Source organism: Cupressus sempervirens, chromosome 3 (genome assembly GCF_028749045.1).
Source record: "Cupressus sempervirens isolate cs-2001-9-10 chromosome 3, ASM2874904v1, whole genome shotgun sequence".
Taxonomy (NCBI): Eukaryota; Viridiplantae; Streptophyta; class Pinopsida; order Cupressales; family Cupressaceae; genus Cupressus; species Cupressus sempervirens.
Genome location: NC_143120.1, coordinates 376,126,918 through 376,199,006, shown reverse-complemented (window position 1 = coordinate 376,199,006; position 72,089 = coordinate 376,126,918). Strand labels below are relative to the sequence as shown.

Sequence of the window (72,089 nt, the reverse complement as noted above, 5' to 3'; positions counted from 1 at the left end):
CTTATTATGAATCTCTATTTTCAGCCTAGCAATATTTGCATGAACACTTTCAAGAGTTGACACATCACTTTCAGACCTAGACTTTGAATCCATCTTTTAAAATTTTAAACTTCTATCTCTGTTTTCTTAGTGCTAAAACCACTAGATGGAGGCAACCTTTTCTACCATTCAACTTTCAAGAAAGACAAATACATGAAAATTAAAAATACCTTTATGTGTTGCTGCATGAAACCTTTGATTTGCTGATTGGCATAGTGTAAACATGAAATCCTTCACACCATAGATCAAATCTTTGTAGAGCCGCCACCTTCTTGAAGAGGAAAATGAAATCATAGTAGTGATTCACCTTTTGAAATTAATTACTTCAGCAGATACAAACAACCACATAAACTATCAATCAAGAAACTTATACATTCTCTTTCCCAAAAAACTAGATCTACCCATAAATATTGGAAGCCTCTGATATTAAAATAAACCAGGCCCTGGTATAAAGATTTAGACTAGAGTCGCCACTCACACTTTGTAAGAAATGATTTCAAACAATTTACCACTTGTAAATTCTGAACTAGACTTTCAATATGAAAAACTTGTAGATCATCAACATCTTGAAAAGAGAATACACTTCATAAACCAATTCCTGACTCTAAAACTTTCTCAATAGCACATGCAACAACTGAAGTGATTGAAGATTAACTTCTAATAGTTACAAAACACAATTGACATCTAATCTTACAACATACTATTGTCCATGAATAAAGCTTAACTAGGGAACACAAAACCTTGCATACAAAATTGAAAATGCACAATATATTAGATATTTCCAACTCCTTATCAAGCATTTACAACTTTTTTCCCCAGAAGAGTCACCATTTTATTGGCTACTCAAAAGGGAAAAACCATACTAAAATGTAGGATTGAGATATTTAATTTACAATAGACATTCTTGTCCTTTTAAGTAGGCTTAGTTGCCATCTTATTTCCCCAATAGAGTCACCATTTTGTTGGCTCCTGATTTAACATATTGATGATAGATCATGTAATATACCATGAGTTTCATTAAGTTTATCAATTGAAATCCCCAAACTCCATTCTTACTAGCATCCCCTCCATACACCTGGAACCCCTATCAAATCATTGAAGCATTTACTTAACTCCTTGAATTAAAAGCAACAACATATCTGACACATAACTCATCCAAGATGTCTTAAATTAATTGAACCTTATTCATTCAATCACAAAGTTAAAAACATATGAAGAATTAGGAGACAAAATAAGAGAACATAGATAATTCATTGTAAAACCCCTTTTGTATTTTCCTTGGAAAAACTGAATACATTAACTGGTAAGATTAAATGAAACTCAGGATATATTATATGTTCTATCATCAATCTTCATTATCTTAGAGAAATAATACATGAAATGAACCCATAAACTTGCATAAAAATGGATGTGTGGCCACCATAGCTAGAGCTCTACTCAAATAGATAGGAAGTAAGATCAACCAACTTTGGTACCATAGTAGTGAGAAATTTTCTCCAAAATTGGAACCTTTACAATGGATGAGAAAGATCTAAAGATATAGAAGAAGAATGGAGTCCTGGATTTGATCTAGAAGTAACATGTGTCCACTTGAATATCTAATCCTTGCTACTGTAAAACCTCTCTCATCTTTCTACCTATGAGATCTGATTTGGTTTTCATCATTGTTTTGTACCAAACACAAAATATCTCTTCCTCTATGATGAAAACCCTTCTGTTACTAAAATATCTAAAAAGTATCATGAAATGCAGATGATACCTTAGTTTAGCTGATTTGGAGATGATAAAACTCACCCATAACTATATTTTACTACCTTTTACATTCACTTAGTTCACCATTTCACTAGGAATTAGATCTGAATTGCCTCAACTGAATTATACTGAAAACTGGGCACTTGAGACAAATCCTTGCATAACTCTAACTAGTGACCTCCTATGCAAAAATTGATTGCAGAAATGGATAGTTCATCTCTTTCCGATTCTAAAGATATATTACATTGCAGGTTTCAAGTAAAAATAATGCCTCTGAGACTGATTTGAAATTTTAGGCCCCCAGCCATGAAAAGAGTTCAAAATGAAAAATTTAAAATACTATATAGTATAAACTATATAATATCATTTAATTCATAATCCTTTCAACATTTGAATGTTGAATATCTATGAACTTTTAATTTTTATTCATTTTCCCCTTATCTCTCCAATCCACCAACACCACTTTTTGGATTCCCATTTCTCATCACCATCCAATGCGAGCCCCACATAAGCTCAAGCATAAGATTGAAACACATTAATTTTGGCCCCCCAATGATTCAAAATCTCATAACATCATATGGCTTTATGTTGGCTCTCCCGATCTTACAAGAATACATCTTTAATATTTCATATCGTAATATCTTGGCATTAACTCTTTACAACCTTGATCCTATGCCAAAAACACTTTTTTGTAGCATCGAACATACCTTGCATTTAACTCTACCATTTTATGAAATTTTGTAATATTGCAAACCTTTGACCTCAAGCTCTTGACCTCACGATATGATTGTGATACTGCACACCTTCAAATTTTCCCTTTCAAACATACGATGGACTCCAAGCTCATGCCACACCACCATTTCTTTGCATTGAATTGCTTCCCAGGCGGGCCCCACATCTCCTAATGCATCCATTTGAATCATTTGAATCATACAATGCTACACTTATACAATATTATGATCAAATTGTAACATCATAGCTCTCAACTTCACCTTTCCTAATCCTACAAAAACTTCTATTTTTCATAGCATCTTAGACTTCAATTTTTCCATTCCCAAACTCATGATCACCTCCATAACATTGTAAAACTCCAAAATTTGTTTGGAAACCATATGTTAATTGTAATATTGGAGCTCCCAATTTTATCTCTTGTGATCTCTTAACATCCTCCATTCTAGCATAACATCACAAATTCTTGAAAATCCTTTCCCGAGCTTATGAAAACCCAACTTTGCATGATATCTTAAGGCTTAAACCTTCCTCTCTCGATATCATGACAATGGCATAATATATTAGACCTCCAAGGGATCCCAATATTACAATCCATTGTAGTATCATTATACTTTGTTTCTTACTTTCTTGATCATATGCCACAACCGTATCATCTTACTTCTCCTCACCATGCTTCACAATCTCATGCCATGTTGCATTGGCATAGCTCTCCTAACTTTTTACTACGATCTTATGATGAGATAAGACTCCTAATATGCACCATGTGTCATTCTTTATTTTGCGTTGATTGTCAAAATATCTTCTTTTTCCTCCACTAGCTGTCCCTACACTGGGCCCCTCCATAATTGAGCATCACTTGTCTTTTGAAAACCATGTGTCTTTGAAGACACATTGACCTTGAGTCAATGGGCTTATAAAGAACAAAAAGATTAACCAAATAACAAATGTGGGATCAAATTTTTTGTTGTTCTACATATGCTTCCTCTTTTCTATGACTTGCAACTCTTCTTGTTGGGTTGCCCCTTTTGTGCCCATTTCTATATCTCTACAGGCTGAGGCTTATAGATAGAACCCACTTTGACATGCCCACTCGGCCATCAAAGCTAACTGTAGATCTCTTGTCACTGTTTAACACTTAAGCAAAAAATGCAAAATTGAACACTGCTCAAAATGAAACTTCATGAAATGATTTAGAATGATAGTTTATCAATACAGGATGCATAGATAGGTTAAAGCAAGGTGTTAAAAATATAAAACACCTCTTAGGACTTGAAATGATAGTCCGGTACATAAGCAACAAAATGTGTCTATAGGGCTCAAAGTGACTCAAAATCTAGATATGTACTCAAAATGGGGAATGTAAATTTGAGTCCCATCAGAGAATATGTCAAATGAAGAGAATTTAAGAAAGGGAGATTACAAATTGATGCAGAAAGACCTACTTTAGGAGTTTCCTAAAGTAGTATAGGAAAAAGCATAGAGTCAAAGAAGAAGGAAATAATGATGTATCAGTCATAGATCATATGAGAGATGATGAACTCAGTACTGACATGAATATATCTACATGATCAAGATGTATGAGATAGATAAAGTGTCTTTGAAATTGTTATCAAAGAGGAAGAATATAATAGTTACCTATTCAAGTATGACAGTTACCCATGTAATAAGAAGGAAAAGGAGAGTACGTCAAATGAAGAGAATTGAAGTAAGGGAGATTGTGAAGATCAAGTTATTCAATAAGAGATGTTGCAAAGAGGGTGAATGTATGCAAGGTGTTTCCAGCAATAAAAAATAATCTAATTGATTTAATGAGCTGACATGATAGAGCGAGCTTATGTGTTGCATATTAGAGTTGCATGGATGAGAATCAAAATGAAACTAAAAGAAAGAGTTTGTTGAACACATAGATGAGAATCAAAATGAAACTAAATATATTAATAAATATCTAATAATAGACACAGAGGAAGATTTCTTGATGTAGCACATGTTTTGGACTACATGGTAACTAGAGGTGTTGCCATCAATGCCAAAGAGGTAGATTGTTAAAAACTACAATTGAAACATCATTAATGTCAAACCTTATTGGTAAGACAGTTTTCTATTTGATTGAAGTGTCATATCTAGATGATTGATGAAGAGGATTTGAGAAGTTGGTCGTACAATAACACATAGAGGAAACATTGAGTTATGAGAGGAAACTACAATGGCCTATTATTTTAGACTTAGACAAGATAAAGTGATTGTTTAACTCATGCTAGAAGTGATGAAGAGGATGTACTAAAGTCTTGAAAAAGTGATCAAATATTAACCAAATGTATAGTCTTGATTGATCAAAAGAGTAGAAGATTTAGGAACTTGAAGTGTATGCTGAGTGATGCTAGTGTCAACTGAGTGCCAGTATGTGCCAAGAGAAGTAGTGTTGATTAAGCACCAGTATCGATCGAGTGTTTATATATGTGTCGAATAGAAAATATAGTAGTGATCGAGTAACCTAGTGATAATTGAGTGTTAGAACACAGTGTTGGTAAAGGAAAAAAAAATTAACCATTTTGGAGAAAATCATGATTCCTAGCCTACAGAGTTGATTTATTGGAATATGTAAAGTGTATTGAAGATAAGGATGGATGACCTAGAACATTTAAATCAAGGGAAACCATGTTTGTGCATTTCTATGCAAGGATTCCAAGAGAAGTTTGGAGAAGTTTCTAGAAGGGAAAAGAGGAGATGAAATGTTGAAAGGATTCAATGAATCTAAAAAAACTCTAATATCTACGGTGGTGTTTAAATGGAAAAATATTATAATTCCCTATTTAAGGAGGTACAAGGGCTAACTTAATAGGCTTGGAGAATTTTTTGATGCTATTGATTGGCGAACTTGAGCAAGAGGTTCTATAGAGTTGCGAAGAGGTGAAGAGTGATTGCTTGAAGGGTTGCCAAGCAGATTAGAGATAGAGATGAAAATGAAGACCATTCAATGGATCAACATGTGAGCCAAACTATGATTTGTATTTGCAACTGAGTTGTATTAGTTAGATCAAAACCTACTGTTACTTTCTAACCATTGTATTAGTATTGAAATCCTTTAATCAAGGTTGACTCAACAATCATATATAAATCCTTTAATCAAGATAGAATTCTAATGGAATGTTCTAAAGTCCTCTAATAAGGCCACTCTTAACGAGGTCATTATATCCTTTAACAATGTCACATTTAACAATGTGTTTTGTAACCTTTAACAGAGGTTGATCCTAACATAGCTCACTTCAGAAGAGTGAAAGATTGGTGACATGTTACTGATGGTTTTTTCCAAATTGGGTCTCCACATTAAATCCTAATATCAAATTTTTGTGGATGTTATTTGTGATGATATACCATTAATGTTTTACATTTTGCAAGTCTATTATAATTAGAACAATGGACTGCTAGTTGATGTTATTAATAATCTGCAATAGAGGTTGAGCTAATGGATGATAAGATTTGAAGCAGTTGAAGTGTCTATCTGTTGAATTGGTACATATGTACCCTGGCTAACTAATTCACTCCCCCTCTCAGTTATTCTAAACATTCTAATAGAGTATAGGAGTTGTATCACCCTTTACACTTAACTTTATAAACTCATACTTCGAATCTATGTGATAGTTTTACTTTTGTTGTATGATATCTTTTGTCTTAAGTATCAATGTTCATCTAGGTAGTATGGGTCATAGGAAAACACCTAAAGAAACCCTAAGGGAGGGATGTCTATAAGGAGATCTAAACCTTAGATGTCTATTTGTGTTAAGTAAGTTTCCTAGGTGACTTAGGTGAGTAGCTCATCGTAGGATCTGGGCCAAGGAGGGCATAAGGATAACCTATGGGTGAGTTTGGAAAAGAAAATATAATATAATTTAAAGTTGGTTTGGAATGGGTAAGGGATTTAATAAAATTTTAACATGAATAAAATATTGAATAATGACCTACATAGTTCCTATTGGAGTACCATGTTCCTTGTAGGTACTAGGATATGCCACATGAGGGAATTAGATACATGAATACTAGAAAGGATCTCAATACATAAGACTATGCAATGACACTCACTGAGTCAACATCATATAGAACTCCTCCCTTATGTTTTTTTATTTAGGTTGCTTTGTTTCTCCTTAAGTGTTGCTTTTGGTTTGGGTCGGTTATTCCTCAACCTTTGACTGCTTTAGTTTTTCTATGTGAATGGTGGTTCTATTAGAGTAATAAGGTATTTTTATTATTAAATAAACCATATTGATTTAATTATTAAGTCACTTATCATCTCTTCTATTGCTTAATCTAAACTTTAGGCATATAATAATTAATTCTTTTATTAATAATTATTGGTTTCCTTGTAGGGTCTTGATCACCTATATTATGTTTGATCTCTCTTACAAGTATAATAGTTCCATTGCATTACTTCTTTTGCACATCAAAATTTCACATCTTTTTTACTAGATCATAGAATTTTGGCGTCCATAGTTTTTTTCTTCTTTCCTTTTGTGACAGGTTTGCATGGAGGTGATTCTTGGGAGTTATGGAGCTGAATTTTTCTCAACTCTTGCATGACATCAGAGCTCTATATTTTAATGCCCTAGTCTTCATTAGATATTTTGAGCCCCTTTTCTTTAGATTTTTTGAAGAATTTATTGGAGTTGAGAGTTTTAAATTTTAGAGGCTCTAAGTTAGATTTTTATTGGATTTGGGGGTGACCTTTCTTTTGAGCAGTTTAGGTTCAAACTAACACCAGAGTTGTGCTCAGAAGGCCCAAAAACCCCTATTTTCATATCAAATTTATCATTTTTGGGCAAAATTTACCTCTAAGGCAAGCTTTTTGCCTTAAATCCTCAGCACACAAAATGAGGTGAAAATTCAAAATAATAAAAGAACTCAGCAAAAAAAAAAAATTGTTTATAAATAAATAAATTTCTTATTAAATTTTATAGAAAGTTTTAAATTTTTAAGTTTTTGTAAAACTTTTTTAAAAGCTCCATACTTTTAACAAAAGTACATTGTAAAGTTGAAGTACGCTAATCTCATGTCATTTTTTTTCAAAAAACCATATATCGTCAAAAATCTCTTTATGAGCTCTATATATTTATGGAGATTTGAGTTTTTTATTTTTATTTTTTGATGACATCTTTTAACTATTAAAGTTAGAAAATTCTTTTTACACTTTGGAAGACATAACTTAACATTCGATATCTTCTAAGCTTGCAATTACATATCCGACTACTAATGAAGATGTTATTCATCCCTCTCAGATGGATGCTTTCATCAATGATCTTTTTTTTAACAATCAACTTCTTTATTTTTTATTTTTTGTCTAGATTATAGAAGCTGCACTAGTTTCCCAAGGACATTCCTTGTTTGCTAAATATACCCAAATTTTAGCAGAAGAGTGCAATGTTTCAATTCCCCCCAATTCTTTGATGAAGATAGCATGCTCCATGACCTACCTAAGAATAATGAAATTTTTAATCATCCCCCTTTACCTTGGATGGAGGGCTTTAAGAATGTTCCAGATCTTGGCTTGGTAGTCAAAAAGTCTCCTACTCAAATGGATAGATCTGGTCAAACTAGGTCCCACTTTGGTCCTCCACCTCTTCTTAATGTTAGTTTTTATTTCTCTCATAAATTGTTTTTGCTTCAAACCCACCTCTAAAGATATTCTATGAGCAAGAAATCTTCAAATCCTAGGGGTAGGCCATCAAAAGCTACAAAAGCTAAAGAAGAAGTTGATACAGGGATTCAATCAACTTTGGATGGTAACTTTCCTACCTCTAAATGATAGACAAGGAGTATCAAGAGTGCTCCTTTTCAATTATGAAAATCCTCTCATGGAATGTCAGGGGTATTAATGCCCATCAAAAAGGTAATAGGATCAAGTAGTATCTTGATTCTATCCAATGTGATCTAGTCTTTCTTCAGGAGACTAAACTATGAACAAATAACTTTCAGAAATCTATTGGATATTGGTCAACATGGAGTTCCTTACATGTTCCTAGCTTAGGTTCTTTTGGATGCATGGCTATATTATGGAATCCTAAGACCATGAAGGCTCAACATCTTCATCAAGGAACTAATTGGCAAATGATTTCCATTCAACATTATGAACTTTCATTCTAATTGATTAATGTTTATGGCCCTACCCCTATGTTAGATAAAAATGTCTATGGATTACTCTTACAAGTTTTATCCAACAATTAATAGGTGCTAAATTTATTATCACTAGTGACTTTAATGCCATTCTTCATCCCAAGGATAAGAATGGAGGTATTATTCCCCCTCCTATAGCTATCCAAGACTTTAATGACTTTGTTGAGAATAATGCTTTGTTTGATGTTCCCCCACAAGCTAGATCTTTCACTTGGACTAATACAAGAGTTGGGTTCCACTAGATTGCAGTTAGATTAGATAGACTTTTGTGTTTACAATGTTGGAAATTGGCAAATTAGACTGTCCAATCGAATATATTGCCATATTCTGAATCTAATAATTTTCTTATTCAATTATCCATTCTTCCATTAGATTCTCCTTTTACTAATCTATCCAGACCATCTTTTAAGTTTGAAAGTGTCTAGTATCGTCATCACAATTTTGATGGCCTTTTAAAACAATGGTGGAAGGATGCTCCACTTGAGCTAGGAACCAAAATGTTTTAATTTCATAAGAAAATGCAGTATGCGAAAGGGCTTAACAAGATTTGGAATAAACATCGAGAAAAGGTAGTAGAAGAAAAACTAGTTGAGATTAATCAACATATTTTACTCCATGGTTGTTAATATGCATTCAAGATAGAAAATAATGCAAGAGGAGTGGTCTGAATTATGTACGCAAGAAGACAAGTATTGGAGACAAAAGTCCAAAGAATTGTGGCTTCAATAAGGGGATCAGAATACTAAGTTTCTTCATGCATTTTATAAACAAAAGAAGGCTAACAACACAATTTTTACAATTCATGACCATCTAGGAAATTTGATTTTTGATGCTAAGGGTATCCAAAATGAGAGTGTAAGGTTCTTCTCTAATCTACTTTCCCCTCCACCTTAGGATCCCCCCCCTTCTCACCTTGTGGTTGATACCTTGGATTCCATTCCCTCATTAATTACACAACAAGACAATTTAGTTCTAATGGCCCCATTTAATCTTGTTTAAATACGTGTTGTGGTTGTTTCTATGCCTCTTGATAGGGCACTAGGCCCTAATGCATTCACCTCATTATTTTTTCAGAAATGTTGGGATGCCATTTTTTTTGAGTTTCTTGAGGTGCCTAAAGAATCTAGGAAAAATGTTTCCATGAAAAACTTTAAAACCATAAATATTCCTCTCATCCCAAAGGTTAATGATCCGTATTCTTCTACTGATTTTCACCCTATTTCTTTGTGTAATACCATCTACAAGATTATTACAAAGGCTATTTATTTGTGTCTTAAGCCTATTATTCCAAAAATTATATGAACATAACAAAGGGGTTTTGTTCCTGGTCAAGAAATAGCTAAGGCAAACATGATAGCCCATGAGACCCTTCATACCATCAAAGAACATAATATTGCAGCCTTTGTTTCCAAACTAGATATGATGAAGGCATACGATAAACTAAGTTGATATTTTCTTCTTTTAGTCCTTCATTAGTTTGGTTTTTACTCTAGGTGGTGTAAATGAATTAAAACTTGCATTTTGGGTGTACATTATTCTATTCTCATTAAGTGAGCACCAATAGGTTTTTTTGCCTCTTCCCAAGGAGTTCTTCAAGGTGACCCTCCTTCTCCATTCTTGTTTATCATTATGGTGGAGGCCTTAAAAAAACTTATTAACCCTTTTAATCAAAAGAGATTATGGAATGATACCAACATTGTAGGTACATCCTTGTCCATAACTCATTCTCTTTTTGTTGATGATATTTTACTCTTTGGATCATCTACATATCAAGAAGTACAAAGTATGAAGAAAGCCATTGATCTATATACACAAGTTTAAGGACAATGTATCAATGCAACTAAATATAAAATGTATGTTTTTAATACATCCCAATTGGTGACTTAAAGAATAATCCATTTGCTTTTTTTTCCTCTTGATCATTTTCCTTCTACTTATTTTGGTGTTCCCTTTTTTACGGGACCAAACAAACCCTCTTATTGGAAATCTGTGGTTGATTGTATCAAAGTAGAATTAGTGCTTGGAAGGTTCACTAGTTATCACTCCTAGGTAAATTTTTTCTTATCAAAATTATTTCCTTTGCCATTCCTAATTATTATTTCTTCATTTTATAAGCCCCCAAAGGTATCATCTCTCAAATTGAAATTTTAATCTATCCCTTTCTTTGGTTAGAAAATAAGAATGGACAGAAGAAAATACCTCTAATTTATATTCATGCCATGTCAACCTCTTTGAGAATAGGAGGTGTCAGACTTCCCAACATTACTAATAGAAATAGGGATTTTGGTGCTAAGCTAGTTTGGAAAATGTATGAAAAATCCTCTGCTAAATGGAGTCACCTTTTACAAGAGAAATATTTAGATAACTTGGAACCTTCCAGAGTTTATATTGTCCTAGACCCACCAAAGGGTTCTATCATTTGGGATTTCATGATGGCTTCTTGAGAAGTTATTACTTCATTCATATCTTCGAAAGTAAACAATGGGGATAGTGTCAAAAAAAAATTTTGATTCATGGAATGGGTTCCCCCTCCTTGCCACTATTGATTCCTTAAACAATTTCTCAAATATAATGATTCAAGTTTGGGGGACATATTTTCATAATTATGTCTCTGCTATACATAGATTCACAAGGCTAGTCATTTGGAAAGACCCCACAATTCTTCCTATATCCCACAATCAGGGTGCTTCTTTCAAACAAGTATTAGTTGAAAGGAATATGTTTATATTTGATCAACCAAATTTCCTCTTATGTGTTCCAACTAAAGATGGTAAATATTTTGTTAAACTAGGATACTTAGCTCTCCAACACAATTAGTTTCATTAGACCACATACCATGCTTTTAAATTATGTTAGAACAGTTCAGTTCTTCCAAAAGCAAGATGCTTTGCATGGCTTGCATTAAAGAACCAAATTTTAACTAGTGATAAAATTCAAAGACTGAATATTTCTTATCCCTTTAAATGTGTGCTCTGTCTACAAGTTGTGGAAACAATAGATCACCTCCTCTTAGACTTCCCTTTTGCCCAAGATTGCTGGCATTTTATATTTCATAATCTTAATCTCCGTATGCCATTACCTAATTCTCTATGGAATTTATTCCAAGCATGACCAATCTTACATACTAGATCAATGTTTTCATGTCTTTGGAAGTGCATCTTTGCATCTATAGTATGGGCCATTTGGTGGGAGAGAAACAAGAGAATTTTTAGATAGACATAATCTCCAATCCCTCAATTTCTAGAAGGATTAGAGAGATCAATTGTTGAGTTTGGTAATGTTACATTAAGTAAATATAAGGGTAAACATTATTTTTCTCCTTGAGATGACTATGTTATTCATCAGTGGAAGGGTTTACTTTTTCTTTGTCTTCCTACTCCATTGTGTCCATCTAAGGTTCCTCTTATTCAAGCACAAACCAAGTGGATTCCCCCAAGTGAGGGCTATTACAAACTCAATTTTGATGGGGCCTCTAAGGGAGATCTAGGTAACTCTGGCTATGTCATAGTCATTAGAGACTTTAAAGGTTGTTTGATTGCAACAAAATCATATCCTCTCCCTCTAGGTACTAATAACAAAGATGAGACCTTGGCCTTTCTTTTTAGTTTGGAACTTACAAAATCACTAACTATATCTAAGTTACATGTTGAAGGAGATTCAATCATTATTATTAATGCGTGTATCAAACATAATGTGTATAATTGGTCCATACAATATATATTACATTAAGTTTGGTCTCTTCTTGACTCAATCTCTGAATGTTGCATCATGCATACTTATAGAGAAGGCAATATATTAGTTGATTGCCTGGCTAATTTGGGTACTAATGGGGTTTACATTAGCTCTTTAATTTCCTCACTTATTCTCCTTTGATTTCCCCAACTTGGTTAATATTATGACAAAGGAATATGTTTGGAACCCCGTTGAGTCCTTCTCAAATATTATTTGATAGTAAATCATGACTTCTCTTTGATTTCACATGTTTTTACTTTTATATATCTCACTTTTTCTTTTGAGATACTCTATGCAGTTTAGGGTCCTGGATTGCACTTGCATCAAATGGAATTTTTCTAATATCATAGTCTCAATTGGAGTTTTGCATGAAAAGAAATGATGGAAACTTTTATGAATTTTTTTTTCTTGGCTCTTAGTGTTTTCTCTGACACCAAACAATGAATTCTATTAATATGAGTTTTGGGCTATTGTAATCACAATGTTCTAGATTTGGGATTCACAACAATAAGGTTCATTTGTGTTGATAGATACTTTCTCTAGATGTAGTCTTTCTTCTTCTGCGTCCTTTTTGTATCAGGCAATGCACATATTTTTTCATTTTGATTCTTTTCTCTGGGAGCCATTTTTGAACCAGTTATTATTAATATAAATATAATTTTTTTCCTTAAAAAAAAATTAACATTCAGACTCCATTTTTTAAACAAAATACATCATTGGGAAGCTAGTTGTGTTCTCTTTCAAGTGATATTTATCTTTTTTTATATTCTATTCCAAGTATATTTTATTCAATTTTTTGCATTTTGCACTTTGGTAAATATCTTGGATATTTTAGGTCTGAGGATCTCTTCCTGTAAGATGAACTTTCTTTGGTTGTTATCTCTATGTTTTCAACCTTTATCCATTTTGATCATTGTAAACATATTTTTCAATCATTTTCTTTATGTGAACACATTGAGATAATATTCCACTACCGGTAATGCATTTGGCCTCTAAAGAACAATGAATTTTGTGTGAAATTTATTTTAACAAAAAATATTTCCCACATTCATCAAAATTCTAACAATAGTCATTCATTAGAACTCTAAGGAGCATGAGCATTGTTTAAAAAATAATCATTGACAACATTTTATAATTCACTATTCACAATGAGTGGTCAACATAGCACATAGTACATGTGAGAACTAGTCATCATACAAGTAAAGTTTGAGATTTGTGATTAGTTCTTTGAGATTAGTTTTTTGTGTGCCAAGGTTCCAATTTCACTAAAAATCTCTTTTTTGTTGGTGAATATAGGTGTTTTGTAAGGGTTTGCGTTTGTGTTTGTGTCTACAAAAATTTTCCAATGTGCTCCCTATCTATGTCAATTCAAGAGATTTCATATCTCTTACCCTAGGTGACTATATTCCTATCTAATTTTAATCATTTGGGTAAACTTAAGCATGTTACAGATTTTGGTAAAACTAATGCAAACTAAATGTAGTGCTAAATTTGATTGCATTCCATTAAATTGATTGATAGAAACTTCGATAATGTTCATTTTTTGAATACGCTAAGACATATGTGTCACATTTGGGAAGATTCTACGCCTTCTATTTTATCATGCTATATACATGGGCATGATATTAAGAGGTTAGACAATATGTGATTTGTATTTTTATTGACCTTAAATTTATTGCTACTAGTTCACAAGAGTCATAGGATGTGCCTCTGCAAACACCACCTCACCATATGCCACCTCTGAGCCATAAATGTGTTAGCATTAAAGAGTTAGAAATAAAAATTACATGCTCATAATCAATATCAGAAAATAATAAAGCACATAGAAGAGAACACCATACATAAAGATTTAATGTAGTTCACCCAATCTCTATGTCTATCAACAATGAGTCCAATATTCTTATTATCCAATGATTACAACCTAATTATAATATGTAATCTCTTGCATCTCAATATCATTGCAAGAAGCTACTATTTTCATCATACATAAAATAATCCCTAACCTTAGGCCATTTTATACAAGACTTCTTCTGCTTATAAAATTAGGGCTAGAATATGTCATCCAATAGAAAAATTAACTCTAATGCCTTTTACAAAAGTAAACTCATTTTTGGACCCATATAGGATACTACCCCTAGATCCTGTAACAAGTATTGCCCCTTGACCCTTGTTATGGGGGCACTATTCCCAAACCCCTATAGAAAAAACTAGGGGGACACCATATTGTATGAAGTGAGAAAAAAATATCCTCTAAGTTTGATTATGTTCCACATAACAAAAAAATACTCTCCAAGTTAGTAATTCATCATGTTAGAGACATAAACCATTGAGTTCAAAGTTCTCAAATAGGTGTGGGTCAAGTCCTTGTACAAATTTTCCCTAGTAAACCTTAGCATTTTGATTGAAACCCTACTGGACACCATGAAATTGAATTATGTGATCCTTTTCCCTATGTAGGTTTCACCTCATAGAAAAAGGACATCTAGTAGATTTAGAGGAAATAAACTATACCAAGTATAGAATCCCCTCTACTACAATACCAAATTTTGATGCGTTATTGTCTTCAACATAAATCCTATCTTGTAAAAATATATTGTATATATTTACACAATAGGAAATGTTATTATATAGAACAATATTATATAATCTATAATACCTAGTTATGGGTTGAAGTCTAAATTGAAGTAAAACCTACCTTGGATAAAATTCTAACCCTTGTCTACTAACTACAACACTAACAACAAAATGCTCACCACACTAGTAATTCATCATGTTAGAGATATAAACCTTTGAATTCAAAGTTCTCAAATCCTTGTGCAAATTTAAGATTTATGAATATAATATTTTAAATCAAATTAATAAAAACAAAAAACAACCATTAATGTAAGTATTTAATTTTAAAATAATTAAATAACAATAATATCTTCTTAGTTCCATGTTATTTTAAAAAATAATAATATAATATTTCTATAATAGAATAATAGAATAGTTCTTAAATATAATTAAATAGAAAGAAAATAAGGTTTCCTTTCTTAGCCCTAACTTCCAAAAGGAATGACCCAAATTGATTCAGCATAGGAAAGTGATCAATGCAGAAATGGATCATGTAATGAAGAATAGGGAGAAAAGAGGTCCTATTATCTTTCTATTTTGAGGAGTATGTGCTTAAATCCTAAAATAGATAAAAGACAAACACTAACCTTCAATATGAAAAATGCTGATTTCTAATGTGTGTGTATAGTTTCCTAGAATTCTACAACCTATTTAGGATTGGAAATATCGAGATGGAGAAAACCCAAAAATCTTTTGTCTTTTTGAAGGGAGGTTGACCTTGACCTTGATAGCGGGGCACAATCTTATTCTGGGGCACAATTGTACCCCAAAAAGTCAACCTTGATTTGCACTACTCCAACAAAATTTCTATTCATAGATCCCACAAGTTCAATGAAAAGGGTATCCAAATCTGCTCTTCAATTTGTTGTTCCACACCTATATCTGCAAAAAATAAAAAAAATGGTTTGTGTGCTTGGATGGGGGGTTTTCTTTAGTCAAACCCCAAATTGGAATTAACCTTGAAATATAATTGAAATTGTAATATGCATAAACAAAGTAAATGGAACTATTCACCTTGCTTATGTTGAGATCCTTGTGGAGGATTTGAATCCTTGAATCCACAAGTACAAATGCTACAAATGAATGTTGAAATGAATGTAGGATGTATCAAATCAATGGCATTATAACTTCAACACAAATCTTGAATGTATCTTTGCATAGGAAAAGGCTTGGATGAATATGGATGGATAAATCTTCAACAAGAAGGCTCAATAGAGATTGAATCCTTCAATAGCTAACAATGGACCTCCTTGACGAATCTTGAATACTTGCATGGTTGAATGCTTGAATTCTTGGTGGATAGTGATATTCACTTTATGTAGGTGGATTTTTGCATAATAATTGGATCGTAGATATTCATAGATAATAGATGGATCATAAAATGAGGGAAGAAGGCTTCCTTATATAGAGATCTAGGGCACTAACTCCTAGAGAAGGCCGAAATGGAAGCATTAAATCCCATTTAACCTTAACCCATAGACGTGAACCTAAATTAAATGTAATTTAAGAGTCTACCATTCTGAAACCCAAAATAACTGACCTAGAAGCATAAAAAGAAACCTTCCAATGCCCAAGATCCCAAAAATTTCAGAAATTGAAAAATGAACCTGGGGTCAGGGACAAGGATGACCCTGCCCTAAGTCAAGTTTGAGGTCATCCTTAACCTAGGTCAGGGTCAAGGTTGTCCTTGAACCAAAAGTGAAAGTCATTAGTTGCACAAAGAAAGTTGTTAGAAATAGGCTGGAAATAGAGAGAGAGAGAGAGAGAGAGAGAGAGAGAGAGAGAGAGAGAGAGAGAGAGAGAGAGAGAAGCAAAGTAGGGGGAAAACAACCAAATCCATTCAAAGACCCATTTAAGGCACTTGACATGACCCTAGACCACTTATTCAAAGGGCTAAACACTCTTAACATGGAAGTGCTTCCATTTTAAGATGATACAATAATATAATATTTCCAAATTTTTAATAAACTAGTTTATACATAAATATATTAAAAGCTAATTTTATAATGAGAGTGAGAATGTTAGAATGGGTATGAAAATATTCTAATTTTATGGTGTATGAAATCTTGGAAGATTTTATAAAATGGGGAAATGAATTTTTCTAAAATATTAACTAGATATGTGTCCTCAAATGAGTTATGAAAACATTAATGACTTTTAATTGTTCGAAAATTGATTTAGTGATGACTTCAAAAACATAAAGTGGATGAAATAGTATTTCCTAAAAGGAAAGTACTAATAACTTGTAAATTTTCATTAAAGGTGATGTTATCTCCAATCAGTACTAAGAGTGGGGGTGAATAAGTATTGACTCCAAAACTAGTTATTCTCTTAACCATTTGAAACACATTGAATAACCACTTAAATGCCAACAAAGTTATAACAACCATAAATTGGAAATACATAAACTCACACTCAAAGGCATACATCAAAGAACACAAATTTATACCTGGAAACCCTCAATGAGAGGATGAAAACCACAATGGAGATAATATACCATATAATCTTTTACTATAGATAAAAGGTTACCCAGTTAAGAGCTACAACTTGTTCCTTCTTGGGATACATCCAACTAAGAATGTTTACAGCATGTTAGGATTACAAACAACCTAGTAAGGAACTTTCTTATAGGATTTTAGCACTCTTTTAAAGAAGAACCTTTTTAGAGGATTTATCATATGCTTTCTACTGAAGCATGCTTAGTTAAGATCTTACAAAATGATTACAATGGTTAGAAAGATATCAAATGTGATCTAGATTATATGGCATACCTTGCCTAATGGATCTCTAGTGTATACCTAGAAGTAACTTGATATTCTCTTATTGCTTAGGTGATCACTGTGGTAGATTCTATATCACAACTATATTTCTTTCACTGCCTACCCCTATCTATAGTGAACACAGTTTATTTGAGTTGATATTGCCCTCTTTTTGTTTTACTTTGTTCAACAAAACTTGTTCTGTATTATCTCATTCTTCTATTCCTTCAATCTAGCTTAGTGCATCCACTTATGTTACCTGTTTCTCTTCATACATGTTCTCTCTATTCCTTTTTGAAATGTATAACCTTATATTTACGGGTGTCAAACCCTAGAAAAATAACTTGCTCAAACTAGTGAATTCAAAATTTGAATTGCACAACTAATTCACTCACAAAAAACTTGTGATGCCTACATCATAGGGTCCAAACCAATAGCCTTGCTATTTTATGCTAGGTTTACCCTCAAATCCTCTATCTTTTATTCTTTATGTAATTTCATCAAAATGATAATCCCATAGCCATGCTTTCCATATCTACTCCTACCTTTTCATGATGTTGAATCATCATGCTAACTTTAATTGTTGTAATATTGTCTTCATCTCTTATGTTGGTTGGGGTAGATGTATATTAGTTCTCATGAGATGGTATACTCCTCTTGACTAGTTGCTAATAAATGAGAACACTTTGGTGTGTATAGGGTCAACAATATCCCCCTTTGGTATTGATGCTAAAAATTATGATCCTTTTTTATTTGATCACCTTCATGCTTCATCTTGTTCAGATTGATACTAGTAGAATATTCACTAGTAAGTGGACTTAGCCATTTTCTTTATCACTTTTCTTTGTGACTCCATTGTCTTTGTTCATCTATACTTAGTATATTTCTACCTCATTGAGTATGCTCCCCCTTTTATTCTTCTATATATCTTCTCTATATTTCATATCTCCCCTTTTCTTTTATGTCTTCCTCTTAGGTTCTTTTTTATATCTTTATATTCCCCCTTCTTTAAGTATATCTCCTCCTAGTCGTTTCTTCATATCTCCCCCTATTTTCCTTTACTTTTTCTCTTCCTTTTTGCCATGAATGAAAAAAGGTCATTTAATGTTTAGGTATTGGTCTTTGCAACATCCAAGTGTATTTTCCATAGCTGGTAGAGGTTCCTGAGTGCCAATGTAAGGCTTGTGATTTTTGGTAGGTGATCGTACATATCTTCAATGGCATCCATGGAGCCAGTGGATAGTAGTTTCTATGGACCTAGTACATGTTCTTGGATAATTTTCATCATGAAGGATAGAAATTGTTGCAATGCAAAGAGTATTGAGGTTCTCTTATGTTGCTCTATGATTATCCAGTTAATCAGATGTAGCTTTTCTTGGACTTGGCCTATGTATTCAAGCAATGAACTTGTTGTGATGTCAAATGATGTTTTGGAAACCTGTAGTGCTTCATGAGTTATTTTCAGAGTGTCATCCAAATTTGTCATGTGATTTTGTGAGTCTAAGATCTTTAATAGAATGGGTGAAAAATTATTTATCAAATCTACTTTTGTATCCTTTTCTCTTGCAAGTTCCTTTGTATGGTGCTCAACGAGTTGCATGAGATTATCCTTTTGTTTCCTCTTGCTGATTTCATTGGTTGATTCATTAATATCTTTAGTCTTGAGTAGTTGTTCAAGTTGATCTATGAGATCTTCATCTATATCATACTTTTCATCAATGCCTAGTCCTTTGATCACTTCTTGTGCTTTGATCAATGTTCCTACTTGTCCCTGCTTCAAATGAGATTGAATTATTGTTTTGAGCTTTCAAACCAATTGGTGATGGTAATCAATCTCTTTATTACTCATCTCCTTTATTCTCCCTTCATTTGTATTGAGTTCTTCCCAAATTTTGATAGGATCTTCTACTTCTTGAGAATCTTTCTCAAATAGTGCTCCTTTATCTTCAAAGCTTGAAGATGTCGATGATGGGTATGACAATATTCTCCTCTGCCTCCTTTTCCTCCTTCCCTTGTATTGGTTCTTTCATTTTTGGTTGTAATTTCCTCTTTGTGGGTTTGGGCTTAGTTGAGCCTCAAGACCTTTGGGTGACTTTGATAGCCATTCTATAGTTTTTTGGAGTACCTTGCTTAACTGGTGGGTCAACTTCCTATTGCTTGACTTCTTGAACTGGTTCCTATTGTGCAACTTTGGTCATAGCCTTTTTTGAACTCTTCTTATCCTTGCTTGTATTATCTCCTTACAATGTCAACCCATCCATTGTATCCTTTTCTTCTTTTTTGTACATTTTTCTCATAGGGTTAGCTCCACTTATTGACCTTTTACTTTTGCACTTGCTTGTGTAGCACCCTCAACCTTCTCTTTTTCCCATTGATTTGTGCATGATTTGTCAGTATCAACTCCATATGGTAGCTTAATTTTCTTGGTAGTCTCTCTTTGTTCCAACTTTCCTGAAGTAATTTGTGGATCAATCATCTATGGTGGTTTCTAATTTTCTATAACAACTTAATTGTGAGTTGTTGTGTATTTTTCTCTTCTTAGTGAGGTAAGAGGGTTGAAGTTAATAGGTTCTTTTGGAAGTTCTTCAACATATCCCTCTTCTTGTGTTTCTCTACTCAAGCCAATTGATTTGATTTCCTTCTTCTTCCCCTTATTTTTTTGATCTATCTAGGTGAAATTTTTTGTTTTCTCAACTTGCTTCTATGCGCATATTATCTCCATGTGCTCTGTTATCGTCTTCCAACACCTAATTGTTGGAAATATAATAAGAAGTGTAATACTAAGAGGGGGGTCGGGGGGATGGGGTGTGAATTAGGATCTATAAAAAAGTTCACACTTCAAACATGAAACATATTTGATATCACCACATAAATCCTTATCTCAATATTACCCTAAGTCACATCAACCATTTATTGTGATAAACTATCAGATCTAGCTTCTAGCTATATGGCTCAAAACTCATAAACACCCATATTTGGTAAAGCATAAACCCTCCAAAGTGAAGGTAAAACTATGGTGGGGATTTTTAGAAATATATGAGTAGTAATTGAGAGGGGAGGGGTGAATCAGTTACTACAAAATAAATCCCAGATCTCTTAGATGTTAGTACAAAATAAACTATGAAACTGAATTTTGCTGATACTCAACAAACACACAAAAAAATGTTGTAACTTGGTAAACATTGAAAATGCTTGGCAAATACTTAACATAAAAATATTAAGATTTTATCTGTGATTATTATTACTTTAACTTAGTTGCAAACACATTTGATACCAAGATTAAAAGTGGAAACCCAATTTGGAAAATGTGAGGCCTCGCCCTGACCCATCGTAGCATAGTGATACATTATTCTTATTTTGTTATCCGCGACTCGAGATGTCGAGACATTATCTGATGCTTAGAACATATTTTATTATTTCATGTTGTGTGATGTTATTTCCAGATATATTTGATGATTGTCATTTAATGTTCATGTATATGTATGTTGACGAAATCAGTAGATGTAGGATTGAGATTTGATTTACGATATTTCAAATGGTTAAGAATTATGAAGGGAGAAGAAACTTTATTAATGTATATTTTAAATTATGAAAATTTCTAATACATATACATATGTACATGTGATTTTACGGGACTACTGATGTGTGCAATGAGTGTGCAGATATTTAGCCGAGAAACCCTACAGAGGAACAAAACTGATCTCCATGTGCTAAAATTTGGAAACCCTGTTGTTCGTAATTATGTTCTTTCAGTGTCGCTTGACACTCGTAAAATGTTATGTGCTTCGGTATGCTAGTTAGGGTTAATTTTTTAACCTTTGGTTTCAAGTTAGTGTCAATTTTCTATTAGATTCTTAATGAGGGTTAGTCATCCCTAATTCGATTTTGTGCTAGATTGCAAGTTAGAGTTGTTAGATAGACCTATTTTATCTCTAGATTTTTATTTGACTCTAACCTCTTCCCTAAGGCTTTAAAACATGTTTTTATTCTAACCAAAGGATATGGGTATGGGTTAGGGGTCTTTTCCAACCCCTAAGCCCCTAGCTTTGACTTTTGAGGGCACTCAAAAAGTCCCTTTTTGCCTTTGTGCGAAAATTGCAAGTGGTTGTCATGAGTTGTCTTACCCCACCTCCTTTTAAGGTTTAACCATGGTGTAGGTTGAGTTAGGAGTTTCTAGAGTGGCTAGTGGGTGGAAATAGTTATTGCTCCTTTTGGGTGGTTGAGTTGGAGGTTATTTAGAGGCTTTCCTTGGTCTAGTGGTGGGGGTTAACCAATCTCTACATTTAGAGAAGATTTCTTGAAGCTTGAAGGAAGGAGGGATACTCTATCAAATTGGTTCATTGCCATTACCTCTTTGTGAAGGTAGGAAACTCCCATCTCCCTTATTCAGTTTTTATGTTTTGTTTCATGTTCTTGTTACCTTGTTGTTGTGTTACTGTTGTATGGTTGTGGGTATGTTGGGAAGATTTGTAAACTTTGTTATTTTGGTTATTTTCCTTTCTTGTTTAAGTTTGCAATTTTGAGTTTCTTTGCATGGGTGTTTTGGTATTACTCGCCCTAAGAGAGGGTAGAAGTGACCAATTTTGAGAGAGGTATGTTTAGTTGGACTCCAACCTATGTAGAGTCTCTTCTCAGGATGAGAAGAGGGATAAAGGGTAGGGTGTTATGGGCCCCTACCCGTCAGCAAAAACCTGGTATGAGTATGGCAAGCTTAAATGGAAGAATGGAAGTTCTTGGTTATTGGCCCCAATTGGGCATCTGAATTGGTGTTGTGCTTGACTTCTCCAGTTGGAAGAATCCACCTCTCCCTAGTCTTGATTCATTGTGAATCCTATTGTGTAAACCATGTATGATTATGCATGCTTGATGTTCCTTTGGTTCTGCTTGGTTGTCACCCGATCAGTTATTGGTTTCCTCCATGGCTCTTGAAATGAGATTCAAAAAAAATTACAAAATTCTTGATTATGATCATGAAGAAAATTGGATAAAATTGTTATAATTGGGATTGAGATCCTATTGAAAATTGTATTTTTAAATCTTATTGTATATGGCAACGAAGCCGGGTTTTCTTCCTGATTCTTTCCCGGTTGAGCTTTGAATCAGGTTAGCCAATAAAATAATGGTTGAGTGTATTTGGTTCTCATAATATTTGATCATAATGTTCAGTTGTAAGAGTGCTCATCAAAATATAATAAATTAATTTGCATATATATAAATGGGAGAACAGAATCATAGATAATGTCTTGATTTATGAATGTTCAAGTTTTAATTACGATAATGAAGAGTTGAATTGATATAGTGAGTTTCAATTTTGATGTATAAGTATTATGATGAGATCAATCAAGAGCAAACCATATATTACGAAATCAAAGATAGTTCATTTCTTGATAAATTTCATGGTGGTTACAATCAAATTTGAATGAGAATAATCCACCACCTTTTCTTTTATTATGTGTATAGTATCATTCACCTTCTAAGTTCTTCAAATATGATCAATTGGACTGAGAGGTTGTATTCTTGAAATCAATAATAATAATAATCAGAACATAGAACTTATACCATGTCCTTGAAGAATTAACATTAAACATACATGTTTAACTAGAGATTGAGAGACTTTACCTAATGTACTCCTTTGCATTGGAATACTTGTATTAAGGAGAAATGTTAATAATAGATTTATTCAAATCCTTAGCAACATGAATGAAATGCATAAAATAGCATGACCATGCCTTGTCAAAATTTTTGCTTTCAAAAAAAATATGCACTCCCAGGAGTAAAAACTCTCTAGAAAAAGTATGAAGAAAAAAATTTAATTCCTTCTTAGACCACAGAGAATATTCTCTGTATTATCCTTTTTTATTGTAATTATAAAACCAATAATAAACTCTTTTAAAAGAATATAATTTAATTACTTTTGAAATTAAAATATTTTATTGGACTTCTTGTAGACTTTCCCCAACTATAAAACTTTATCATTAACTCCATGTTGTTTTGGAAGAAGCTAGGTACTTGCCTAAGACCCCTATCTAGTTCTTCTTAAAATTAATAAATCAAATGAAATCTAATCCCACCCACTTTATTCTATTTTTTTTCATTCCATTTAGGGCAAGGCGTGGCCAAATCCATCACCTGCCAGCTAGTACACTGGTACTCCGGTCGAATCATAATGGGGGGAGATAAGGTAAGGGAATCCACACAAAATAAAATAAAATAAAAAATTCATTAACAAATATTTCTTTCCACCCCCCTAAAACTCTCCTATCCCTAACCACCTCCTTCAATGCTTCCATTTCCTGAGCGCATGCTCCAATGTGAGGGAACATTAGGAAGGACGGGTCTGCAAGCGTAGACCCTTGGGCAACGCGCAGAGTAGGAGTAAGTGGGGGCTTACGTTAGGCCCACATGGCTTAGGGGTACAGGGGAGGGTAGGCCCTAGGTAGATCTTAGGTCTAGGGAATAAATAAAAAGGATAATGTATGTTATTTTTCTAATAATTGTTTTAGTGTTAGAGTTAAGTTTAGTTAAGATGTCTTAGTATGTTTGTTAGTTTATTAACATTGCTTTAGTTAGTTTATTATTTATGTGGTTAGTTTAGTATAACTAGTTACTCCTTTTATTATTAGATATTTAGTTTGTTTAATATGAGTAGTGTTAAGTTTATTAGTAAGTTAAAATAATTTAATTTAGTATTTTAGTTATAGTAATTTTATTACTTTTATTTTTGTAATAAGCTTTGATAATAGTTTTGTTATTAAGGGTTAGTTGGTCATGAATTTAATTGAATTTCGATTTAGATAATACAGTTTTAATTAATTCGGTTGTTTAACTAATTTAGAAAGTTCTAATTTAATGTTTAAATATTGTAAATACTAATTTAGTTAGTTTTGATTTAAATGTAATCTAATTGTTTTAACCATTAAGTAGATTAAATTTATCGATTAATTGGCTATTTAAATAAGTTTTAAATGTAGGTTTGATTGATTTGATATTGCAAGTAATTTTAAATCCGAATTCATGAACATTGTTATTTAAGTAATTTTTATTGCATATCATTATAAGTTAATGTAATATCATAATTTTAGCGATATTAATCTAATAACGAAAGTTTCAAAATTTTAACGATGTTATCGTCCTCATGTTTAAAATCTTAGGATGTAATGTAAAGAACCTGTACTGAAACTTATATCACAATCATATCAAACTTAGAGCATGTTTAATTATTAGTTATTATTCAAAAAAAAAAAGTTAGTGTGTTTTTGCCCTCATAGTTTGGGCATGACAGAAAAAATCACCAATTGCAACTAGTGACTGATTTTCACTCTTCTGAAGTGAGCCCTATTAGGAGCCAACCCTGTTAAAGATTACAAAACACACTATTAGGTGTGACCTTGTTAGAGGATTCAATCATCGTGTTAGGAGTGGTCTTGTTAGAGGTCTTTGGACAATTCAATAGAAATGTCACCTTGTTAGAGGATTTAAAAATAGTTGTTAAGCTAACTTTGTTAAGAGATTTAGATAACTGTTATAATGGTTAGAGAGTAAAAATGACATGACCTAATTTTAGATGCAACTAAATTGCTGATTACAGATCTCAATTATGGCTTGTATACTTGATCCTTCTTGATCGAATATATTTTTTTAGCTCCATAAGGATACTCTGCTTATCCTTCTGATTCACTTTCTCTTAGCATAATCAAATCTTCAATTATCTTCCATGCATTTACACTTGCTAAATCTCAACTTCACCTTATATTTATATCGTTCATATTGTCAAGTCAGCTAGAATATAACTTAGAAAATTTTATATTCATCTCCTTAGTCGGCTAGAACCAATAGATAAATCAATTGAACTTGATATGCTAAAATAAGAAAATCCTTCATTAGTCGACCTAACTCAGTAGACACTAACTCAGATATGATTTTCCTATGTTAACCAAGTGAACTCATTCAATAGTGCATACTCACAAAGTTCCTTTGGTAATCGAGTGATCTCGGTTAACACTGGTTCCGTCTGACATTTCTTTCATTAACCAAGTGAGCTCAGTTAACAATCAACTTCCACAAACTTTCATTTGGCACTCGAATGAACTTGGTAGATATTGTCTTCTAAATTAAGTAAACTTTGGAATGCTTAGTGGATGAGAAAATTCTCTTTAATGCCCGAGTGAGCTTGCCATACACTAACTAGTAATGATATGACATTTTGTGTAACATAAAAAATAATACACAATTAATCAATTGTTTCAACAATCTCCCTCTTTGCCATTGATAGCAACACAACATGTCATAGTGAAATGAAATTTTTAGAGCAAGGAACAAAGTAAGGAACATATCCTTAGTTTCATTCTAATTCTCATCCATTAGAACTCCCCCTATCAGTGTGAAATCTTTCTGCTTTCAGTTTCTCACTCTGTCAGAAGACTTCTGTCTGCTACAACTTCTAATAGCAATCTCTGCCTTTGATATTAGACCAAGTTTATTCCACCTCTTTGATATCTCTTTTTCTTTCTATTTACAAAATTTCTATGAGATATGACATCAAGCTTCTTCCTTTTTGACATCTCATACCAAAGACAATGATCAATGAATATCAATGTACCTCAAGTACAGATTCATTTGCAATATGCCCTTTTCAATATTGCACCAACAATTTGATCTTTAATATGCTTTGGTTGATGCATCACTAAACTTCATTTAGTGAGCTTGAGATAGGGGAATGACCCCTAGCTTACCTCTTAGATACAAAAATGCATCCTTAGGTAATGACTTAGTGAATATGTCTGCAATTTGTTTTTTTGTATTTACATATTCCAATTTGACTTCTTTATCTTGTATCAATTCTCTTAAGAAATGATATTTTATAGCAATGTGTTTTGTTTTGGTATGCATCACTAGATTCTTTGATATATTGATTACACTGGTGTTATCACAGTATATGACTACTAGATCCTTGATCTCTATCTTCATACCTACTAATAGTTGCCTGAAACCAAAAATATTAGAACAATTGACTGCTACTGCCAGATATTCTACCTCTGTTGTGGATTAAGAGATACAATTTTCTTTCTTTCTTGTTCAAGGCACTAGTCTTTTACCAAGAAAGAATGCTCTACCACTAGTGTTTTTTCTGTCATCAATATTTCCTACCCAATCAGCATCTGTGAATACTTTTGAGTCCAAATTGCCTCCTATTTTGTGCCATAAACCATATTCTTCAATACCTTTTAGATATCTTGTGATTCTTTTGATTGCCATCATGTGATTTTCTTTGGGATTTGCTGAGAATCTTGCCACCATTCTGATTGCTAATACAATAGCAGGCCTTGTATGCACTACATACTGTAATTTTTCAATCATTGATCTATATGTAGTCTGATCTACCTCTTTGGAATCGTCATTTTTGGAAAGTTTATGTCAAATAGACATAGGGGTTCCAACTAGTCTTGAATCCTCCATTCCAAATTTATTTAGTATCTCCTTGATATATTTAGATTGAGTAATGTAGATACCATCTTTCTTTTGTTGAATCTGCAATCCAACAAAGAATTTTATCTCTCCAAACATAGACATCTCAAATTTTTTACTTATTTCTTCCAAAAATGCCTTGCACAGGTCATCATTTTCTATAAATAAAGTATCATCAACAAATATTTTTGCCAACACAATCTTTTTGTCTGGTCCTTCTTTGATATACAGACTATTGTTATCATTTGTTCTTTGAAAAAAAATCTGTATCAAGTAGTTATGAAGTTTTTCATACCAAGCTCTAGGATCTTGCTTGAGACCATATAATGCCTTGTGTAATTTGTAGACCATGTCCATTTTGCTAGAATCTACAAAACCTCCAGGTTGTTCAATGTAGACTTCCTCATCAAGAATTCTATTTAAGAATGCATATTTTATATCCATTTGATAAACTTTAAATCCTCTATGTGTTGCATATGCTAGTAAAGTTTTAACACTTTCTAATCTTGCAATAGGAGAAAAAGTTTCCCCATAATCAATACCTTCTTCTTTAGAATAGCCTTTACATACTAACCATGCTTCATTTCTAGAAACTTTTCCATCTTCATTTAGCTTGTTTCTAAATACCCACTTTGTGTTAATTACATTTTTATCCATGGGTCTAGGAACAAGAGTCCAAGTTTTGTTATTCTCTATTTGTTCTATTTCTTCATTTATCACTTCAATCCAAGTTTCATTATCCAAAGCATCTTTAACATTTCTAGGTTCAAATTCAATAAGTAAACATGTACCTTTCAATTTGTTTCTTGTCATTGTTCTATCTAATTTGTCTCCAATGATCTAATTAGGTGCATGATGCCTTCTGACATATCTTGCTAACAAAGGTTCTTTAGATTTGGAGTGTGTTTCACTAATTTCACCATGAACTTCAGTATTAAGCTTAGGTCCCATTGTCTATGAGTTGGGTCCATCAAACTCGATTTGCTCTTGTAGTTGTTCAGTAGCCTTTGACTGTGACTCAGATCCTTCAAACTGTGACTCTGATTGCACTATCTACGACTCGCTAACTATTGATGATTTTGGGGACTTGGGAGGTAAATCCTCCTATCTACCAAATAGATTTGGTAGGGTATCAGGTTCATAGTAAAAAAATCTTCTGTAATCCTCATGGTCTTTATTGCTTTCTTCTTTACTCTTTTCTACAAACTCATCAATTCTCACATGTGCACTTTCTATGATTTTATGAGTAGACAAATTCAAACACTTGTATGCTTTGCTTCTATAGGAGTATCCTAGGAATATACCTCCATCATCTTTAACATCAAATTTACCTTTCCTAGATTACTTCAAGTGTAACATTTTCTACCAAATACTTTCAAGTAACTTACATTAGTTTTGTAGCCATACCATAGTTCATAAAGAATTTGATTTAAGTCTTTCTTCAATTGTACTTTGTTCAAGGGTTTAATTGCAATGCTGATAACTTCCTTCCAGTATTTGATTGCAATAGTCTTTTCTATCATTAGTGTTCTTGCACAATCCATGATGGATCCATTCCTTCTTTCAGCTATACCATTCTACTAAGGTGTACTAGGGGTTGATACTTGCCTTTTAATTCCCTTTTCAATGCAGAATTTATTGAATTCATTGGAGATGAATTCACCACATCTGTTTGATCTCAAAAAATTTAGCTTTTTTCCAGTTTCCTTTTCTACTCTTGTCATATACCACTTGAATTTTTGAAAATCTTTTGAATTTTCTTTTAGATACATTACAATCATCATTCTAGAATAGTCATCAATAAAAAAGAATGAAAAACTTATCTCCATTATAACTCTCTACTCCAATAGGTCCACATAAGATTGTATGCACAAGCTCTAAGACTTCTTTACAATGATAATTCTTGCTTTTGAAACTAGTCTTTCCCATCTTACCAATTTGACAATTTTTGCATAGACCCATATTAGGTTTCCTCAAGCTAGGAATACCTCTTACTCTTTTGTGTTTCCTTATCTTAACTAGGTTATCAAAGTTTACATGACATAATCTTTTGTGCCATAATTAGCTTTCTTATACTTGAGCAATAAAACATGAACTTTCACTAAGATCAAGATAGAATAGGTTACCTTTTGTTTGTTTGCTAGATCCAACTAGATTTCCTTTTCCATCCAAAAATTTGGCTTTCCCATTCATAAATTCCACCTTGAATCCATTGTTGTTCAACTATGCCACACTTAGTAGATTGCGCTTTAGTCCTTCAACCCAATAAGCATTATCACATATAATTTCATTGGTCAATGAAATATATCCTTTTCCTTTTATGCAACAAGGTTCATTGTTTCCAAATCTCACACTACCACTATCATAATATTCCATGCACTCAAACTTTGTTTTGTCTCCAGTCATATGATGTGAGTAGCCACTGTTAATAATTTATGTATCATTTTTGCTAACATGAGAGATAAGTGCCATCTTGTATCCTTCATCACCAAATTCATCTTTTATAACAATATATACCATTTCATCTTCACTATTATTAGAATCTTTAACCATAAAACACAATTTCTTACCTTTTTCTTTGTAGTCCTTGTAGTTTTTGAATTTCTTCTTGCTTTTGTACTTCTTTTTTTCATCTTTGTTTTCTCTATTTGGGCACTTAGCGGCAATGTGACCAACTTCTTCACAATAAAAATAAATTAGAGGAATCTTACCTTTATATTTTTCTTTGCCTTTGGAATATTTCCTTGCAAGTAGGGCTTCAACAACTTCAAGATCACTGTAAGAACTTTCTTCTTCTTCACTTCTTGATTGATTGGCCTTTGATTTCTTACTCCTTTTCTTGAGTGAGAGTTTGGCTTCAAATGCATACTCAAAACCTTTGGAGCTAGGAACATAGTTATCATAGTTATCCAACTCAAAAGCTGCCAATCTTCCAACTAGAACATCCAAAGTTATATTGCTATTTAGATCACATCTCATCTCTTGAATAGAAAACACTCTAATTTCATAGATAGGAAGAAGGGTTTTGAGTACCTTGCTTACACTTTTTTTTCATCAATGTCTCCTCCAGATATTTTGATTGCACTTACACTTGTTTTGATTCTCTCAACATATTTTGCAATATTTTCATCTTCTCTCATCTTCATTTGATCAAATTGACCTTTGAGACTTTCTGCTTTATCTCTTCTTATAGTGTCATCTCCTCCATAGATGTCTTTTAGTTTGATCCATATTTCATGAGCTATAGTACAATCTTTTACTTCATCAAATTCAACATAATTAAGAGCAGATGCAATATCAATCATTATGATGTGATGATTTTTCCTTTTAGCACTGTCTTCAATTGATAATGTTCCAATAAGAGTCTTGTATTCAGTATCAAGATACTTACAACCTGAATCACTAATAATTTCTAGATGTAACCTCATAAGTCCTTGCCATGCTACAAAGTTGTCTTGATTCAACTTGAGAATCTCTCTTTTGTAAGACATCTTGATCTTTAGCTTAGGTCCTTGAAACCTTCTCCACAAGCACCAAAATATCTGGTACCAATTGTTGGAAATATAAGAGGACTAACTGAGAGAGAAGGGATGAATCAGTTACTACAAAATAAATCCTAGATCCCTTAGATGTTAGTACAAAATAAATTTTGAAACTAAAATTTGTTGATGCTCAACAAACAAAGAAAAATGTTTTGATTAAGTAAAAACAAGTTTTAAGGACCCGAAACCTTATTACAAAAGGACAGTCTCAGAAAAGATAGAACATTTAGGAACAAAAACAAAACAAACCTCCAAAAAGAAACACAAGAGGTCACAGATAGAATTGCTGAAAAAAATAGGATAGAAACAACACTAGGAAAGCAAAAGGACAGCACATAAGATAGAAAAAAACCAGCTACGTGGCCTTAATTAGGTCCAGATCCTAATCAACTAGCATCTACATGTTTTATGCCATAGCCTTCACCTCATCCTTCTTGGCTATATCAGCAGTCTTTTTAGAATGGGCCCTAGTACGTTTGTTGGGACCTTGGCTATCAACCACCGGAGGAGAGTCCTAGCCTTTATCCATGTCCAGTTTCTTTGACAGGGTAGACACATTGTTAGCCATTTTCTTAATTAACTTCTCAAGGTTTCACATCTTGGCTTCCATCATAGTAACCTTCTCCTAATTCGCATTGAAGTCTTTGTCAATAGCCCTGTTCTTAGCCTCCAGTTACAGAATCTTTTGCATAAGATTTTTAACATCCTCAGTGTTGCCAACCACTTCCATGAGCCTGTCAATATGTTGGTCGAGGGTGTGCTCACCACGTGTAGTTTTACTAACTTGGTAAACATTAAAAATGCTCAACAAATACTTAACATAAAAATCTTAAGATGTTATTTATCTGTGATTATTATTACTTTAAATTAGTTGCAAACACATAAGAAAAATAACATGAACACATTTGACACCAAGATTTAACATAGAAACTCAATTTGAGTAAACCCACCAATTGCAACTAGTTATTGATTTTCACTCTTTTGAAGTGAGCCCTATAAGGAGCCAATCCTATTAAAGGCTACAAAACACACCGTTAGGCATGACCTTGTTAGAGGATTTAATCATCGTGTTAGGAGTGGCCTTGTTAGAGGTCTTTGGACAACTCAATAGAAATGTCACATTATTAGAGAATTTTAAAATAATTGTTAAGCCAACTCTGTTAAGAGATTTAGATCACTGCTACAATGGTTAGAGAGTAACAATGACATGACCTAATTTCAAATCCAACTAAATTACTGATTATAGATCTCAATTTTGGCTTGTATACATGATCCTTCTTGATCAAATGTATCTTTTCAGCTCCATAAGGATACTCTTCTTATCTTTCTGATTCACTTTCTCTTAGCATCATCAAATCTTCAATTATCTTCCATGCATTTACACTTTCTAAATCTCAACGTGACCTTATATTTATATCTTTCATATTTTCAAGTCGACTAGAATATAAATTAGAATAATTAATATTCATCTCCTTATTTGGCTAGAACCAAAATATAAATCAATTGAACTTGGTATGCCAAAACAAGAAAATCCTAGGTTGGCCAACCCAGCTTGGTAGACACTAACTCAAAAATGATTTTTCTGTGTTAACCAAGTGAACTTGATCAACACTGCATACTCGCAAAGTTCCTTTGGTAACTGAGTGAACTTAGTTAGGACTAGTTCCATTCAACATTTCCTTCATTAACTGAGTGAGCTTGGTTAACATTCAACTTGCGCAAACTTTCCTTTAGTGCCCAAGGGAACTTAGTAGATACTATCTTCTGAACTAGGAAAACTCTAGAATGCCTGATGGACAGAAAAAAATATCTTTAATTCTTGAGTGAGCTCAACATACACTGAAAGGTAATGATATGACATTTTGTGTAACATCACAGATAATATAGAATTAATCAATTATTTCAATAAGGATGACACCCACAAATCTTCACAATTACAACAATAAATTGTGCCTACTAAGGCTACAATATTTGATCACTTCTAATGATCTACCTTATAAGGAGTCTACCCTATTAAAGACTAAAATCATTGCTAGGTTCTACCTTGATTAAAATATTTTACATCACATTTAAGTGAGTACTCTATTAGGATAGTTACATAAGCCTATTAAAGCTACTTTGTTAAGATATTTAAGCCCTAAAACACCTATTGGAATGTTCAATACTTGATCATTCAATTAGAACTTCAATTCTTGATATCTGATCTCCTCTATGAAATATATTATCACCTTGTTGTGATTGATCTTCTTTTTCTCTGCTAAAAACTCTTCATAGCATTGTTCGGTCTCTACTAACTTAACACTCTAATTCACCTCCAAAACTTCACATGCAATCAAGCTCTTTGTTCATACATACTCACATGTAGTCACTCATATAAAACAAGGTCATAGAACCTCCTTAAATAGATGTTAGGGCAAAGCTTCTAGATGCAAATCAATGATCTAGATTCATTTCTTTTGTCACTTAGTCCTTGCATTTTTCTGATCGGTGAATTGCCTCAAACAGGGATTAATGATATTCCTTTGAATGCATAATCACCTCCTTGATTATATCAATCTTTAAAACACTCTTCCATCTTGATAAAAAATTTTACATAAAATTTAGTGTCATTCCTAACAAATATGTAAAACTATGTTACTCAACACTTACACCATATTGACACTTGACACAAATTATTTCATCATGTTGTCCCTCAACCTTAACTATTCTCAGTATGAACTAAATTACTCAACCTCTGTATCACTCAATGTCAACTACTATTAATGACAAAATTGATAATCACTAGATGAATCGTCCAACATTAGCTCACTCGGTAATAACTATTGCTAGACACATAACTTGGAATATATACAAGTCTTCAATACTTGGCTTGAACTTTATAGGATGACTCAATCGCAGTGATGACCAAATAATCATGCCTTGTAAATGACTAAGTGATGTTTGACACTAATAAAGAACATGGCTCAGGGATCAACAACCCCCACCATTGACATTAATGGAAAAGACACTTTGTCATGATCAAAACTTTTCATTACAAATCTGAAACACAAGTACTCCCCCTTAGAATATAATCCATACCTTAACTCGGTATATGCTATAAATGTTCTAACTCTACACTTGGTATATACATGCAAAATTGTACAGCTTCAAAATTTGCAAACTCAATCATCCTTCATCCTTATTCATTATCTATCAATGTCCTCCTATATTAACTTCATATACATTTCTCCCTTGTTTTTGTCACTCATGTCTGTTGGGGTGGGGAAGTCAAACCAAATTTATCAAAAAATAGTTTGTGAATTTACAAAATATTGCTCAAAGTGGTCTCCTAGTTAGTCCTGATGGATTCAATAGCCTAAATCTCTATTTCAAATTTTGCTGCAAGGTCCATCATAGTATCAACAAATGATAGAATTGGATCAACTTGGACTAACTCCTTTACAATCTTCAAACAAAACTGCATAACCTCAAGGTGAGGTGTCATCATGGTTTAAATTGAAATCAACTTTGCCCCTATTATGCGATGCTCAATAGTCAATTTTTTAAGCCTTGCCTGATCAAAATTTACCTTAGATAAGTGCACATCACTTGAACTAGTGTCCATGGTTAGTGCATTTTCACTATATTGCAATCAACTTCTAAATTATAAATTCCCTCTCTAATATCCTTTGTATAAGTTGAGATATCAAAAAATTTTCTAAACATGATATGTACATTATGGGAAACTTAATCCAAATTAGTCACAAGTTTAGACAACTCAACCTTCCTTACAATAATTTCTACTGCTACCTTCTCCATCACTTTCTTTTCAAACTTCTTTTTTGACCATTGCATTAACTTCTCATTTGCATAAACATTAGGGCCAGTTATCTTCTCTACAATTTGAAATAATTGAGCTATAATAAGTGCTTGTTCATTAAGATTTTTCACATCAAATATTTCTATAAAATACCCTTAATCTCATGAAGTACCTATTTATGTTGGTGTTCTTTAGTCAACTCTTCTTTTCTTGTCTTCCTTGCCAATAAATATTGCTAATTTTTCATTTTCTCATAAGTTAAGTTATTAGTGTCCTAATTAGGAATCACACTAACTTCATCTAATGTCATTGGCTTCCTAGGTGACTTCACCTTCTTCTTTTGAATCCTCTTCCTTTTAGAATCAAGAGTGCTAGTGCTTAATAATGATACATAGACTTTGAGTTTGGAGTTCTAGACTTGTCTTTGAATGAGTTCAACACCCTCAGGCTCTTCTGCTAGTTGTTGCTCCTTGGTCACTTGGAGTTCATTAGTTGAACTTGGCTAAATTGTCTCCTTAGTCTCCTCAATCTTAGGTCCTGAGACATTTGGAATTTTTCTACTAGTAGTAGATTTCTCTACTTGTAAATTTTGGATCTCTTGCTCCTTATTCTCATCTTGATCTCCCTTGCTAGAAACATATGTCTGATCTCTCCCTTCATTTGTCGACACACTCTATTTCTTGGCAATAACAACACCTTTTGCCTCTTTTTCCATTTGCACATTAGAATCAATAGTAACTATGGATGTATTGATTATACTAACTATTACCTATTGAGATTTTTTCTTCTCACCAATCTTAGGATACTCTTTGATTTGCATAAGCACTGGATTGGTTTCCATCAATACTTCTTTTATTAACTTAGGAGATTGCTCCTTTTTCTCTTGCTCGGTCAACCCAGTCTTCTCTGACTCTTGTTTAGTAGGAGTCACATCTGGCACAGTACTCTATGGTAACTACCTCTATTGGCTTCTCTCTTTTTTGTGTCATCTTATGTATTGTCTTAACTAACTTCTTGACATCATCATAGATGTCTTCTTTGTTGTCCAACTCTACTTCTCCTGCATCGTTCTCTTCCTTCTCCTCATCTATAGGCATAAGACAAAAAAAATTCTTCCATATTGTCTTAATATCTTGTACCAATTCTTCAATTTTATTTTTCAAAATCTTATATGCCTTTCTTTTTGGTACAATTGTTTTAGCATATTATTCATAGCCATTGACATGTGTTGTTTTCCTAAATTAGGTATCACTTGGGCTAATGTAACCTCTCCCATTTTTTTCTTCATGATCAATTCCCATTTCCACTTAGCATCTATCTTACTGTAGAATTCTTCAGGTAAACCCTGGTCTAATTTAATTGGAGTATACTTGAAATTTACCATCATGAAAATAACATCCTATTCTACCCTTTCTTTGTCAATCTTGTTTAAGGTTTCATATTTTATATATTTGAATCCTACTAAACCTACTGAACTTCTCAAGTTTTCACGTATCTTATCAATATCTTGAGGCTCTTTTCTTGGAACAATATGGAATTGACTTCAGTCATTAGACTCAATATGTTTTGCCTCATCCTGAACATCATTGGGTTTTACTATCAACTTTCTCTTTGGCTTCTTTTCTTGGCTTTGCTCGGCCCATGTTGTATTAGATGTCCTCTTCTTAGGACTTTTTCCTTTAACTAGCCTTCTGATCTTCACAACTCCTTTCTTTAATGGCTCCATAGCTAGAGCACTTGCTACCTTGAATCTTTGTCTAGTGACCCTTTGAGGTGTGGTTGTGGGCTTGGTAGCCACCTTCTTCAAGCTTCTCTTTACCTTTGGTTTCCTTGGGCTTGACAACTACCTATTCTTTTCCTTTACCTGTATGAGCTTCTTCATCATCACCATCATCTCCTTCTTTACTGTTGAGGTCTTCTCCTTTACCTTCAGTTATCTGTAGTGGTGCATGAACAAATTTACTTTCTAGGTCTTGAATCACTTTCTTCCTTTTCCTATCCATTTTACAAACCTTGTTTTGCATCATCATTTTAATCTTTGATGTCTCATATGTGTCGAAGGGTTAGACATTCTTGTCTATCTCTTCAGCTAACAATGTTGTAATAGTAGCTGAAACTTCATCAATATTTACTGTGTAATGTAGAGATCTTAACCATGCCACTCTAGGCATTACAACCTAAACATATGTGTAATTAGTATCAACAAGAAAACACATGTGATCATAATATTGATCAACAAATGAATTAGGGATTCTAAACCTATTCCTCATCTTTTGTTTGAAATATTTAAAATGACCATCCATTATGGTCTCAAAATTATCTCCAATCAGATTGATAAACTCATTTATCTGCTTGATCACTTCCTTCTTTCTATCTCATACTACATCTCCAACAGTAGGAAATGAATTTTTTACATAGAAGAATATACATACAATGAGTGAATTGAACTTACATGATGTATTCTTTGCCTTCCTTATTGCTCTTAGGTTCTCTGCAAGTTGAATCAAGTACAGCTCAACATGATCATAAATATGATATTTCTTTACAAGTTTGTATCCCATATCAATAACTACACATAGCACACTATTCAGTCAACTTGGCTGATTAAACTTGTGTGCAATGACTCAAACAACAAACTCAATTACTAGATCTTCAATGGTATTGACCGACATGCCTCTATCATTCCATTTTGCCTTCTTGATTCTCTCAATTACATCCCTACCTTGACAATGAATATTGTTTACTGTATCTAGAACATGGTATCTAGTCACGTGATGTATGATTGACTTTGTGATTCAAATTGATTCGTTCTCTAACCACAATTTCATGTCATGTATATAACTTAACGTGATCTTTATCCATTCTACCTTAAATACCTTTGGAAACTCTAGGGAAAGCATTAACCCTTTCTTATCCACAACTTTATGCTCATCTCTCAATCTTCCATTATCACGTAGCTTATCATAAACACTTCTTAGCTTGAAATCACCAATCTCTCTGATTTTTCACATGTAACACAACCTAACATTATGCACCATGATTACCCTTGGTGGAATCATAGACAATGCCCCTAAAGAATTTCATGTTAACTCAATATCTGGGTATGCCTTGAACTTTGGTAGAGGACATGCCTCATTTTTGACAATCTATGCATTGTTATCCTTTAATTCCTCCTTGCTAGCAAACAAAAATGATGCCATCTTTATAATCTAGGGTTTTAAAATCAAGAAAATTCACAACTCAACTCAAATACACCTTTGCACAACTTACTTGCTAAGCTGACACAACACACTTGAATCTCTTTGGAAATTTACACAAATTTTCTCTTTAATTGCTTGAATTCTTAGCTCTACAAATTCTCAAAAACCTAGTGAGTTTAAATGAGCTTCAAAATCATTATTTAGGTTCAAAAGGTTGAATTGTGTCTTCATTAATGCTCCATACATTTATTAGGTGCATACTGAGTGCATAACAACTATCTCAGCTTACTCAATGAAACTTGACAAACACACACATCCTTCATTTATCTTTGCTCATTCAATATTATAACTTAGTTCATACTGACATTCAATATCAACACTCAATATGTACTAAATTTTCAACTTGGTACCACAATCCATCTTGGCTTAAACATTAAATTTTATCCTCATGCATCTATCATTATGCTGATTTGGACTTTCATGCATATAGTATTATGAACTAGTGTATGATTTATCAAATTTAGACATAAATCCATACATACCTTATTTCTTTGTTTGAGGTGGGGAAATCATCTAATTTATTGGATTAAGTGATTACAACTTTTCCATTTTCACTATTGCCTCCATCTAACTTCTTCCTTCATGTTTGATTCATTTCATTCCTTTCATTCCTTACTCATTTAGCATCAACCTTTGCCTTTCCATTGTTCTCATCAACACTAGGTGATGATGCTTGGTTCATACAGTCCTTGCTTAGGTGACTGACCTTCTGACAATTAAAACATACTAGTCCAAAAATTTTCCAATTTCTAGATCTTCCTCTAAGATGCATCATAGCACAATTTGTTGCAATATGTCCATACTTTCCACAATATTGCCAATCTACCCAAGTATTATAATCCCAATTTATGGTATTACCTTGTTTAGTTTCTTTGCCTTGACCTTTAACTATCCAATTATTCTTTTCTTTAGATTTGAAATCTTGTGCCTTATGACCATACTTCTGACATGTATAACAATAACCTTTGAATCTAGAAGTAGTTGGTGTTTTATTGCCTTTTGATCTACATTCATGTTCTTGATGAGCTTGTTTGTTGCGAGTGAAACAATGGCCATTAAATTTGGGTTACAAATTTGACTTACTAGTTTTGCTCCTACAAAAAATTTCTCTATGGTATGGTTTTCCATAGTGATAGCATGCAGGCTTCTTTTTCTTTGATTTTCCATTCACATTCCTTTGTTCTCCTTGCATGACACCTAGTAGAAACTTGACATAGTCTAGTCCAAATGTGTCATGAGGTCTCCTTAGTGCATTCATCTGTTGATTAAGAAATCTCATAGCCTCTTTAGGTATGTTCAAATTCTCAGTAAATTCCTTTTAATCTTTCAAATCATTAAACAATTTGTCATTCTCAAATTTTAGTTTGCAATCTCTAGCTTCTTTCTTACAATCTCATGATTTGCACTTACCAATTGATTAACCATGTCAAACTGATTGTGGGTTAGCTTTTGTACTTCCTTGATCCTTTCATCAAGCCTTGTAACCAATTCACTCTTGTCTTCATCAACCATTACTTTGTCATCTTTAACCTTTTTCTTTTGTTCATTCAATTCACATAGCCTTTCTACTTGAATTTCATGTTCTCTTTTCAATGCCTCGACTTCCTCTCCAACAAATCTACTATTGTTGCATCAAATTCATTGGAACTTCTTTCATCAAATAGTTCTTCAATAGTCTCTTCTTTGTATTGGGTGTTATTTTTTTGTATTGCCATCTCTTTCCTTCTCTTTAAGGTTTGCCTTAATGTCTCCTTTGCATTCTTGACTTGTTCATATACAAACTTAACATCAATCTTCTGATTCTTAATAACCTTTCCTAGTTAGTAGGCTTCCATCTTCAAGATCTTTGACTCTCAAGTGGTTAGACGTTTTCCAAGAGAACACTGCCTCTATACCAATTTTTGGAAATCTAATAGGGAAAGTGTGATACTGAGAAGGGGGGGGGTTGACAATGAATCAGGGTGTATAAATATTTTCACACTTCAAACATTAAAGCTACTCTATTAAGAGATTTAAACCCTCAAAAACCTATTAGAATGTTCAATACTCAATCCTATGTTTAACACTTCAATGCTTGATATCATATCTCTTCTATGAAATATATTATCACCTTACTGTGAGTGATCCTCTCTATCTTTTCCCAAAACTCTTCACTACTCTACTTAGTCTCTATTGACTTAACACTCTAGTTCACCTCCAAAACTTTGCATGCAATCAAGCTCTTCATTCATACATATTCACACATGCTCACTCATATGAACCAGGTCATAAACACTCCTTAAATAGATGTTAGGGTGAACTTTTAGATCTAAATCAAGATCTAGATTCATGTCTTTTTCCATTTACCCTTGCATTTTTTTGATTGGTGGATTGCCTCACATTGGGATTAATGATCTTCCTTTGAATGCGTAATCATGTCCTTGATTACCTTGTCTATCTTCAAAACATGCTTCTAGCTTGATAAGAATAGTTTACATAAGATTTAGTGTCATTCCAAATAAATATGTAAAACTATGTTACTCAACCCTTACACCATACCAATGCTCAACACAAACTTTTTCATCATGTTATCCCTCAACCTTAATTGTTTTCAACTTGAAATGAACAACTTGACCTCTGTATCACTCAACGCCAATTACTATATCTCAAAAAACTCGAAAATCACTAGAGTACTTATCCAACATTAGCTCGATCGATAGTAACTACTGTTTGACACATAACTTAGATTATATACAAGTCTCCAATACTTGGCTCAACTTATATAGGATGATGCAGTCGTAGTAATGACCAAATAATCTTTCCTTGTGACTTATTAAGTGTTTGACACTAATAGACAACATGACATAGGGATCAATAGTAATTGTAAATTTAACACTTCCTTCTCTCTTCCTATAGTAATCAATACAAAAAAATTTTGTCTCCCAAATTCTCTTGTAAGCTTCCACATATGTTTTCCTTTTCGATGGTATATATTCAGGTTTCACCTTTGTTAGTGCATCGTAAATGATTTGCTTGAGTTGGGTAACTCTAGTTCACCTTTTTTTCCAAATAATAGGCTCTAATTCTTTTGGAAACTAATTACTCACCACTGCAAGTGTCCTATTGTAAGTAATCATACTATTTAGTACACAACTTATAACACCGTTATGATTCTTCTCACTCATAAGTGAATATCTATATTTAATATTTTTATAGTTTCCATTATGAATTATATCATTTATTATGTCCTCAATTTAAAATGGATGGGTTGGATTACTACCTATTTTAACAGGTCTTTTTGTTCTTGACAATTATTTACCTGTAAATGGATTTGATCTCTTGTGGATAGGTGAGTGTTTCTTCTTTACTTCACCTTTAGTTCTCTTTTTCCTAGCCATATCTTCTTCACTTGTCTCAGGTTTAAGAAAGGATGACTCTCTTCTCGAGTCAATTTTTATCTCTTCATCTACTTCTCTCCTTGGACTTGTTGTCTCTTTACCAGTAACCTTCATCTTTTTGCTTGAATTGATTTGAAGTTTGGTCTCACCTTTCCTTTTGCTTGCCTTCCTTGCTTATTTTTTGGTTTTGTCTTTGTCTTTCTCTAGAGACCATACTCCTCCTCATTGTCCTAGCTCTATGCATTGGAAGCATGGGGTCAACATGCATTGACAATAATATCTCAATAACGGGTCTAGCCTCTTGCTATACCAGTTCATACTAGAATATTGCAGAATATCGTAAGCTAGTGTATTGTTGGCTTCATAATCTATATCATTCAAGTATTTGTCCAGACTATAACACATAACTCATTTTTATACTCCTCTACAAGAGTAAAATTTATCCTTTCTCTTCTCTACATAATGCCTTTAAATATATTGAAATATATTTTGAACAAATCATCTTTATTGTCTCCTACCACCATGTATATTCTGCATAGGCATGTCCCTTAACTAGTTGACAGAACCTTGTTGAGGATATTCTCGCTTAAGATATACATACCACAATGGCTACATATTTTAATGGTTGTACTTTGTAGTTTTTTGGGATCTTTGTCAGGTTCATTAACAATTGTTCATAGAACCATCCACTTAGGTGAAGTGGGGCATTGCTATGGATAATTTGGTATGCTCCATATGATACACTACTCTACTTGCTAGAATAATAGATTCGGTATGCAATTACCATGGAAAAAATCCTCATCTCAAGGCCGGTTATATCATCAATGGCTAACGACCATCCTTCCTTCCTTGCTCTGGTCATTCTGGAAACTTCATCAAGGGTGGTCTTTCTTGTATTTAGCTTCGCTCCAATGCATTGAACCCTATTATCCTTTAGATGACTTGCTTCATGGCTCTGTAAGGTTTTTCAAGCCAATTGTATTCATTACATATTCTTCTTAGTAAAAGTCTCATCCAATCTTCTTGAAAGAAGTCATGAATGTCTATTGCATGATACAATGTGGTTTTCAGTATGTGTTCCCTTTCCTTCAATATTTTTTTCTTGATGGATGTATAGAATACTTCAAAAATCTCGTTTACTCCTATCTCCACAAATTTTTTCTTTAAGTGCATTCTCACATCTTCAATGAGTAGCACGTTTGCAGGTAGTGAGGGCAATGCTACTGTTTGGTTCCTTATGTCTCTCCTTAGTGAGGTAACCACATACTTTGGCTCATAAAAATCCTTATTGCTAACCATATCAATCTTTTGAGTACTTTGTGCATTGATGCCTTTTGTAATTTCATGAGACTTCTTTTCTCTTCTTACTTCTGACTCTACACCTTTAGGTTAGGGATTTCTTTGAGGGTAGAATGGCGCACAATTGCTTAGCTTTTTTTTTTTTTTGCAATTTTTATACAACTAAAGAAGTTGAGTTTACGAAGCAGTTAAAGGTACCTTGTTAACCTATTTATACCTTTTAACAAAAACTCGTTAGGTTAACATTAACATACAATGGTAAACAAATAGCTTACCTATGGATCTATTCGCAACTAATGCCAATGACCTATAAAGCAACGGTCATAATTCTTACATACTCTTCTCTTGTCACAGGTTATTTGTGCTTCACTAGTGTGTCTTTTTACCAATTTTGAACAAGGGACTGGTGTATGGTACTTACTTTCACATAAAACCCCTTCTAAGCATGGATTATCTTGTTTTTCCTTAGAAGTATCACCCTCAATAGGTGAGCTTCCAACTTCTTTAGACTTGCTTGCATCACCATTGTCGAACTTCTTTGCCCATATTTTGTTAAAGTCTCTTCTAACTTCCTCTTTGTCCATGATATTATTCTTTCTCTTGTCACCTAAGTTTTTCACTTGGACTCTTCTTCTTGATCAATAGTCTCTAGAAAGATAACCTATCTTCCCATAATAGTAATAGGTCATGCCTATCCCTCTCCAAGATCTTGAGTAGTTTCTTTGACTGGTACTTAATTTCCAATATTCTGCCATAGGTCCTCGGTTCTCACATATTGAACCTACTAGTGAAATGAACTCATTGTTCCAGTTGGCACTAGAAGTTTTTGAAACTACAGGATCGACCTTTCTCTTTATCTATAGACCTCAGCCTTATGCATGTACTTGTTACAAAATTAACAATACCCATCAAATATTTTCTCATTTGGATGAAGTATGCACTCTTGAGAAGAGTGACTATACCGATGACATGTGTTGCAGTACCCATAGAGGGTATTCTATAATGTGGATGTAAACTTTCTATGCCAACATAAATTTGAAGTGAGAATTAGTTTACCACAACAATGACAAGTTGGTTCCTAAGGCTTCTTAACTTTAGATGATATTTTCCCTTGTCCTTGCTAGGTCTAGTTCTTGCTTCTGGATGGCTCACATACTTCAGTCTTGCTATCGGCTTCATAGCCAAGACCAATTGTGGTATTGATCTTCCTCTAAGCCTTGAGTTTCTCATTTATCTTCTCAAAACCTTTTAACTTCTTATTTCTTCATTGGTGCTCAATCATCTTTAAAATATGTTCATTCTTTTATCTGACATTTTCTCTAACTACTCTCTTGGCTTATAGTTCTTCCCTTAATGTGTTTTCAACTTTCTCTAGTGATTGTGCAGTGTCACCTTTCTCTTTTTATGCTTGGCTTAGTTTCTTTGATGCTTCTCCCAATTCTTTTTGCAACTTTGTGACATACTTTCTTAACTTCTCATTTTCAGTCACGAGGTCAGAGATTGTTTCCTTTGATCCATTCATGTCACTATGATCTTCCATTTATTCAATGATCTCATGGATCTCACTAATTTTTTTTATGAGTTTCTTTCTCTTTGCCAATGATTCTCTCAACTTCTCCTTTGGGTCATCAATAGTGTCAAGACATTCCTCATATTACTCTTTTATACTTCATGGATGTTACTTGATCTTCCCTCAAGCTGTCATACTTATTGTTGCTAGGGTGTAATATTTGATACCAATTGTCATCCCCAACCGGGTGGGGGGGTGTCATTGTTGACTTTAAACTTTTCTTCAATTATATTGGCATGCATGGAAGATTAGTGGATAAAGGTTCAATGTGCTTCAATGATATAAATTATAGTGGCCAAATATCTAATAATCTATAAAATAAAAGATAATTTAGAGATTCATCTGGTCATGTATTAGCACTTAAATCTTCTTCTTTACCTATATGTACTAACAATTATGTAGAGGCTTTTTCTTTATATCATGTGGTTACTCTGGCTAAGAGCTTAAATGTATCTCACCTTCATATTGAAGGGGATTTTTCCATATTGATTAAAGCATGCATTTCTAGAAAGTGCGATAATTGGCATGTCTGTTATATTCTTCATCAAGTTTGGTCAATTATTGACTCATTTGATAGTATTAAGATCTCACATGTTTACCTTGAGGGGAATTTTGGCAAATGCATTGGCTAATCTAGGTAGTGATATGATTTCAATTAATTCTCTTGACTCCTCATTTGATATACATCAATTTGACATTATTCAGTCAATCATTCAAAATCAAATAGTTAAGTGACTTGCTTTTCTTTTATGTGATTACATTATTATACGTGTCCCACTATGTATGCATCTCTGATCCTCTCTTGGTTATTTAGTGAAGTTATTTCCACTCTCGATTTTGATAAGTTCGATGAGTTTTTCCATTTATATTGGAGTTGTATATATAATGATATACATGAATTTGTGTCATCATATTTGAGTATTTCCTTTGGACATTCATGGCATCCCCATTTCTGCTCACAACACTCCTTTTTCTTCTGTTGTTGATCCCCATCATGATTCTCTTCCTATCATGGCATCAGAACTTTCTCTTCTTTTGGGGTTGTGCTCATCTTTCATGGAAGAATAAATTTTTGGATGCTAACATGTTTTTATGGAGATTCTTTCTTTTTTGCAGGTTTCCCATACATACATTGGCTTCTACTTTCTCTCTATCTTCTATCTATGCCTTTTGGGCTTATTCTGCTACATGTACATGTGTTATTTTGTAAAACACATTTTTTGGTTTGGGTATATATCATTGTATTAATTTCATTTTTTTAAAATGCAATTTGGGATGGGTTATATATTTACTGAGCAATGTCCAAAGTTTTTCTTACTGGTTCTTTTCTTTAGGAACCCTTTTGAACCAGTTTGTAAATATATATTATTTTAATAAAACATATAAAATGGATATATCACCTTTCGGAAAAAAAAAATTAATATAAGTAAATTATATCCTATTAAAATAAAATATTCAATCCAATACAATATTGCCTATTACTACCAATTTTGTTTGTCACTTAAAATCTATATCCTTTTCAAATTAATCAAATACCTCTTGCCTAGTGGCATATAGATTCGAGAAGATGCTTGAAATAAAATATAGAATTGTAGTATATGTAAAGAAACATCAAAATAAACCCAACCTCTAAAGAAAATGCCAAGTTATAATTGTATTATTATTTTAAAGTTTTTATGTAGTGCAATTTACCAATATAGTAATTAGGCTATAGAGCACACAACCCCATCCCCTTAAATGATTTTCTTCATAGGTATTAAATTGTCTTTGAGATTGTTGTGTTTATAACACTACTTACATACCACTACATTTAGATTAGGTGCAATTTGTATGCCAAAATGCTAAAAATAACAAAAATCTAGGATTGAAGATGAAATCACTTTTGTTTGTTCAAAACATGAAGATCATAATTAAATGTGAAATGATTAACCATGTATAAGGATGCCACCTTTATGTTTGAAGGCTTCACATTTAGTTTGTGCTTAAAAATATAGAGACATGAAAATAACAATTAAAGATGACATTATTAATGAATCTTAGCTCCTAATAACTTTGCTTCTACCATTTTCTAAAGTTTCCTTATCTAAGTGGACGATTTTCACCAAAAGTCATCTAGCCACCTCAAGCTTCATTTCTAAGTGTTAGGAGATCATTATTGCACATTATCACTGAGTCTTTTGGGAAAAATCATAAAAAAGGGTTATGTTTCAGTCTTGTCTTTAGACAACCAGAATTTCATATTATGGCAAAAAGGTATGTTCCTCATGTTTAACTCACAAAATCTCCATACCCTTATTGAATTAAAGATGACATTATTAATGAATCTCAGCTCCTACTAACTTTGCTTCTACCCATTTTTAAAGTTTCCAAAGTTATATATATATATATATATATATATATATATATATATATATATATAGAGTAGATGGAAACTTAAAAAAATGGTAGAAGCAAAGTTATTAGGAGCTAAGATTCATTAATAATGTCATCTTTAATTCAATAAGAGTATGGAGATTTTGTGAGTTACTATATATATATATATATATGATTTCACAACCATATATGTGCAAGGCATGTAAAAGGTGGCACAATTCTTGATATTCACCTGTTAAGTGATGCAATTTTTTTTACATGTGAAATGAGCATATGTAGAAATGGACGAATCATCTAAGAAAATATGCCATAACATTGGTAAGTAGTATTTTGGAAATGTCTCTGTTTTGCATGTAATCTTGTGTTATTCTTTTGTCTATTCAAGTTTAGTAAGCCATCCATTTGGATTACCATTTGGGATACTTGTATTGTGCTATGAACCAATTATTTTTAACTTTAATATATGATCTCAAGTGCTCTTTGAGATGGGTTCCCATTTCTTTTGAGTCCTCAAACATATTGCCTATTTGAGAAAGGCAATTACTTGGGGAATAAAGTAGTCAAATCCATGAGAATGTTGCACAACTTCGAGGTGAGGAAACTCTGTAATTGGACAAAAGTTGTTGGTTATTGAAGGGGTTGATTGATGTGATGCTCAAAATAGAGAAGTGTATGATGCACTGTCTCCAAACTTCTACAACTGGTGAAGATGGATAATATGGTATTGAATATGTTTGGATGATATGTTATTGAATTTATCTTTGATAAATATTGAGTTATTTTGAATTTGAAGTATAAAGTAGCCTTTTTCAAGATGTTAAAAAATATAGATTTTATAAAAAATTAAATACAAGTATACTTCTCAAATATCATACAACATATATTTCTATTAGTGTACATTGCACCTTGTTGGTGCAAGTGCTAGTATTATAATCTATTAACAACATAGATAAATAAAACAAAATGTTGATAGTGACGATTTATTCAAAGCATGATCAATACTTAATTAGTTTCATAAAAATGAAAAAGGAACACTTTATGCTCATACCATTTGACAATTGACAAATAAATAACAAATATTTTAAAATTTTAGAAATAAAGTAATACAACTTTCTTAAATCTCACAATTCTATACTTATTATAAAATATAATTTATAAAAAATCCTAATCATGATTCATATTACTCAAAGAAACTTTACATCTAATAATATAATATGGTAATGTTTTTTTTGAAGTGCTATTATTCTTATCCAAAATATAACTTTTTTAAGTCTAGTAGGTAAACTATAAATGAGAATCGTATTCCAAAACGAAAGTAGTGGATTAGTAAGAATAAGTCTAATTCTAAGAGTTTAGTAGCCAACCATGGATATAAAGTTCATACAAGTATTTATCCAACTAAGCTTTGAAGCGTGGAGTCAACTTGGACACTATCAACGTAAAAGTGGAGTTTTGAATCAAGATATATCAATGAGAAGTCATCTTGAACAATGTTAATGTGGAATTAGAATCTATTAAAATAACAGCTCAATGATAAGTGAATTTGAACATTATCAACATCAATATAGATAAACTCAGGAACAATCACTAATACTCATAGATTAAAATATAATTACAAAATTAATATTATCTATATATAAAAATTAAAATGTATAGATATTGACATTTTTGTTATATAATACTGAGAAACATAAGTCTAAATTATAAGCTTTCATCTATGAACTAAGCATTTTTGTCTTTAATAGTTGTCTATTCTAATATTCTACAAAAAACCATACATCAAAATTACGTCACCTTCCAACTAAACTATCACAAATAGTAGAGTTCAAGCCATCAAAATCATTCAAAAATTAAACCTAGCCCAATCATAAATGTAAAGAATTTAATCCTTTGAGATAGTACAACAGCTCTCAATCAATATACTCATATCCACATATTTAGATTGCTTGAGACAAAAGGGCACTCTTTTTCATTCACTTGAAGACAAGGGCAAGAGATTACCTCAAAGTGACGCATAAGGTCCTGGGATTGATTGAATACTCCTGTCAACATACAATGATAATAAACCACGTGGATACATATTGTTGAAGCATCGTTTCTCTTCAGCCATCCTTTGCCCTTTTCTTTTCCTTTCTCCACCTGAAAAGCCACACGAAAAGAATTTCGAAATTTGGCAGGCTTTTCATGACAAGCAGCAAAGATTTCAAAAGATGAGATTTTTATGGCCGGAAAGGAAGAACGTAGGCAGGCCACAACTAGGCCTAAAGCAAAATAATTTAAAAATTTGAGTGCACAGTAAAAGAATGACGATCCAATTATGTCTGCCGCCATAACAGCAAACAGAAGCACCTTTCCATTCGTATGCGTCGGTGACCAATACAAATCCAACTGAGAAGACTCCGCCATTTCAAACAACACGCTTCTCCGTAAAGGAATTTGACAGCCATGCCCGGATCCCTGCCGTTGAAACCCTAAAAACCCTAAGAATCTTAGAGACCCTAGAAACCCTAAAAATCTTAGAAACACCTAGCCGCACGCAATGGTCCCTGCGATGTGACAGAAAATGAGAATCAATCTTGTATTTTTCAGCGCCTGATCGCTGGCGTTGAAACCCGAGGGACCCTAGAAACCCTAGCCGCACGCAATCGCCTACTTTTTAATGTGAAACGACAGAAAATAGAATCAATCTGGAGAAGAAAAAGGCGCTCACCCCCCACATGTCCATGCAAATGACGTATCTGCTGAATTCAGAGTGTCAGATCAGAGTACAGAGAAAAAGAAAACGAAAAGAGGGATTCTAAATCCTGAAAAGGGCGTATGACGAAAGCCAGTCCTTACAGTCGCTCGCCTTTATATTTTTTTGTCAATTTCTCGGGAGACCATTTTATTGCAAAATATAATAGGAAAAAATATTTATATGTTGAAAAAATGATGCGGTCGCGTAATTCGCGGGTTAAGTATTTTCTCTTCTCTCTTTTTCACGAGGAGATTTTTTTTTAATGTTTTTCGAGGGAGCTTTTTCAACCACAAGGCCGTAATTTTTACGTCACGTTCCCCACTTACTCACGTTAGTCATGTTTTTTCCCAAAACAACTTTAACCCCTCTAAAGTTTATTTAAAGGTTTTCATATTTTCATATTTTCCCACTCCTCTAAAGTTTATTTAGAGTTTTTTTTTGTTGAATTTTCTCACTCACATGATTATTGTCAAAGAAAGTCACCTTTACAAAAAGTTTAATCTTGATAAAAATAAACTTTTTGGGCAGGCCACACTTTTTACATTACCACTTTGAGGAATGGAATAGTGAAAGAGAATAGAAGCAAACAATTACTGTCAAACAACAATGAGTCGAAATACAATATTTTGAGACTTGGTTTGAATAATTATTTAATAGTCAATTGTACATCTTTACTCTAGGTATATATTTACAAGGTAAACTAAAATTTTATGTGGATTAAATAATGAAATGTATATAATTAGATTAATCAAATGAAATATATTGAATTAAATAAATTAATGATATTGTGGAAGTAATTGAGTTTTAGAATTAGATGTTGAGTTGTGACATTAATTGATATAGATGTGAGTATTTTATTGTAAAATAATTTTAGATTTTTTTGTTGTAGATGTTGAAACATGGTTTTGATATTAAAAAATTAATAAAAGTTAGGGTGTTGTCCTTATTATAACTAGTTCAAAAGGCTAAAATTGAAAGAAAAATAAGGAGCATGTTGACAACACATTAAGAATATCAAAAACCATTTAGACCATAACAACATGTACTAAACTTCTGGAGCCCTGAGATGACGTCTATTTGATGATAATGAAGTATTTGACGCTGGAGGGTAGGCACGATGTGTATTACTTTTATCATTTCCCTTTGCTTAAACATTTTCACAATAGGGAATTTGTTAGTATTCCTTTCTTCTTGTTGCATGCCCTTGAGGACACTGTCGTTGATGTTAGAGAAAAGAAGAAAAAAGGGGCCAATTCCACCATTCTCCACCAAGGGCTCATGTTCTGCCTCTTCTAATTTCACCTGGCCCTCTACCCTCCTCATGTAATTGCCATCGATAATATCCTCCCCTTTGGGGGCCCCTTGTGTTTGGAATTTACTAGTGGTAGCCAAGGCCCTACTCCTCGACCCTCTCCTAGCCAAATGCCTACTAAGGGAAGGAAAAACAAAATTTTGACCCTTGAGCCGGAGCCCAATAAAATAATTAAAATGGACAAGATGGTGGAGGTTGAAATTGGTGACTCTAATGAGAAAATTTGTGGGAGTAGAAGAAGGTCAAGACGAATTGCTAAGACCTAGGGTTGATACAAACAAATGGCTTGTCACTCTTAAGAAGAGGAGGGGGATGAGACTAACACTAAGGAGAGTGACAAGAATTTGAGGGACAATATGGATAAGGGGAAAGAGGAGATAGATAAAGAAGTCGAGAAATGGGATGGTACCCTTGATGGTACCTGGGACTTTGAGGTAGACAACACTACTAAGGAACCCTCCCCCGATCCCACACATGTCTCTGCACCATCACCCTGCCTTCCACTGTCAACTAGGAGCACACCAATATCACCAATGTCTCCACCAACACTATTTCCTCTTGGGTTGATAAAGAGGGCTAGGAGAATCTGAAGGGCCATGCTAACATTTATGATGTGCAGGTTAAGTAGAATCCCCTGGAGAATTGTAGCAAGACACTAAAGCTAGAAACCAAGGAGAATGAACCCATTACCTGCAAGGAACACAAGGAGTTGATGGATAGGTGCATGGTGGTGGAAGAGTGACGTAGGAGCATCTTGCATGGGAATTTAAAAAATAAAATAAAAATTGGAGAGAGAAAGTGACAAAAATTAGAGGAGAAATAATAAAAATAAATTTAAAAAAGGGAAAAGGAGAAAAAAGGAATTTATATTTTCAAGGTGCATAGGTGGCATAAATAGAAAAATAAATTAAAATGGTTGTCATTCCATTTATCAAGGTGTGTAGGTGGAATTCTAGAAGTTTGTGGACATTTTATTAAATCATGCATTTAATATTTCTTGGGTCATGTGGTGGTGCTTAGTTGTATTTAGGTGGGAATTAAATATTTGTTGAAGGTAGTTGTGTTTACCTTTTATCCCACATTGGTTGTGTTTGTAACATCTTGGGTGGTAAGTGCCTATTTAAGCAAGGCATATGAGCTTTTCTAATTAAGCTTGAAGGTGTGATCTCTTCTTAGTAGAAGCTTGGAGAGGAGGATGAAGCTAAAGGGAAATTTTTCCTGAGTTTGTAGATAGAGCACCAAATGTGAGGTAGTTTATAACAGGATTGTGGTGGAGTTGTGAGTGTGTGGACAGAGCGCTGAATGTGAGGTTGTTTACACTTGGATCTTGGATAAAGTTGGAGAAGAGTTAGTGGTTGTAGTTTAGAAACAAGGAGGTGCTTGCTAGCTTGCAAGCACAAGTTGAGATCTTGGAGGTTTCTACTAGAGTATGGATTTCGACAAGCTAGTGTATGGGTTGGATCTTGAGGGATCTTGTAGAACTGTTATTGTAATTGCTTTGTATTTGATCGTAACTAGGAAGGCCTTATAGCCCGACACCTTGCATGTAACAGTTATTTTATGAATAAAGAGTCATGATTTGGTATCAAATCTTGCATTGTTATTGTGTTTTTGCTATGTGGTTATTTGTTGGGGGCTAGGACATCTCCTTTGGGGATTCTCCTACCCTGCATTATGTTAGATGGTATCAGAGCACAATTGTTCCTGAGTGTGTAGACAGATCACCGAAGTTGAGGCAATTTTCACCAGGACTTGGGTTGAAGAAGTAGATCTGAGTTGATCTTGATCTGGTGGTGGATTTTCTTTCTAGAGTCCTAGATCTCTTGGTTGCAAGGTGGTAGATCATGGTTATGGATTGCAATTGCAGAGGGCTTACAGATAGATCAATGGATGTAAAGATGGAAGACTAATCTTGTTGAGGTATGATTGTAGAGAGTTTGTGGATTGCAGATCTGTGGTCCTAGACTTGTGATGTGGGTCTTGATTGTTCATGCAAGGTGGTAGGTTGTGATTTGACTTGAAAACAATTTGAGGTTGTCATAAGGAGCATGGGACAAATTTGTTGCAGAGGGTTTATGAAGATCTTGGGAGATGGCTCTGAGAGGATTGAACCCTAAGATGATTGCATAGCTTTGTGATGTGCTGGAAAGGAGGTTTTCTGAGATGACTGCTCAGTTTGAAGCTAGTTTGGCTAATTGAGGTAAGGAGGAGGTTGCTCATTTTGAAACTAGTTCGGTTGATTGAGATAATGATAGGATGAGGAAGGCATTCCGTAGATGTTTGTGGAGCTAGAGTCTATCAATTTGGAAGAGAGTTGTTTGGCTAGTCAAGAGACTTGTTTATGAGAGAAGATGGCATAACAAGGTCGAGGTGGAAGAGGTTGGTTTTGTTGATCAATTTGTGGAGCCTGATATAGAACCTGTAGAGCAGCTAGAGGTTGTTGCTAAAGACATTCCTAACCTTGTTGATGTTGGGATGGAGATTGGTTTTCATGATTAGTTAGTTGAGCCTAACATAGAGATTGTGGAGCACTCAGTCGTGGATGATCTAGTTGTTATTGGCGATGACTTGTATGTTGCAGAGCATCTTGTTGTGAGCAATGAGACTACTAGTGTTGTGAGTTTGGCATATGTTGTTGAGGAGTTACATATTGTTGTTGATATAGAGTTTTTTGTTGTTGCTGGTGTGGATTCACTAGTTGTTGATGTGAATGAAGGTTTGTCGATGAAGCATTATGTTCAGTTTGTTCCTAGGAATGAGCATGTTAATTGGATTGTTGAGATTTTGGTATTTGATAGAGTGATGTAGATGTGGATGATTTGCATGTTGGTTTTCTTGTCCTTGTTGAAGTAGAAACCTTTGGTGAAGATGAAGATGGTTGTAGATCTTTCTTTTGGCATCAAATTGTGGGACAAACTTTTCTATCTACCTGGGGAGTCTGACGCAGGAGCATCTTGCATGGGAATTTTTTTTAAAAATGGAGAGAGAAAGTGACGAAAATTATAGGAGAAATAATTTTAAAAAATTTAAAAAAAGGAAAAGGAGAAAAAGGGAATTTCTATTTTTGAGGTGCATAGGTGGCGTAAATAGAAAAATAAATAAAAATGGTTGTCATTCCATTTATCGAGGTGTGTAGGTGAAATTCTAGAAGTTTGTGGACATTTTATTAAATCATGCATTTAATATTTTTTGGGCCATGTGGTAGTGCTTAGTTGTATTTGGGTGGGAATTAAATATTTGTTGAAGGTAGTTGTGTTTACCTTTTATCCCACATTGGTTATGTTTGTAACATCTTGGGGGGTAAATGCCTATTTAAGCAAGGCATATGAGCATTTCTAATTAAGCTTGAAGGTGTGATCTCTTCTTAGTAGAAGCTTGGAGAGGAGGAGGAAGCTAAAGGGCGAGTTTTCTTGAGTCTATGGATAGAGCGTCAAATGTGAGGCAGTTTATAGCAGGATTATGGTGGAGTTGTGAGTGTGTGGATAGAGCGCCGAATGTGAGGTAGTTTACACTTGGATCTTGCATAAAGTTAGAGAAGAGTAAGTGGTTGTGGTTTAGAAACAAGGAGGTTTCTTGGTGGCTTGCAAGCATAAGTTGAGATCTTGGAGGTTTCTACTAGAGTGTGGATCTAGACTAGCTAGTGTATGGGTTGGATCTTGAGGGATCTTGTAGAACTATTATTGTAATTACTTTGTATTTGGTCGTAACTAGGAAGGCCTTATAGCCCAACACATTGCATGTAAAAAATATTTTATGAATAAAGAGTCATGATTTGGTATCAGATCTTGCATTTTTATTGTGTTTTTTCTATGTGGTTATTTGTTGGGGGCTAGGACATCTCCTTTGGGGATTCTCCTTCTTTGCATTGCGTCAAAGAGGGATTCAACCTTTTCTCCAAGTTTTCTCTCAAAGTGACACACATGGTGGCTACTACTCTTCAACTATTGGATAATAACTCAAAGGAGGAAAACCTTGGAAAGGATGACACAAAGCTTCTCTATAGCTTTCTTGCTGATGACTAGGCCACGGTTCTCATGGCTGAAAAGGGAAAGAAAAAGGAGGCCAATTAATGGCTTTTTGGTTTTTGTTGTTTTTTTGGTACTCTTCTAGTCTCTCCCCATCTTTTGTTGATGGTTTTGTTTTTTATGCTGAACTTTTTTATGGGCTATAGGTGGTAAGATGTGATGACCACCTACATGCAATTTGTTAACTTGTTAAACTCTACTGGTTCTAAAAGTAGGAATACTAATAACTCTATATTTTGGTATATTGTTTATGATGTTTTTGATATGAACCGTTGGGGGACTATTTGGTTGTGTGCTGGTTGTCAATTGGTTTTATGTTGGTTTCTAGTAGGTTTTTGATGGTTGTTCCACTATTGTTGTAAAGGGCTAGCCCACTAGTTTTTGGCTGCTTTTTTATCAAAAAACATGTACTAAACATAATATTTGTACTAACATCATTAGACAAGTTCCTACTATCCTATAATAGGGCCAACCTATTAATATCATATTGGTTTTGACTAGTGAGTGTCTATACACTTAAGTCATTTACTTAGTTCATGCCGAACAAGTAACATATGTCGAGTACAACATGTAAATATAATGCATGCCGAGTAAATAATGAGTATTGAGTCACTCAAGTGCCAAGCAAACAGTATATGCCAAGTGATTTAGGAGCCGAGCAAGTAGTGTATGCCGAGTCATTCAAATTTTGAGTGACAGCATTAAAGTCATAGTCTGTACCAAGCACCAAGGACTTCAGATGCCAAGTAATGCAATTTTGTCATAGTTATTTGTATTGGCACAAACTACTATGTAAATAATGTTTGAGCCAACCTAAAGAATGAATTACAATATTTTGGTGATAAGGACAAATCTTAAGTTGGAATCCCTATGTATTACATGCACCCAATCAAGTAAAGGGAAGGTTTAAGCAACAATATGGATGAATCATAGCCATTGATTCATTTCTAACCCTAAGTCACCTAGGTCTTCTTAAGGAGGCTGAACCCTAAACTTCATATGTGCGAGAAGAAGAATGAATGAATGATCAAGGAGAGTTTTGCATGCACAAATTAGGACATTCATGGTGATCAAGGCATTATGATCTGAATTGCAGAATCAATTAAAGGAGAATAGAGGAAGGAAATAGTGAACAACAGAGAGACATTTGATTAAGAAGGATCAAGTACACAATAGAATAAAGGTGATCTATTATCAAGCATCAAAGTGCTCATTGTAGGATCATTGTCGATACATTCTAATAGGTGAATCAGTTAAATCTCTTAACAAAGTAGTCCTAACAGGCTGTATTGAAATCCTCTAACAAGGTACTTAATTGTGAGTTGAAGTTCTTTTACTAGGCACATTTCTAATAGGGCATTGAAATCCTTTAACAGGGTTTAACTTAAGAATCTTTGTAAGTCTTTAATAGGGTAGAGCTTTCACAAGGTAGATCATGGTTCATGATCAAACATTGTAACCTTCATTGGATACACTTTATTACTGTAGTAGTGAAGATTTGTGGTGTCATCCCCACCCTAGTTTTACCTTCTTATTGGGGGGTTTCTAGATAATCATATCTTGTGCCATGAATGTGTGAATGCTTGCTTGCATTCTTTAGATGTATATGGTTTACATGGTATTTCAGTTAACTTATTGAATACATGAGATGTATGTGTAGTGAATATTTTATGGGTCAAAGTTTAAAGCACTAATTCACCCCTCCCCTCTCAGAAGTTTACTTTTCTTATTGTAATTCCAACAATTGGTATTAGAGCCTTGTTCACTAAAAGAGAAGCCTAACAACTTTGAGGAAAGATCTTGGAAATGGAAGTCTACAAGTTGGGAAAGATCATTGAGAATCAGGGAATTGAAATACAACTCATTCTACATCAGTTGAATGAAGCAAGAGATGATCTAAAGAAATCCTTGAAAAGAATGAAGGAAATTGCTATTGAGAATAATGACACACAATACCGAGAGATGGATACTACTAAGCTATTTTAAAATGGAGACTCCAATGAACTTGATGTAGCAATTGCGGATCTAATGGAAAAGAACATAACTCTAGCTGAAGAGATCAAAAATCTTAAGATAGAGAAAGAATCACAAGCCATACTACTTTGTGAGGTGATCGAACAGAAAAATAAAGCTATAGAAGGAAAAGCCATGATTGAAGATGACAAAATAATTTTGACTAGTAGACTAGAGGAGAAATAATTAGAAGTAACTAGGATTGCTAACATGCAATTGGAAACTTTGGGTCAAATGATGAATGCAAACTAGAACTGAATGCCAAGGACATTGAGATAACAACACTGAAGTTGCAAAATGAATAGTTGAGCAATGATCTAAAAAGGGAAAAGGAGTTTTTTGAAAGTTTCAATAAACCAAATGAAGCTATCAAATATTTTGAATAGTTAATGAGATCTCCTAGATCTAAAAAATGATACATCTAGACTGGGATACACAAGTACTGAAGAAGGAGAATCATCCAAAAGTGCTAAATAAAGAGGCAACAAAGGTAAGAACTCAAAACCTACTTGTCATAATTGTGATAAGACATGAAATATTGCTAATGTGTGCAAGAGAAAGATTGTAAATCAGAATGTTAATTAGAAGAGCATGGGTCACTATCATAAGTGCAACAAACAAGGTCATCAGGCACATGAATGTAGAGCCAAGACCATGTACAATCAAAGGTTTGAAAGATATTGTTATAACTGTCAGAAGTATGGACATAGAGCTTTTGAGTACAGATCCACACTCATGTGGTCATCAAACAAGCAATCAATGGTAAAGAACAATGACAACTCTTATAATTGGGATTATAATACAAGGTATAGTTGTTACTATTGACAAGAGTATGGACATGTTCCTAAAAACTATATTAGGACACACTTCAAGAGTGACTACAAAAGGTAGTTGAGTCAAGCCACATGCTTTAACTATTTGAAGACTAGTCACATCAGCCGATATTGTCCAACAAGGTCAAAGTCACCAAGTTGTGAGTTCAACAAAGGCAAAGGCAACACATATATTGAAACTATCAAAAATCAGATGAACAAGACATGGAAGAACATAGAGGATTGTAGCACATCAAGTGAAACTGAGATCACTTCACCTAATGGGTCAAGTGATCACACCTCATCAAACTAAGCAATCAAGAGGTATGTGTGACTAATATTTAAAAGGTTATACCGTACATCATTTCCAAGGATCTAACTTTGAAAAGATCACATATGCATGAATAGAGATGCAAAGTGGTATTAGAAATCAAGGAAAAATCTTTAAAGTTTCGTCAACTTTTTCATGTTACCATCAAGCATGAAAATTTTCTTATGGTTACTGAGTAAAATGTTAGTGGATGCCGAGCTAATAGAATTGGTTAGTTGAGTCCAAGCTTGTAATGGTTTATGAGCAAATGGAAAGACATGTGGATACTGAGTGAGCCAAAAATCAGTTGATGTCGAGCTTATAGTTGTGTAAGTGCTTAGCATTAATTACAGTGTTCTAAGGGCCATTTGATCAATTTTTGCTCATTTAACATGATTCAAAATTGAGAAAGAAGAAGAGCTAAAGGTGACATGGAGCACTTCATCTAAGCATTTATAGGAGATTTGAACAGTTATTCAACACATCTCATCAGGATTTGTAAGGTATTTATCATGTGCCAAGTTATACAGTTTCAAATTTTGTAAACCCTAGATTTATGTGATGACATGTAGTTCTTTGAAAGAGAAAGGTGTAGAGGGAAAATAAGTTTTAAATGTTCAATTAATTAGTAATGAGATTAAACAACCTATTTTCAAGGCTATTCCAGACATAGCATATAAGAAGGATCCATTTGGTGCACTATCTATGATACCACCATGAGTCCTAATGATACAAGATGTCAGGAATTGTTATAATTGCAAGATTTGAAGCTTAGGTGACATGGAAATTAGAGAAGCATATGGAAGACTATGTGAAAATGAAGCATTGAGAAGAATTCAATATTGTCGAGAAGAAAGGGTTAACTCATGCACTAGATTTTTTGAATGTTTTCAAAACTGAGTGGATAATAATTTCTTAAGAAAAATACATGATAGCTCAGTATGGTTGGAGAATGGGCTAGTTAAAATTATAAAGAAAATTTTTCATAGGGTAACCGAGTATCCAACCTTAGATTGGCCAAAGAATATGAGAAGTAAGTCAAAGGAAGTCATTGAAAAGAACACAGGGGCTATGTGAAACAAAAGGGGTATGACCATTGATACAATCATAGATCCCCTGATAGCTTTTGCAATGAGGGTAATAGCACATAAGTTTTATTAGTCAAGCATATTAAACATAGAACCTTGCATTGTAGTGGACATGGGCTACAAAATTGTGAAGAAATATCATACTTATGATCTTGTCGAGTTGTAGTTGCAACAAATGATTGAAAGCTTGGGAGCAATAAGGAAAACAAAGAGTGCTCAATTCAAATTTGGATCTATTTTGGTATGTATTTTCTTCTATGTGTAGAACACATTTCCTACTTTTGGCAAGGTTGCATGGAAGAAAAATAGATCAATTGCAGTATAGATAGGAGAATTTATTGAAAAATTAGGTAATAACTTTGAGTCAATAATGACTAGTTATTTTGAAGATTTCAAACAATCCATGAAGACTAGTCTCACTAGTGGAGAAACATTATGATGATGTTTTCTTACTAGTTGACATTGATCACACATATGTACAAGCAGGAATTCCTAGAGTGAGATGGCTAAGGCCATTAGGTTATGAAATTAATGTTGATGAGGCCTCTATAGAAATCACAACATTACTTGCAAAAGAAGTGGGCAAAGAAGCCATAGCATTTGGTAACTATGAACTAGCCAAATCTAAAATAACTATGGAGTTGAAGACTACCTCTATAATCAAGAAGAAGAATAAATTTGTGAAGAAACTAAAAGAAAAATTTAATGAAGGAGCCGAGGAAGATGAAGAAGAAGAAGAAGAAGAAGAAGAAGAAGAAGACACACAAGCTCAGGCACCATTGGCTCTAACACAAGGTCAAGGAGAGGATCAGCAGGAAGAGGAGACAAAAATTGCAGAAGGTGCCAAGAGAGAAGAAGTCGAGGAAGCACCTACTCCTACTGATAAGAAGAAAAGGAAGGTAAAGATACCTGCAATGACAAGACCAAAGAAGGTTGAAAAACCTAGTCAGCCCACACCAAAAACACCTACCATAAGGGCTAGTACAAGAGTCACTACATAGAAGGCTAAAGAGATAGCCAAGTCTAAAGAGCAAGAAGGTGGACCACAAAAAAGACCAAGAAGAAAGTATGTTTCTTAGGTTGAATCTGATGAGGAGAAGACTGAATCTAATGATAACAACCAATTCCAAGTGGTGAGTCATAGTCCCTCCTCAAACCTAGATAATCTATGTGAAAACATTAGAAACAATGCTGATTTGTCATGTTTCTCTCACATTAAATTTGATAACCTTGGAAAGATTGTAAAAAAATCAAGTAGAGGAGGCAATATATACCATGATGGCTACTTTGAAGAAGGCTCCTCTAGATATTGCCAACTCCATACCTAAGAGTTTATATGATAGAGTTGAGCGAAAATGACACTATTGTCTAGACACAGAGAAGCAAATTAGAGAAACAAACCTCACTAAAGTTATGCCAAAACTTAGCAAGGCGCAAATATCTAAAGCCATAAAGAAATATGCTATAAGATTTGTACCTAAGTATAGGGCACTTAGCATACTACAGAACAACATAGAGGATATTGTAAAGAATGCCAAACAAATGTGGAATATTACATATGGACTAGCCACAATCAAAGAAGGTGAAAAAGAACCAATTGAGGTAAAAGATGATGAAGATGATGAAAATGAAGAAGGAACAATTGAGGGAGGCACTGATATGAATATAGATGATTAAAAAATAGCTTAGGAAGATCAACAACTAGAATAGAGTGTACAAGATACACAAATGCCAAGTACTAAAACTATCATCGTAAAGGATAGTTATGATCCTACTGATCAAAAAATTGATCCCCTAATAGAGGAAGATTTGAAAAGAATACTTGATCAATCCACATTACAGGCCAAATTACATGAAAACCCTATATTGGTAAGTGTTGATGAAATTCAGAATTGGGGAGGAAGTGAAAACACAAGACACACCTACAATCACTCCTCAGGTCACAAGTGCACAACCTTTGCCACACTTAGTTGTATATCAAAGGAAGGAGACAACATGATGCATTGTTAGTACACCCATGGAAAGCACTCTAGTCTCACAAAATGTTCAAGAACCTAAAAAAGACAAGGTTGAGATAGATGGAGAAGATAAGGTGGAAACACCAATCAATGATGGGACACCAAGTCAAATAGGTCAGGTAGATGTACTTGTACCTCCATCACAAGTTCAAGGTGCAACTGAAATCAGAAAGACAGAAAAGGACAAGCCTGAAGAGAAAAAATGTGACAACCAAACTGAAAGAGCTAGAAGCAATTCAAGTATTGGTAACATTACCAAAATTAGGAACTCCTTCCAGTCAAACACTTCAAAGGCCAAGCACAGATGCAATACCATTACGATTCTTAGTTCCAAGTCCTAGCTCATTTAAGGAAGAATAGGTAATTCATTATGGAGATGTTAGCCTAGATGAAGAAATTGTATTGCCTAAATTTGATTATTTAGAAATAACAATTGAGCAAATGGGCATATTGCAAGAGGCCCTAGCAAGAAAGTGTTGATATATGATTGAAAAGATCATTTGAGTAGAAAGATTGTTGAAGAAGACTATGTGTTTCAATCATTGTTTTATCACTGATGTCAAACCTGCTACATGCTGGTAAGACAATTTCTTATATGTTTCAAGCATTATCACTTAGTTGATTAATGAGGAGGATTTGATCAAGAAGATGTAACAAAAGTACCTAGAGGAAAGGTTGAATTATGATTATGTATTGAAGTGAAATAATTAGTTAAGACAATGATAACATAATGTATTGATAATCTATTTGAGGTTACAAAATGACTAGCTACACTTAGAAAGTTTAAAAGAATAAAGTTAAGAAAAGATCAGTTGCCAAGCTTTACCAAGTTGATAGTAGGTGTCGAGCAAAGTTAGTGCAAGCCAAGAAAAAAGTCAGTTGGAGCCGAGTAAAAGAAAATTCTAGTGGATGCCAAGCAAGTTAGTAGGTGTCGAGTGAGTTAGTTGATGCCGAGCACCCATAAAATCCAATTGATGTTGAGTGATTTTACAGTAGATGCTGAGTGACATAGTATGTGCCAAGCATCAGAAGATTGATAATGTTAAGCTACTGTGTTATGAAAAAGATCAAAGATATGCCAAATAAAAGCTGACACGTTTGTTTTCTTGGAACTTGTAAATTAGGAGGAAGATAAGATTGATAAGCTGGTGGCACATAATCTTATGCAAACCATTTTGGAGGTGAATTCAAATGAATTCTAGGAGAAGTTTCTAGAAAAGACAAGATATGGGGTAGATACATTGTATCCTACCTAATCCATACCCTAATTTTGGTGATAGATAATGAGCAGAAAAAGTGATCTAATTTCTTATATGTAGGGATGTCTAGTCATGAAGCAAAGAGTTTAGAGAGTTTTGATGCAAAAATCTAACAAGGAGAAGGAAAGGGGTTTGCTTCATCAAGTGACCAAAGTAAGAAGTCTGCAATGACATACTAAGAAAGAAGGCTTAAAGAGGATGAATGCTTGAAGGGTGAAAAAGCTATTAGAGTTGCAAATATTGGAGGCTAATTAGAGTTGAGGACTGGATAGTGATCTATAATCTGCAAGTAAGGTTGTAAGTTGTATCAGATCAAAACTCTACTATTACTTTCTAACAATTGTATTAGCCTAGGGTAAATCCTTTGGAGTAAGGTTGACTTAACAGTCATTGGAAAATCCTTTAACGGTGGCATTCCAAGTGAATGGCCTAAAGTCCTCTAACAAGGCTCACTTTTAACAGGGTGATTGAAATCCCTTAATCGGGTCACATTTAATAGTGTGTGTTGTAACCTTTAATAGGGTTGGCCTTTAATAAGGCATCACTTCAGAAGAGTAAAAAAGGAGTAGCATGTTACTAGTGGTTTTTCCCAAATTAGGTTTCCATGTTAAATCATTGAGTCAAGTGTGCTAATGGATATGCTTAGTTTTATGCTTTACATTTTTGCAAGTTGATTTAACAGTAACATTTCAGTTTTAATTAACACACAATGAATGCATGCATGATTAAGAATATTTTATGTGTTCACTGAATTGTAAAATTTTTTATTTGTACATCTGGACCTTGAATAATTGATTCACCCCCCCTCTTAGTTATTCTAAAAGAATTTCAACAATTGGTATCAGAGTCATCTTCTTAAGAGGATTAGTTTTAAGGTACTAGAAGCACAAAGATCAAGATGTGAAAAAGAGAGGTACCCAGGCTCAACAGAGATAACTTTTCTGCATGGAAAATTTTGATGAAGCTACACCTTGGAGGACTTAGAGATTATGCACAATCTTGCATTTCAATAGAACATGTTGATCCAGTAGGAGCCCTAACTGCTAAAGATTTGAAGAAAAAGAAAGAACATAATCAGACAATGTTGGAGATTGCTTCTGCCCTAAGCTATGCTGAGTTGGATGATATCAAAGGCCTTAAAAGTGTAAGGAAGATGTGGGATGCCCTAGACACCATCTATGGAGGAGAAAAAAATGTTCAAAGAGCCAAGTCAGAGAGTCTCAGAGGTAAGTTTGATGACATGAGAATGGAAGAAGGTGGGAATATTGCTCAATATGTTTCTAGAATAAAAGAAGTTGTTAGTGCAATAAAAGGTGCTACTAGTAAAATAGATGATGATACTATACTAAGTAAAGTCTTGAGAACATTTTTGCCTATGTATGCTATTAGAGTATCTAAAATTCAAGAGTTAAGATGTATACCAGGAAATGATCTAACCCTTGAAGGTCTGGTAGGAAGACTGACTACTTTTGAGCTATCTAATTTTGGCAACTACAGAACAGAAAGTATTGAATCAACTTTGAAAGAAAAATTTTTGTGGAAGGATTATGCATCTAGTGATAGTAACATAGATGAGGAAGATATTGAACAATTGGAAGCATTGTTGGCCAGAAGATTTCACAGAGGAAAATACAAGCTCTAAGGTAACCTGCCTATCATTTGTTTCAATTGCAATGAAGTTGGTCATATTGTAGAAAGATGTACACAAAAGAAGAACTTTAGAGAAGGGAACAAGCACAAGAACAAAATAGAAGATGATGGAAGAGACTACAGAGACAAAGGCAAGAAGTCATGCTACATTGCTGATGAACATGACTCTGATGAAAATAATGATGAAGTGGTATATGTTGCAATGAAGGATGAATCAGATGAGGATGAGGCAATTGCACTTATGACTTGTGTGAACAAGAATGATAAATGGATCATTGACAGTGGATGTTCACATCACATTACTAGAGACAAAAGTAAGTTTATTACCGTAACTTGTTATGATGGAAATAGCGTAAGATTTGGTAATGATGCACCATGTTTGATAAAAGGAAAAGGCTCTATTAAACTCACATACAAGATTTCATGTGACAATGCTTATTATGTTGAAGGATTGAATTATAACTTGTTAAGTGTGTCACAATTGAATAACTTGTGATGAAAAGTTGAGTTTGAAAATAAATCAGCCAAGATATATGATACAAATGGAAACTTGATTGGTAAAGGTGATCAAACTAGAAGTAATCTGTTATATTTGGATGTAGAAGATGTTGCTTGTCTTATTGAAAAATTTGATGATGTATCACTTTGGAACAAGAGGTTATGTATGTAAATTTTGATGATCTGATTAATATCAGCAACAGGAAAAGAGTTAGAGGTTTGCCTAAGTTGAAGAAACCAAAAAATATAATGTGTAAACAATGTCAGTTAGGCAAGATGACAAAGTCAAGCTTTAAAAGTAAATCTTATACCTCTAAGGAAATACTTGAAATTGTTCATACTGACTCATGTGGACCTATTGAAGTGCAAAGCTACAAAGGAGATAAGTATATAATGTTCTTTGTTGATGACTACTCTAGAATGATAATAGTCATGTTTCTAAAATAAAAATCAGAAGCTTTTCAAATATTTATATGGTACTTTGCAAGAGTAGAAAAAGAAACAGGTAAGAGTTTGAAATTCTTGAGATCAGATAGAGGAGATGAATTCACTTCACATGAGCTTTAAATGTTTTGTAATGACAGAGGAATCAAGAGATAAACATCTGCACCTAGGACCCCTCCACAAAATGGAATTGCTGAAAGAAGAAATAGGTCAATAATGGACGATGCTAGAACACTCATGATGGAGAAGAATGTTGCTATAAAATACTAAAGAGAAGCTGTAAGTATTGCTATATACACCTTGAACCATGTGCAAGTCAAGAAAGGTACTCACTCAACACCTTTTGAACTATGGTATGGTCATCCATCTAATGTGAAATACTTTAAGGTATTTGGAAGAAAATGCTATATTCTTAAAGATGTTAGGAGTGGAAAGTTTGATGCAAAGAGAGAAGAAGTTTTATTCCTTGGTTACTCCACAAGAAGTAAAGTTTATAAGTGTTTAATTACTAAGACTAAAAAAATTGTGGAAAGTGCAAATGTGAATTTTGATGAGCTTACAAAAGCACATGAGGATAAACCTACAAAAGAACCAAAAGCATACAAATCATTTGTGTACTATTATGAAGGAATGCCTACTGAAGAAGATGCTACAAATCATGCAACAAGCCCACAACAAGTTCCAACAATTGTCGAGTCACAGCCTGTGAATGCCAAGTTACGTTCAAATGCCAAGTTATAGAATAAGGAGAATGCACAATTTGACTCTAAGATTAGCACACATGAAAGAGATGTTGAAACACCTAACAAAGATGCACACAGTGATATTGAACCTGAGTGACAAAATGCAATCACAAGAATTGAGCCTAGACTATCCAAATATGTCAAAAGACATCATCCTGTAAATCAAATCATTGGAGACAAAGATGCAAGACCAATGAAAAGAAATATATTGAGAGGTGAATCATGTTTATTAAGCATGCAGGAACCTAAGACATTGAAAGATGCATTAGAGGATGATGATTGGTACAAAGCTATGGAAGAAGAAATTCAGCAGATAGAAAAGAACAAGACTTGGAGTCTAGTTCCTAGACTAGAAGACAAGAATGTGATTGACACAAAATGGGTATTTAGAAACAAGTTAGATGAGAATGGTGAAATAACAAGAAATAAAGCAAGACTAGTTTGCAAAGGGTATGCACAAGAAGAAGGAATTGAATATGGTGAAACATTTTTCCCTATTGGAAGAATGGAAGGAGTAAGAATTCTGCTTGCTTATGTTGCATACAAAGGTTTCAAAGTTTATCAGATGGATGTCAAGTCTGGATTTTTGAATGGCATATTAGAAGAAGAGGTCTACATAGAATAGCCAAAAGGCTTTGTTGATAAAAATAATAAGTACATGGTATGTAGACTGCACTAAGCCCTATATGGATTGAAACAAGCACCAAGAGCATGGTATGAGCGACTTCATACTTATCTTGTTAAGATTGGATTCAAAAGGAAAAAAAAAAAAAATTGTACATGAAGACAGATAAAGAAAAAGGTATACTATTATCTGAAATATTTTTTGATGATATCATATTTGGAGGACAAGATGCTTTGTGTAAAGATTTTGCAAACCAGATGAAGCAAGAGTTTGAAATGTCAATGTTTGGTGAGATCAAATTCTTTTTGGGATTACAAGTCTATTAGATGAAATATGGTGTATATATCACTTAGTCAACATATGTCAAAGATATATTAAAGACATTTGGACTAGAGGATTCTGTAATGGACACCCTTGGATGTCCCAAAAAAACTAAACCAAATTGCTGAAAGGAATTATGTCAAACAGTTTGCATTCAACTTCTTAAAACCCCTTATAACTCCGGAAATCAAACGTTTATTTGTTTGTTGTGTTTCATGCATGGAATTGGTATCATACAACATAAACAAGAAAGGAACTACAATAATATGCAAAGTGGAAATGAACTGCTGCTAATAAAATGTTATTTTCAGAATTCATAAAACCAAATACATGGCAGATTTATCAACTCACTAATTACTTCAGCAATATTGTCATAATACTCCAGCCCATGCTTACGAATTTGCTGCTACAATACTTTGTCCTTCAATCAGTCCACTACCTTCGTAATACCATTCCCTCAAAGCGGCATAAGCGTCGGACAAGTAGTGAAGAAGATATGAGCAAAATACCAAATCTGCCTGTAGCCGGAAATGCAACTAAACTGCCCGATAATGAAGCCAAAAACAAAGAATTCCAAAGGCCAAACCCCAAGGGAATGACGTCTAGAATGTTACAAGAGAGGATAGACATCCTCAAATGCCAAGAACTGAGCTGCAACTCACATACCAATTTCTTCTCATATTCAACCTGTCTAATGAAGCCACAAATGCTTCCTTTTATTCTATTCCCACGGGTCCGCTCAACTCATATGGGCAATGTGGGATAAAAGATGTGTAATATAAAACATATATTAAAATATCCCTTATGTCTCCTTTGAGTACACATCACCATAAAATAAATATTAAAGTAACACTTTAATATTTTACAATTAAATTAGACGTTACTTTAATAAAACTTCAGGCATTAAAATGTATTAGCAATCGGACTCCGAATAATGCGAGTGATAGCTCATCGGAAAGCTCTCACTGAGGAGTATAGAATCCAATCACCAAAATTGACCTGCACTGTGTCCTGCCGACTTACTAAAAATAGTAAGTATGCCTAAAACTGAGTAAATCAACTTCGTTTTGGCCCAAACTGGAAATGACTAGGCCAAAACACTCCAAGATCCCATTAAACCCTTCGTTAGCCCTCGGGACCATGTAGAACAAGGCTAACGCACACACACTTGGTCAACTGCTAAAATGGGGACATTACAGATTCAAAACTAGTAAGTACACCTATGGTGACAACTCTCAAGCTATCGAAGAATGATGATTTGGCTAAGGTTAATCAAACATTATATAGATCCATGATTGGAAAATTACAATATGTAATACACATGAGACTTGACATTACATTAGCTGTGGGGATAGTTGCAAGATTCTTAGCTAACCCTAGAGATAATCACTTGATGGCTATGAAAAGAATAATGAGATACTTGAAAGGAACATAAGAGTATGGTTTATACTATAAGAAGAATGAAAAGTTTGAACTGAAAGCCTACACTGATGCTGATTGGGCTAAAAATATTGATGATAGAAAAAAAACTAGTGGAGGAGCATTCTTCTTAGGTAGAAGACTTGTTACATGAACTAGCAAGAAGCAGAGTTGTACTTCCCAATCTACTACTGAAGAAAAGTATGTTGTTGTTGCTATTAATTACACAAACATTGTATGGATCAAACAACTACTTAAGAAAATGAAGAAATAAATCACATAACTAGTGACACTTTATTGTGATAATACAAGTGCTATCAATATATCAAAGAATCCTATAATGCATACAAAGATAAAGTACATTGCAATAAAGTATCATTATGTAAGGGAATTGGTTCAAGATAAAGAGGTGAAGATGGAATATATCAATACAAAGGAGCAAATTACTGATATCTTCACAAAAGCATTACCTAAGGATGCTTATGAGTATCTAAGAGGAAAACTAAGGGTGGTACCCCTAGACAGAGGGAGTACCCTACATCAAACAAGCTGACATTCATTTCATACAAATTAATGCAGTGGATCTTACTTTAAGAATTTCCTAAAGTAATTACAGAGCAAGAATTACAAATAAGTTACAAGCAAGGTGAAAGAGGGAGAAAATTGAAGAACCCACAAAAGTCTATATCTACATATAACAAAGATGCCAAGTTTTGAGTATATATCTTTGGCATTGTTGTCAAAGAGGGAGAAAGTACATTAAATTGATCAAGGGAGAAATGATCAAGGGAGAAAGTACATTGAATTGATCAATGCAAGAGGAACAATGCATAAAGTAGATTAAATTGATCAGTGCAAGAGAAAAAATGGAGAGATTACATCATCAAAAGATCAGAAGACTGGAAGAAAGAAAGAGGGAGAAAGAAAAAAACAAAAAGAAGGAGATATTCTGATGATTCTTGAAAGAAAAGAATCATATAAAGATGGAACTCAAAGGGAGTTATATTTTGTAACCTAGTCAGAAGAGAGTTGTTGATAGAGGGAGAAAATTCAAATCACAAGTTTTCTTTTTGGTTGTAACGCCCCGCTCGGGAACCCAAGAGAAATAAACCTAACATGTTACAATGTTTACTGAACTATTTTTTTAAAAAAGTTTAAACAACATCAAGATAACATTAATGCGGAAGCAATAAGAACATACACATCAAATACACATAATCAATTATAGATATAGTTTCAATTCCTCAAGGATTCCTTTACGTTGAGTCACATTTAATAATTTTAAATTAATTAGTTTAAGTTCCAAGTACAATGTCTCAAGATCATAAAGGAATAACAAATACATAATCGCATAAGCAAATACATAAGTATAAACAATACAATGAAAGTACATCCAATCAATAACATCCACTGCACATGTCGCAGGGTATGTGAGAAAAGATACAATACATCAGAATACATGATAACATAAATACATCATCTGAAAAGAAGTCTCTGAGATAAGAAATAAGAATGATAAAGGTACATCTTCTGCAACGAACATCCAACAACTGGCAATGTGAAGGGGGACCCAAATGGTAAGAAGGCACTACCTCCCGACCACGTGGTTACCTAGTCAAGCTTCCACTCCCACCGTGCAGGGAAGATAATGAACGATCCACATATGGCTAATCAAACATAAAACATTCGTAGGCAAGGTACCCCTAATAGCCAAAACTACCTCAAAGGTAACACATGCTACTCAAGAAGATAAAATAATCCAAAGAGAAAGAACACTCAATCCAATACCAACACCTCATAATCAAACATCAATCACAAACCAAGTATAAACCAAATACCAAAATCACAAGATAAAGTCAACAAAAGACAATCACCTCAAGTCAAAAGCCACATGTCAAAAGTACATCATCCATGAATCACCAATCTTCATCAATGAAAGTAAATAACCATAATAAACACATCCAACAATAAGTACACCACCATAAACACATCCAACAATAATTACACCACCATAAACACATCCAACAATAAATACACCACCAGAGGTACACAAAATCTACAAAGATCTACAGAGGAGACTCAGCTACGTGCAAGGGAGTGTCATCACATGGCTGCTTGAGTTACCCTGGACTGATCTCTTAATAGACCCCAGACCCTTAAGCGTTGAGTTACCCTGGACTGGTTACTCTGAACCCCGGACCCTCAACATCACACGTATGAAAACTAGAAAGCCCTCTCAAGAAGACGAGGCACTCATCTCATTCCCATCCTTAGTCTATACAAGCACTAAAGGCATGGGTAGATCAAAAATCTCTAACTTATCTTTTTAGTGTGTTTCCCTCCATAAATTTTAATTACTAGATTATCACTTATTACATAACTTGCATTAGGTTACCCTGGTACTGACCACTTTGGGTCCCGGACCCCTATGCAAGCCACTCCCAAGTCACATACCTAGACAACCTCTCCTAAGCACATAAAAACACAGTTGTGTCCCATACCACAACACCCATAAAGATCAAACTTGGTTCCTTAACAGGCAACTTGATAATAAGATGGATCAAACTAAATCCAAATACACATAAATGCTCACAAAATAAATCTCATAAGTATAAACTCCAATTTGAATCACAAGAATCATCATAACATCTAGCCACATAATAGTATCCAAGAAATCTCACAAAACCTCTGGTGTACATCCTAGACTGGTCGACATCTAAACAACACCAAAATCCAAAAAGAAATATAGACAGTACATAGAAAACATCATAGTCTCACAGTTGGATTTGATTGATAATATATTGTTGAATTAATGTAAGGTTTCAATTTTTGTTTTCAATATAAGTTTCAATTTGCGTTTCAATGTATGTTCAAGTGTATACGATTCTCAGTATTACTCATACACCCATGTATTTGTTTGAATTAAGGTTTTAAATTTCCAGTTTAATACAAGTTTTCAAGTAAGTAAGTTTTTCAGTTAACCTTCATAATTAACCCTTGCAATTAAACTCATTCTTGTTCATATAATAACATATCAAGACTTAGAAGTAATATTAATCATTTATTAAATTATTCAATTACTAAATAGAAATATTTCCCAATTCCATTAATAATTCAAATGGTTAAATAGTAAATATTATTAACCATACCACTGCTGTCGTAGCCTGCGTCAGCAGCGTACAGCGCCAGCAGGGGTTATAAAAAATTTCATTTTTTTTTTTAAAATTTTTATTTTTTTTAATTTCTTTATTTTTAAAATATTTTTTTAAAAAATTTATTTATTTTATTATTATTATTATTATTATTATTATTATTAGTATTATTAGTATTTCTTATTTAAAAAAAAAAAAAATTATTATTATTATTATTATTTTTTACTAAGTCAAATTTCAATAATTTTGTTTATTAGAAGAACAACCCTTCTAATAAATTTAGATAAATTATTATATATGAAAATTTTAAGAATTGTATTATAATTCTATATTCTTTATTTTATAATATTTTTCTCAACGAACTTCATAACAATATTATTTTAATATATACATATTTTAATAACATTTACGATATTAAACTAATAGGAAAAATAAATTGAACCCTTCGAATTTTCAATCCTAAGATTTTCATTTCCAAAAACAAACCCCTTCCAAATTTAAATTTCTTAATTCCATTTTAATTCAAAACCCAAATTTCAATTTAATACTAAATTTCTTTCAGAAGTAAAACAAGGTTTTCTAAATAGTTTTTTTCAATCCCGATTCCCAGAAGAAATCAAATCGCAAAAGATTCAGAAGAAAGGTAGCAAGATTCATTCAATAAAATTTGAGAAAGCAATTTCCAACGAGCACGAAGAAGACAAAGATTTGAAAGTGTTTCTAGAATGGTTCACAAACCCTACCTTGATCTGATGCTAACAATCTGGTGAAACCCTTGCTAATCCGAACCCTTCCAAGCTTCCAAAGATTTCTTTGCTCCCCTTTCCAAAAGTGTGTTTCCTGAAAACCTGTGTGTGCAATAATGACCCAAAACCCTCTAATATAGAATCTAATTACTTTTTAGGGCTTCTGTCCCCACAACTCTAAAATAATAATTACTTTATTTAATTAATTCATTCATGCACAATTAATTTCCCTTTTAATTAAAATTATTATTTTATTATTCCTTTCATGCACGTTAAGTGAATTGTTAAATTACTTTATTTAACTTTCCACTTTACTTTAATAAATTTATAACTTTTTAAATCTCATGTGCACATTATTAAAATATCTTTATTCAAGTTCACATTTTTATCTTTTAATTAATTTTATTTTTAACTCATGCATAATTCATGCGAACTATGATCTT

At 33.5% G+C, this 72,089-nt stretch overlaps 1 protein-coding gene across 2 annotated transcripts; it reads right to left on the bottom strand.

The window, feature by feature from the left end:
• Positions 1-13,931: 13,931 nt before the first annotated feature.
• Positions 13,932-49,342, bottom strand: LOC149566562 (uncharacterized). 2 transcript variants are annotated; one of them, XM_089817418.1, is made up of 2 exons: positions 48,476-49,342; positions 13,932-14,157 (listed from the first exon to the last, which is right to left on the bottom strand). In XM_089817418.1, the coding sequence occupies exons 1-2, from the start codon at positions 48,878-48,880 to the stop codon at positions 14,113-14,115; spliced, it is 450 nt and encodes a 149-aa protein (XP_089673544.1). In that variant the 5' UTR covers positions 48,881-49,342; the 3' UTR covers positions 13,932-14,112. The 2 variants fall into 2 exon arrangements, with proteins under 2 accessions (XP_089673544.1, XP_089673543.1); XM_089817417.1 differs by lacking the exon at positions 13,932-14,157 and having other exon boundaries at positions 48,296-49,020; positions 49,185-49,342.
• Between the last annotated feature and the right edge of the window lie 22,747 nt (positions 49,343-72,089).

Coding starts and splice junctions, on each gene's coding strand:
- LOC149566562 (XM_089817417.1), bottom strand. CDS start 48,880: ATGGCGGAGTCTTCTCAGTTGGATTTGTATTGGTCACCGACGCATACG.